The 72,089-nt window shown below is 33.0% G+C and overlaps 1 protein-coding gene across 1 annotated transcript; it reads right to left on the reverse strand.

The window, feature by feature from the left end:
- Nucleotides 1-32,673: 32,673 nt before the first annotated feature.
- LOC18050299 lies at nucleotides 32,674-33,585 on the reverse strand. Its single transcript, XM_006441289.2, has one exon. The coding sequence runs from the start codon at nucleotides 33,583-33,585 to the stop codon at nucleotides 32,674-32,676; it is 912 nt and encodes a 303-aa protein (XP_006441352.2).
- Nucleotides 33,586-72,089: the final 38,504 nt, after the last annotated feature.

Here is a 72,089-nt window from a genome sequence, read left to right on the forward strand (position 1 = left end):
CTCTTGATGGGTTTTCGGCACTTGATCATAGAATTCTTTGGCCAGAGTGTGTCAACATATTTAATATGTTGAAAATGATCATTAGAGAAAACCAGTAAGTATTAAGGAATAAGATGTAATTAAATCGATTGGACAGTTGAGATATCAATTTAAGATTATGCAGTAAAGAAATCAATGTGGCATGGGTTGAATTATTATTCGAGTATACTATCTTAGATAACATACAATTATGGAGGTCAATTCCAATCTTTTAGTGGAGTAGATTTGGAATTAAATAATTGGACTAATTTAATTACATGCCTAATTATTGTAGCTACTATTATATGTCCCCAAATGATCTAGGGGTTAGCTCATTTAATTGACTACACCATTACTGGATTAATAAATAAGATAACTAGTTATTTAGGTTAAAAGACTAAATATATTATTTAGTGAGAGGCTCCATTAATATACTTGAGTGTAAGGGACCTTGTGTTATTTTACAAGGTGGGCTCCTATAACACAAGAACAAGTAATGTGACTTTTGTTTTAATTATTTTTTAATTTAAATCAAATGGGATTTAATAGAATTAATAAATAAATAAATAAATATGGAGCCTAGGGTTTCCACTAAAAGGGAGATATAAAAAGGCTTATTTTCTCTAAAGAAAAATATAGCAGCCACTTTATATAGATAAGAGAAAAAGAATTTTTCTTTCTAATTTTGAGAGAAAATTTTTTCTCTTACTAGTTGCTTTTAGTGGTGATAAAGGCGCCCACATGTCAAGTGCAGATCAAATCTGAGTCATAACCTAAAAGATTATTTGGTGACAGATCGTGATCTGAGAGCCTAAATCACTTTAGCGAAAAAAGCAAAGATTGTTCATCTTCTCAGATTTTCAAGGTACGATTTCTAGATTATGAATTCTTATATATTATATGAGATTGATTCTAAAAGTTAAAAAAAAAACTGATTTCTCTCATACAATTGGTATCAGAGCCATCTCATATTAATATGGGAAATTATCATTTGTATACCCTTAGTTTACTCCATTATCAAAACTACTACAACACTTTGAGGGTGTATCAATCGTCCACCCTAAGTTGACAAAATGTATCAGTTGACCACCAAACCGGTAGTTGCCGTTTAAGTATGATGACGTCAGAAGGGTAATTTGGTCTTTTCATATGATACAAGTGATAATTTAAGGGTATACAAGTGATAAAAAGAGAATTTAAGGGTATACAAGTGATAATTTTCAAGGGTAAAATCGTCAATTCACTGTAATTCCGTTAACTTTCAAACGTCAACTAACGGTTTGGTGGTCGGCGGATACATTTTGTCAACTAAGGGTGGACGATTGATACACCCTCAAAGTGTTGTAGTATTTTTGATAACAGAGCAAATATAAGGTATATGAATGATAATTTCCTTATTAATATATCATAATTTCGTATGAAATTAATCTTGATATTTATGTATTAGAGTGGCACAATTTATTTAGATATATATTATTTGTTTAATATATGAATAAAGTATGCTTATGGTTTGTTTTAATTCATTGTTAGATTTTTAATGTATTTTTTGTTTGGATATGTAACAAGAGGAGTGGTTTTGTATCACCATGTTTGCTTATTGATTTATTTTACTGTTATAGAAATTTGTAAGCCAAAAATTGGCCTAGTAAATTTCTAATTCATTGGAAACTTGCGGAAACTTGTGTGAGACTACTGGAAACATGCGTTGCAACTGCGAGAAACTTGCTGGAAACTGCTGCAAGCAACGCTGCACACGCTGCAGTAGCGCGCGCGGCCATCGCGTGCAGCAACCAGCGCTGCCAGCAGCTGCAGTGGCATGCAACGTGGCCAACGACGCAAGCGGAGGCTGGTCGCGTGCGCAAGATGGCTGCTGGCGGAAGGCGGCGGCTTCCCGGTGACGCGGTGACGGTGACTCAGCGTCGGCGATGGTGGCTGTCCGGTGTGGAAACCATGAACAGCGGCTAGTTTTTGTGGAGATGGCGACCTGGGGAAGAAGGAAAAGAAAAATATGGATTTTAGGGTTTCATGATTTTTATCTCGGTCCCTATGTTTCCGTAATTTTTCTTTTGGGTAGAAAAATTTTAATTATTTGCATTTAAGTCCAAAAACAGTTTTGGGCTTAATAAATCATAATTTTACGCCTAATTGAAGTTGAGCGTAATGGATTAAAATGTATAGATAAAATTGAACACTTTAAATTTATTTTGGTCCAAAAGTTTTATTTTAAAAAAAATTTATTTATTTTCTTTTAAAATTAAAATTGGACCAATAATAAATTTGAAAGCCCAATTTTCCCTAGTCCATTAACAAAGACAAACCTATGGAAGATGGACATTGACAAGAAGCCCAATGAAGATTAGGCTTAGGGTTAATGCATTATTTCATTTTAGGAAAACCATGAATTAAGATTATTTAATTATTTTTCTATATTCTATGTTTTGGATGATAACATGCCATGATAAAATGTCATATAGAATAAGTAGTGCCACTCTATGCATAATGATATATGTCATTCATTAATTATAAATTTCATTATATTGTTTAAAAATTGCATATGCATTATAATATTGGATATCATCTAGATAATATTATAGGAAGTATGCAATTAATAATATATAATTAATGTATGTTTTAAAAAGGAAAAACCAATTTTAAAATATTGAGTGGGAGAGGAAAAATTCAAGATAATTTTTCCACGAGCTCCATTGTTAGTTCAATAATAAAATTATATTTATACATCGACTTCATGATACGGTGATGCTCCATTCGGAGGGTATATATATTAGATATTTTATTTAATGAAGTCCTTCAAAGATAAAATTGAAACATTTTTCAATCGATTGTTCACCCCCAACGGTGACTATTGATATGAAAAATACGTAGATTGAAACAATAGTTATACACTCAACTAAAATTTGTTATTAACCTTCCCAACGAAGCTCTGTTAACAAATTTAAGCCCAAAAGGATAACGATAATTATTTATCATGTCCCTACATGAAAGTAAATAATCCAATGGATAATTGGGTCTAGTAAGTGTAGACATGACTTCCCCAACGAATAGCTTGTCAAAACGGTACTAGATTATCGTTACAATAAATTAAAATGCATTTATGATTTTTTGCATTTTTGTTATTTATTGTAATATTGTTTCAAAGTGTTTATGCATGTCTATTTTGTTTTTTCAGAAAATGTCTTCCATCAACAAATTATCCTTGTTAAAAATGAACTCACTGGCGAAAATTACTTAGATTAGAAATGCAATCTATTTAATATTCTCATTGTTAAGGGCTGCAAATATGTGTTGATCTAGCCTTGCCACCTAGAACCATCATTGTACGATTATAGAAATCAGAGGGAGCCTTATGAGAAATGGTGCGAAGCTAACAAAATGGCTAAGCACTATATATTGGCTTCGATTTCTATGGAACTGCATAAGAAACATCGGAGCATGGAAACAACCACTGAAATAATGGCTAGTCTTCATAAGATGTTTGGGCAAAATACTCATTTTGCCAGAGAAGCAACGTTAAAACGTATTACGGATACTAAGATGGAAGAGGGCACAAGAGTTCGTGATCATGTCCTTAAAATGATGGACTATTTGAATGAAATAGAGATTCACGGTGTTCAAATCGATGATAAAACAAAAATTAACATGGTGATTGAATCTTTACCTGATACATTCAAAGAGTTTAAGGTCAATTATATCTTAAACAATAAAGATATGACCTTAATTGAATTAATGCACGAACTATATGCTATAGAAGAATTTTATCATACAGAAAACTTCCTGAAAAATTATTCTCTTCAAGGCTTAAGTCGAAAGACAGGAATAAGCAAGAAAGAGTTGGGATCGGCAAATTGTCCACTAAAAGAAGTGGCAAGCCAAAAGACAAATGTTACAAATGTGGACAGAAGAGTCACTGGAAGAAAGATTGTCCTAAGATTATTAAAATCAGGTATAGGAAATCTTTAAGCTTCCTAATTAGTTCAGATTTCTATTGATTCATGCAATAGTAAATTATAAGATAACTAATCTTATTTGTAATTCATTTATTTAGTTTTCAGGAAACCAAGAGATGAAGTGAAGAAAGCTTCAAACAACAGTTGAGGACATGCTAGTTTATATCAATTGAAAGGCTAGATCAATTTTACAAGATTTTAGTTTTGATATTTATCTTTATTTTTTCAAATATTAGAGGAATTTAATTTCGGTGGCTTATTTTAATAAACAGGAGTACACTGTTATTTTTGGATCCTCTGTTTATTACTTATTTTGGTTATTTATAAAGACAATTTATATCATATAAGTCCATTGATATATTCAAAGCAAGATATAATGATAAAGAGTATATGCATTTATCTATAAAAAAGAAATGTTTCTTCTAACCAATATCACCTCTGATATTTATGCTTAAGTCATATAAACTATAATAAGATTTTAAGAAAATGATTAATGATAGGCTTATTGGCCTATTAAGATTGATCATTGTAACTCTATAACTCTTATTTAGAAAAGTAATATGACGAGAATGCTTTTTTTAAACTAAAAGCATAACATTGTATTGGATGATTTAGCGCATACAAATGTATACGGACTAATTAGTTTACATGTTAAAAGAGGTTATGAGTATTCTATCAATCTTGTTGATGAATATTCATTTCATTTATGTTTGTCTAAATGCATCATGATTCCATCGCTTTTGAAATTCAAAAGGGTACATGGATAAGACAGAGAAGCAATTAGATAGGAACATAAAAGAATTTCGATATGATCGAAACAAAGAATATGTCTCTGGAGAATTCAAGCTCTATTTGGTTGTCAAATGGGATAAACTCCCAAATATAATGAGCATTATGATACAATAGTGTAATTAAATGGAGAAACAAGATTCTTTTGGATAAGACAAGATATATACTAAATGGTTTATCATTTACCTTTTCTATTCCAGATAATAGTATTTAAAATTGTAAAGTTTATTGAAATTAGTTTCATCTACCTCGGTGTCTACTACTACAAAAAATTATGAAAAATCACAAACATAGTTTGAGACACATTCGTATTTGGAGTTTACTAGTATTTGTTAGCCTATATGGCTATAAATATTGATTTTGATGACAACAAACCACATGTATTTATTAAGTAAAGATTTATGAATTGTGCTTTTATAATAAGAAAATGATGTTATGGAATTAAAGCATTTTGGACTAAAATGAAAGTAATTTTAAAATCTTTGATAATATTTTAAATTTCGGATTTGGACCTATTTGAAACTATTTAAATCTTTTTGGGTCATTCTATAATATCACAAAATTTGGGCGAAATCATAATTTCAGAAAGTTTTGGGATTAACGAAGCATTACTTAGAAATTCTGAAATTGGACCTATTTGCAAAGTTTCATAATGTTTTGGGTCATACTACAGTTTTATAAAGTTTTGGGGTCAAACTAAAAATTTAGGAAAATTTCACTGTAGTAGGTTACTGTAGCAAGCGGCTTACTGGATATAAAAACTGAAAAATCGGATACGGGGCAGTAAGCATCCAGAACGCAAACGGCTTACCGGATTTCGTAACTGGCAAGCCGGATAGGCAAAATTCAAATTTTTGCCTTAACGGTAACATAAATTCAGCTTACCGGATTCCATAAACGGCAAACCGGATACGCCCAGAATGTGAGTAACGGCTAGTTTTTGAGCTCAAACTATAAGAACTCAAATCCAACTCATTTTGAGTCTCTAAAACAAGCCAAAACAAAAAGTACACGTGATATCTTGAGCCTTCAAACTTGCGAAATACAAACATTGAATCTTTTCTTGTTCTTCATTTTTTAATATTTACTCATTGAGTGAGTTTCATTGTAACCTTCATTTATTCATCTCAATTGTAAGAGTTTAAGTGTGTGAGACACTTGAGTGAAGAGATTAAGAGATAATCTCTTTGTTGTAAAGGCTTATTGACACCTCGAAGTCAATTGTAATTGTTGAAGCCTTGGAAAGGCTTGGATAGTGAAATCCTCAAGCTTGGATCGCTTGGAGGCGTGGACGTAGGCAGGGATTGCCGAACCACGTAAAAATTCGTGTGTTTGTTTCTCTTCTCCCTTACTCTTTAATTATTGTGCTTTTCTTGAACTTATTGCTTTCAATTTTTATTAAGACATTAGATTGCTTGTTGTGTGGATTTGCTAGGATAATTTTTAAATTTCCAATTCACCCCCTCTTGGGTTGCACACTTATATTTCATTTGGTATTAGAGCAAAGTGCTCTTATTTAAGACTTAACTGTCTAGAGCTAAAGATCAATGGCAACTCAAAATGATTCCACATTTAGGGAAGGACAGTCCACCACTAGACCACCTTACTTTGATGGAAACGATTACCCATATTGGAAAACTAGGATGAGAATTTACTTGCAAGCCTTAGATTATGAAATTTGGGAAATTGTTAATGATGGTCCTTTCATGCCTTTGACTAAAAATGAAACCGGAGAAGATATTCCAAAACCTTCACGGGATTGGAATGAATTCGAAAAAAGAAAAGCTTATCTAAATTCCAAGGCCATGAATGTCTTGTTTTGTGCTTTAGATAAAAAAGAGTTTCATAGAGTGTCTCGCTGCGAAAGTGCTAATGAGATTTGGCACAAACTTGAAGTTGTCTATGAAGGCACAAACCAAGTGAAAGAATCTAAAATAAGTAGGTACACTCGACAATATGAATTGTTCCAAATGGAACAAAATAAAAATGTGTACTCTATGTATACTAGATTTACAGACATAGTGAACACTCTAGGAGCCCTAGAGTAGACTTTTTCAAACAGCGAAAAAGTTAAGAAAATCATTAGGTCACTACCTAAAGAATGGAGACCAAAAAGGACTTCCATTGAGGAAGCTAAGGATTTAAATGTATTATCTATTGATGATTTAATTGGTTCTCTCATTTCATATGAAGAAGATTTGGCAGCTGAAAAAGGGCATGAGGAAAAGAAGAAAAACATTGCTCTCAAGGTTTTAAAACGTGAGAGTGATGAGGAAAGCGAAATGGATGATGAGGAGTTGGCTATGTTGGCTAGAAGATTCAGAAAATTTTACAAGAAGAATAATGAGCAGAGAAAGTTCAGAGGCTACAAGAATAAGAAGGACAAGAATGAGCCAATCACTTGCTATGAATGCAAGAAGCCCAGACACATACGACCGGAATGTCCTCTTCTCAACAAACTCAAGAAGAAAGCTATGGTGGCCACATGGGATGATAGCGATGAGGAAACAAATGATGAGGATGACCAACAAGAAATGACAATCTTAGCTCTCATGGTCGTTGAGGAAGAATCATGTGATGAACTTGATGAGGTAAGTGTTCTTCCTACATATGATGAATTACATGATGCTTTTAAGGATTTGCATGATGAGCTAATGAAGATTGGTAAAAAGAATATATGTCTTAAAAAGAAGATGATAGAGCTTAAGAATGAAAATAATTCATTTAGTGCAAAGATTATATGCCTAGAATTAGAAAATAAAACATTGCATGAGAGTATTGCATTATTTGAGAATTCTAGCACTTCACATGAGCACTTAGAGTCACACATGAATGACTTGAAAAATGAGAATGAAATGCTTAAAAAGAAGAGCAATGAACTAAATGAAATTGTGCTAAAATTCACAAATGGGCAAAAGATGTTGGACAATTTGCTAAACTTACAAAAATATGTATTTGACAAAAGTGGCATAGGTTATAAACCGAATTTGAAACAAAAATTTTACAAGAGTTATTTTGTGAAGAATACATCTATTAACAATCAAATTGTATGTCATTATTGCAATCAAGATGGTCATATGAAAAATAGATGTGTGGTGAAGAGAAATGCATATTATGGTGTGAAATGTGTTTGGGTTCCGAAAGGAACCATTGCTAACTCTCAAGGACCCAAAAAGGTTTGGGTACCTAAAACTTGACATTTTCTCTACAGGGCTTGAAGAAGAAGAATAATAAGTGGTACTTGGACAGCGGTTGTTCAAGACACATGACAGGGAATTATTCTTGGTTTTCAAGTTTCACTAAGATCAAAAATGGTGGAGATGTATCGTTTAGAGATAATTCAAAAGGAAAAATCATTGGGACTGGAAATGTCGGTAATGTATCCTCTACTCTCATTGAAAATGTGTGTTTGGTTGAAAACTTAAAACACAATTTGCTTAGTATTAGTCAATTATGCGATAAAGGATATAGAGTTATCTTTGATGAATCAAAATGTGTTATTGAGAATGCATGTGATGGGAAAGTCTTGTTTATAGGAAATAGATGTGTTAATGTCTATACCATTAATATAGATTGTGCATCAATACATGATAAATGTCTCTCTACATTGCATGATGATGGCTGGTTGTGGCATAGAAGATTAGGTCATGCAAGCATGGATTTGATTTCAAAAATCGTGAAAAATGATTTAGTTAAAGGTCTTCCAAAAATCAGTTTTCAAAAAGATAGAATTTGTGAAGCATGCCAATTTGGAAAACAAATCAAAACTTCCTTCAAAAACAAGAATCATGTCTCTACTTCAAAACCACTTCAATTGCTTCATATAGATTTATTTGGACCTTTTAGATATGCTAGTTTAATTGGACTTTAGATATGCTAGTTTAATTGTGGATGATTATTCTAGATACACATGGATATTGTTCTTAGCTAATAAGGATGATGTCATTGATGTATTTCGAATTTTCTATAAAAAGGTTCAAAATGAAAAAGGTTATTCTATTACTTGTATTGGAAGTGATCATGGTGGAGAATTTGAAAATCATGCATTTGAAAATTTTTGTAATGACCTTAGCATTGAACATCAATTTTCATCACCTAGGAGTCCATAATAAAATGGAGTAGTAGAGAGAAAGAATAGGTCTATTCAAGAAATGCCTAGGACCATGTTGAATGAAAACTCATTGCCTAAGTATTTTTGGGCCGAAGCCGTCAACACCGCTTGTTATGTTTTAAATCGGGTGTTGATTAGACCTAATCTTAATAAAACTCCATATGACCTTTGAAAAGATAGAAAACCCAACATTGGCTATTTTAAAGTTTTTGGATGCAAATGTTTTGTTTTGAACACAAAAGATAATCTTGGTAAATTTGATCCAAAATCTGATGTTGGCATTTTTCTTGGTTATTCAAATTCAAGCAAAGCTTATAGAGTTTATAATAAAAGAACTTTAGTTGTGGAAGAATCTATGCATGTTACATTTGATGAGTCTAACCCCTCCTCTACGGAGAAAGTTGTTGTTGATGATAATGCAAAAGAAGAACAACAAGAAGAAGCATCGAATGACAACCAAGAAGACGCGCCACATGGAATTCAAGAAGAACATCATGAAGAAACAAATGCAGAGCAAAATGAAGGTACTTCACAAACAGTCCCCAAGGAGTGGAGGTATGTATCCTCTCACCCTAAGGATATAATTTTAGGAGATCCCTCACGAGTAGAGCTGGCAAAACGGGTCATCGGATCGTGTTCGTGTCGTGTCAGCTTCGTGTCGTGTCAAATTTAAGTCGACCCAAATCCGACCCATTTAATAATCGTGTCAAAATATTGAGACCCAAACCCGACACGAAAAAATAATCGGGTTACCCAATAACCCGTTTAATATCTATATATTGAACAAAAGTTACATTAAATATTTACACACTATCATACATACGTATGTACATACATACATAATTTATCGATATTATAAAATATACATATCTACTAATATATTACACATTTACACTATTGAGGTTATATATATATATATATATATATAATATTATATGTCAATATTATAAAATATACATGTCTATTAATTTTTACACATTTACACTATTGAAGCTCTAAATGTATTTAAAATTTTATAAATAAAACACTGTGTTTATATTCACCCTTTTAAAGAATTAAAAAAAACCATCTCTAATATTTGAGTTTTAATAATAAGAATATGTAAATTATTTTAAAATAGAAAATATAATCGGGTCATTGATCGGGTAAATGGGTCAAGAATTTTAACCCTAACCCGGCACGGAAAAAAATCGTGTTGACCTGGACCCGACCCATTTAATAATCGTGTTAAATTTGACAACCCATACCCATTTATTTATGTCGTGTTCGTGTCGGGTAATCGGATCGTGTCAAATTTTGCCAGCTCTACTCACGAGGTGTTACCACTAGATCATCCCTTAGGAACACATGTGAGCATGCTGTATTTATTTCTCAAATTGAACCAAAATCCTTTGCGGATGCGGAAAACGATGAATCTTGGATTATGGCAATGCAAGAGAAGTTGAATCAATTTGAGAGAAACAATGTGTGGTAGTTAGTTCCTAATCCAGAACATCAATCCATTATAGGTACTAAATGGGTATTTAGAAACAAAATGGATGAATCCGGTGTGGTTGTAAGAAATAAAGCTAGATTAGTGGCTCAAGGTTACAACCAAGAAAAATGAATTGATTTTGATGAAACTTTTGCACATGTAGCAATGTTAGAATCCATTAGGATGTTGTTAGCATATGCATGTCCTAAGGATTTTATTTTATATCAAATGGATGTCAAGAGTGCTTTTTTAAATGGATATATTATAGAGGAAGTTTATGTGAAACAACCTCCTGGTTTTGAAAATGAAAAATTTCCAGATCATGTGTATAAGTTATCCAAGGCTTTGTATGGTTTAAAACAAGCACTTAGAGCTTGGTATGATAAGCTTAAAAATTTCTTGTTGGATAACGATTTTTCAATGGGAAAAGTTGACACAACTCTTTTTGTTAAGCATAAGAACCAAGACATACTTATTGTTCAAATTTATGTTGATGATATTATTTTTGGTTCTACTAATGAGTTATTGTGTAAAGATTTTTCATCATGTATGAGCCAAGAGTTTGAGATGAGTATGATGGGAGAGTTGAAGTACTTCCTTGGACTTCAAATCAAACAAAATAAGGAAGGAATTTTCACAAACCAAGCCAAGTACATGAAAGATCTACTCAAAAGATTTGGCTATGATAATGGAACGGCAAAAAGCACTCCTATGAGTACTACCATTAAGCTGGACAAAGATAAGAAAGGTAAGGAAGTTGATATCAAGACATATCGAGGTATGATCGGATCCTTACTCTACTTGACTGCTAGTAGGCCTGATATTATGTTTAGTGTTTGCTTGTGTGCTAGATTTCAATCTTGTCCTAAAGAGTCTCACATGCTTGCTGTCAAATGCATTTTTCGATATTTAATTGGCATTATTAATCTTGGCCTTTGGTATCTTAGAGGAACTTATATTGATTTAACTTGTTATTCGGATGCCGATTTTGCTGGGTATAAGGTTGATAGAAAAAGTACTAGTGGAACATGTCACTTCTTAGGCCATTCTCTTGTCTTTTGGTTTAGTAAGAAACAAAACTCGGTTGCGCTTTCAACCACCGAGGCAGAATATATTGCCGCAGGTAGTTGTTGTGCACAAATTCTATGGATGAAACAAACCCTTAGAGACTATGGTATTAAGCTTGATCAAATTCCTATCTTATGTGACAATACTAGTGCTATAAATCTTTCTAAGAATCCTATTCAATATTCTAGGACTAAGCATATAGAAATTAGACATCATTTCCTTAGAGATCATGTTCAAAAATGAGATGTCGTAATTAAATTTGTTTCCACTGAAAATCAACTTGCGGATATCTTTACAAAACCTCTTAGCGAAGAGCATTTTATAAAGATAAGACATGAGCTTGGAATGATGAATGTTGAATCTTAATTCATGTTTTACTACATGACTTGATATGGTTGTTATCATATGGTTTTATGCTTCATGAATTAGATAGCATGATATGCTTGTAAATTTATGATTTTATGATTTTGTGTTTCATGCATTAAATGGCTTATTGAAAAATTTTAAATCTCAAAATGATTTAAAATTAATCAATTTTTTAGGCCGGAAATAAATTGGTGTGTGTAGTACAAGTATAAGAGCTAGCAAATATTCCCTTTCCATTCATCCGGAAAAACATTTTTCCTTATTGATTTCTCTCGGGACAAATTCCAGATAACCGGATTTTCAATCCGCAAAACTGGATTGGCTTTGATTGCTCTTGGGACAACATTCGGATAACCGGATTTGCTAAGCTTCATCTCTGCCTCATAACCGGTCTACCGGTTCTTCAATCCGGAAAACCGAATTTGGAAGGGAACTCACTGCCTCACAACCGGTCTACCAGTTATCAAAACCGGAAAGCCGAATTCGAGTGCATGCTTGCTGGAACAAAACTAGATTTCCAGTTCAAGACAATCCAGAAAGTCAGATTTTTGGAAGCTCTCGAAACCGGCCAGTCGGTTAAGAAAACCGGCATCCGGATTTCAAATCTGGCAGACCGTTTTCGCTTGTTTGGTTTCTGTCCAATAACCGGCTTACCGATTAGGAAACCCGGCAAGCCGGATTCGTGAGCCTTTTGTGCTGTTCATCCTCTTCCTCATGCATTCGGCAATCCGGTTCTTCCTCTCTCTAAAAACCGTTTGCTTCTCTCTCATTTTTCACTCCAAAATCCACCATTTCTACTCGGTTTTGATGCAAATCAATCCATAAATATTGACCCCCATCCGTTCTTATAACTAAAATCACACTCAAAACTCATTTTCAACCTCCAAATCCCTAGATCCGAATTTCAACCTAGGTTTTGGGCCGATTTTTTCTCTCTCTAGATTTCTCACTCTCAAGCAGTTTTTTATCCAATTTGTTTCTCCAAATCACTTTCAATCTTCATCATCTTCATTCTCTTTGGTGTTTTTATCTTCAAATCCATCAAAATCAAAATGTCAAGCTCTCGGCCGGTTCGAAGAAAAGGCAAAGAACCGGTTCAACAAACCACCCGGCCAGGGGAAGCAAGGGGCACCTCAAATCAATCCACTTTTGAGTCCATTCATTTTCAGAACAAGCAACACTTGATCAAATGGTTTCAACAAAACTTTCGGACTCGTGAGGTACTCAACACTTTCTTTGTTTTACCGGATGTTATGCATACTCTCAAGATTAGTTATAGAAATATTTTTCAATTGTTGGAAGATGTTGGTTGGCTTAATGCACTTGTTATTGAGGAAAATGTATATCCTGACTTGGTGAAAGTATTTTACTCGAATATGGATTGTTCCACGGAGAAAGAGAATCGAGTAATCACCACAGTTGGAGGAGTTTTGATTGAATTTGATGATTTGGAGTTGAACTCCATCCTAGGATCTTCCAATGATGGACTGGACATTTTTTCTCCTAGGAAACCTCCTGATATTGATGACTATGTTCATGTTGATGCCGTTCGTAATATTTATCGGCGTAGTGATCTTTCTATTGAAGATTGTACCATTCATTTCCGTACTCAGTGTCTTTGTCTTCAAACTCGTTTTTTGCTTCGTATCATCCAGTCCATTGTACTTCCTAGATCAAGACATTTGGATGAGGTTTCTCACATGGATGTCGCCATGATTGACTGTATTCTTAGAGGTCGCCCGGTTAACTTGGGCTATTCCATCATCCGCACCATGTTGAGCATTCATGCCTTGATTATCCACTCTCTTCCTTATGGTCACTTCATTACCCGAATTCTTAAATTCTTTGAAGTGCCGATTCTGGAACCATCTTGTAGGCCGTCCAAGGGTATTGGGGATGAGGTTATTATTGGGTTAGGCTTTGAGTGGAAGGATGGCACTTGGGTCAAATACAACAATAACAAGTTTACCTTTCTAGCCCCAAGTGATGATCGGCCACTTAATGCTGTGATTCCAGCTGATTAGCTTCCAGTTTTCTCTCTCATTTCGAGGGCAGCATAGACGCCGAGTTTCTTCCACGGTTGCTTCAGCTCCTAGTGCATCTGCATCCGCTTCATCACCTCCACATCCTCCTACCTCTGAAGAGGTCACTCTTCAGCAGCTTATGGATGAAGTGCGGACACTCTCTGTGCGGCAGACTGAGTTTCAGCAGCAGCAGCAGCAGCTTATTTATGGACAGCGACTCCTCTTTGAGCACTTCGGCATTCCATATCCATTTCCACCTCCATCCTCACCACCTGAGTAGTATCTTATGCTTGTATTTGGACACACCTACATTTCATTTATTGCATTGTGTGTTCTTTTATTTTCAACTCTATGGATGGTTATTATGATTTTCGGTTTATGGTTTTGTTTTTGGATGATATGGATTTGTTGTGACTATTTATGTTGGATGTTTTGGATTTGTTTTGATTGATCATTATGGATTATATGGATTTTCTTATGCTTATGGATATTTTTTTACTAATGTGCTTATGTTGCGATTTTAATGATTGATAGGGGGAGCTTTTATTCTTTTTTATGATGAAGGGGGAGAATGATTTAATATGTGTTATGAAAATATGCATGTATCTATGGGGAGCATGTATGCAGGGGGAGTTTTTGTTAAACAATTTTCAAATCATTTTTTAACTTGCATTGATTAAGGGGGAGCTTTTTCATAACAAGATTAAAGTTTTTAATGTGTTTTGTCATCATCAAAAAGGGGGAGATTGTTAGCCTATATGGCTATAAATATTGATTTTGATAATAACAAACCACATGTATTTATTAAGTAAAGATTTATGAATTGTGCTTTTATAATAAGAAAATGATGTTATGGAATTAAAGCATTTTGGACTAAAATGAAAGTAATTTTAAAATCTTTGATAGTATTTTAAATTTCAGATTTGGACCTATTTGAAACTATTTAAATCTTTTTAGGTCATTCTATAATTTCACAAAATTTGGGCGAAATCATAATTTCAAAAAGTTTTGGGATTAACGAAGCATTACTTAGGAATTTTGAAATTGGACCTATTTGTAAAGTTTCATAACGTTTTGGGTCATACTACAGTTTTATAAATTTTTGGGGTCAAACTAAAAATTTAGGAAAAATTTCACTGTAGCAGGTTACTGTAGCAAGTGGCTTACCAGATATAAAAATTGAAAAATCGGATACGAGGCAGTAAGCATCCAGAACGCAAACGGCTTACCGGATTTCGTAACTGGCAAGCCAGATAGGCAAAATTCAAATTTTTGCCTTAACGGTAACATAAATTCGGCTTACCGGATTCCATAAACTGCAAATCGGATACGCCCAGAATGTGAGTAACGACTAGTTTTTGAGCCCAAACTATAAGAACTCAAATCCAACTCATTTTGAGTCTCTAAAACAAGCAAAAACAAAAAGTACACGTGATATCTTGAGCCTTCAAACTTGCGAAATACAAACATTGAATCTTTTCTTGTTCTTCATTTTTTAATATCTACTCATTAAGTGAGTTTCATTGTAACCTTCATTTATTCATCTCAATTGTAAGAGTTTGAGTGTGTGAAACACTTGAGTGAAGAGATTAGGAGATAATCTCTTTGTTGTAAAGGTTTATTGACACCTCGAAGTCAATTGTAATTGTTGAAGCCTTGGAAAGGCTTGGATAGTGAAATCCTCAAGCTTGGATCGCTTGGAGGCGTGGACGTAGGCGGGGATTGCCGAACCACGTAAAAATTCGTGTGTTTGTTTCTCTTCTCCCTTACTCTTTAATTATTGTGCTTTTCTTGAACTTATTGCTTTCAATTTTTATTAAGACATTGGATTGCTTGTTGTGTGGATTTGCTAGGATAATTTTTAAATTTTCAATTCACCCCCCCTCTTGGGTTGCACACTTATATTTCAGTATTTATACTAGAATAAGAGGTAGAGAAGATGGATTCGTGTTCAGAAGCTTGCATGTTTTAGGAATCTTAAAGGAATAAGGGAAAGTCTGAATTATAGTTCTCAAGATAGAAATGTATTTATAAACATATTCTTTACTTTCTTTGAGGAAGACTATATAAATGACTTATAACCTAAGAATAAGGTAAAACTAGAAAAATAAAAAGGAGATCAGATTGATGCTCAGCTTTCAACACCTGTTATAGAACATGAAGAATAACAACAACCAGCTGATCAACACAGGATTATCCCTTAATAACCATCACTTTTAGAACCTCGTCGTTGTGGGAGGGTAACTAGGTTACCAACAAGATACATGTTATTAGGAGAAACCTATACGGCTATCTTAGATGAACATGTACAAGATCCTACTAGCTACAATGAAGCTCTAATAGACAAAGATGTTGAATTTTGGAAAAAGGTCATGAATCAAGAAATAGAATCTATGTATTCTAATAAAGTCTGGGAACTTGTAGAGGCACCAAATGGATAAAACCTATAAGGTGCAAGTGCATCTACAAGAGAAAAAGAGAATTAGATGAAAGGGTGGAAACATTTAAAGTAAGATTAATAGCCAAATGGTTTACTAAAAAAGAGGGAATCGATTATGAGGAAACCTTTTGTCCGGTTGCTATGTCTTAAATCCATCAGGATTCTGTTCTCCATTGCTGCAGTGCTAGATTATGAAATTTGGCAAATGGATGTCAAGACTGCCTTTCTTAACGGGCATCTTGAAGAACACATCTACATGTAGCAACTAGATGGATTCATACAAAAATGTCAAGAACACATGGTATGTAAGTTGCAGAGATCCATTTATGGATTGAAGCAAGCATCCCAGTCATGGAACATCAGATTTGATCAAGCGATTAAATCATTTGGATTCATTCAGAACATTAATGAACCATGTGTGTACAAGAAAATTTAGAGAAAAATTGTAGCCTTCCTAGTTCTTTATGTAGATGATATTTTCCTGATTGGAAACGATATGGGAGTCTTGACTACAATAAAGAGTTGGTTAGCAAAATAATTTGATATGCAAGACCTGGAAAAGACAAGTTATATTCTTGGTATCAAATTACTACGAGACCAGAAGAATAAAACTTTAGCCTTGTTTCAAGTGGTCTATATCGACAAGATATTGGCTATATTTACAAGACTAGTTTATTACCATTCAGACATGGAATTGTATTCTCTGATGATCAATCACCTAAGGCATTTGAAGAGATAGAGAAAATGAGACGAGTTCCCTATGCAGAAGCTGTGGGAAGTCTCATGTATGCCATGCTTTGCACTAGTCCAGACATCTGTTTTGAGGTAAGGATGGTTAGCAGATATCAATCTAATCCTGGACCTGAACACTAGACTGCAGTCAAGTATATTAGAAAGTATCTAAAAAGAACTAAAAATTATATGCTTATGTATTCTGGTGATGAACTTATTCCAGTAGGTTATACTAATTCTGACTTTATGTTAGATTAAGATTCCAGAAAATCAACTTCCAACAATGTGTTTATGTTAAGAAGTGGAGCTATTAGTTGGAGGAGTGTAAAAATCTTATATCGCAGACTCCACAACTGAAGCTGAATATGTGGCTACATCTGAAGCTGCAAAAGAAGCTATATGGCTCCGCAAGTTCCTACAAAATCTTGAGGTGGTACTTGTTGTAACTGCACCCTTTAAACTATTTTGTCATTATGGTAGTGCGGTAGCTCAATCTAAGAAACCAATGAACAACAAGAAGCAAAACATATTGAGAGGAAGTATTATCTTATAAGGGAATAGTGTAAAAATGTTATAGGACAGTACCCCAAATGACATTAGATATTATATGGCACATTTTATTACAATGGCCATTAATGGGAAACCTTTATAACCTGCACTTAGAGCCCTATAGCATGTGCAATATGACAAATATGCTTTAAGAGCTAGTGGGGGATTGTTGAGATTATATGCTCTTTTAAAGTATATTAATTTATTTTCTGATTAATACAACATTTGAGATATTTTCAATTGCATAAATATATATTGAATAAGGTCCGTTTAATCATATTATATGTATTTATGTGATCATCATATGGATTCATAGAAGACATAAATACAAGTTATCTTATGATTAAATAAATATTAGTTCGCAATTGATAAATAGAGTTGGGCACTCTATTTATGTTTAGACTATAGTAAATTCATTGAATGATTTGTCTTAATCATATATGAATTTACTGATGTAGTTTGACTACATTGAGCTGGATCACATATGAGATTTAATTAACCTTGAAATGACTGTCAGACTTATTAAATCTCATAGGCATTGATTTTACTGTAATCTTAATCTTGAGTTAGTTATGATTTCATGATTGTAATTGTTATTCCATTTGATTTATCAATGGGCACGACACACACTTGTGGTCAAGATTACCCAGTATCTTGGTGGGAGCAATTATGAGTATTGGAGTTATAGATTAACAATATAGAATTTATACAACACGTCTTTTTATGGGTTTTTGGCACTTGATCGTAGAATTCTTTGGCCAGAGTGTGTCAACATATTTAATATGTTGAAAATGATCATTAGAGAAAACCAATAAGTATCCAGAAATAAGATGTAATTAAATCGATTGGACAATTGAGATATCAATTTAATTAATGATGTGGTACAAATAATTATGTAGTAAAGAAATCAATGTGGCATGAGTCGAATTATTATTCGAGTATACTATCCTAGATAGCATACAATTATGGAGGTCAATTCCAATCTTTTAGTGGAGTAAATTTAGAATTAAATAATTGGACTAGTTTAATTACAGGCCTAATTATTGTAGCCACTATGTATGTTCCCAAATGATTCTTAGGTTACCTCATTTAATTAACTGCACCACTACTGGATTAATAAGCAAGATAACTAGCTATTTAGGTTAAAAGCCTAAATATATTATTTAGTAGGAGACTCCATTAATATACTTGAGTGTAAGGGGCCTTGTGTTATTTTACAAGGTGGACCCCTATAACACAAGAATAAGTAACGTGACTTTTGTTTTAATTATTTTTTAATTTAAATCAAATTAGATTTAATAGAATTAAAAAATAAATAAATATGGAGCCTAGAATTTCCACTAAAAGGGAGATATAAAAAGGCTTATTTTCTGTAAAGAAAAAGATAGCAGCTACTTTATACAGATAAAAGAAAAAGAATTTTTCTTTCTAATTTTGAGAGAAAATTTTTTCTCTTGCTAGTTGCTTTTAACGGTGATAAAGGCGTGCACACGTCAAGTACAGATCAAATATGAGTCATAACCTGAAAGATTATTTGGTGATGGATCGTGATCTGGGAGCCTAAATCACTTTAGCGGAAAAAGCAAAGATTGTTCATCTTCTCAGATTTTCAAGGTACGATTTATAGATTACGAATTTTTATATATTATATGAGTTTGATTCTAAAAGGTTTTTTAAAAAAAACTGATTTTTCTCCTACATGTATGTATGGATGTATGAAGTTGAATATATGACTAAATCATCCAAAATTTTGTAAAAAAAAACATATTTAGAAAATTGGAGTTGCATAGAAGAAACTAAAAAATTACAAAAGAACGTTTTTTAATTTAAGTATTTCTTAATAGAAAATGGGTTTTAAAAGGAAACAATAATGTTGCTCGATCTAGTCCCACTCTAAGCTTTTAGGAAGGTGTAGAAACCCTCCTGAGATTTGCCCAACACAAGTTTGAGAGGCAAGAGGCCCAATGTGAAAGTCATAGATCCAGAAACACTGTTGAAGGGAAAACATTACATGAACTGTATATTTGAGTAATAATAGAAATTTCAATATTTAAGTTTCAATTAATGATATATTTATTTATTTGATAATAAAATAGAGTAATAAATAATTTTATATTTATCATAAAAAAATAAGTAACATATAACATTCGAATTCGGGTTAAGACTCAAACCATATTTACAAATTTAGAGTTGAGTGGAAGAAGCTGAAAAATTTACAATAATATTCTTAAAATTTAAGTACTTCTTGATAAAAAAAAAAAAATGGGGTTTAAAGAAACTATAAGGATGCTTTACTCCCACTCTAACCTTTTTGGGAGGTGTAGAAACCCCATATGAGGTTTAGCCTAGTATAAGCTCGAGAGGTAAGAGGCCTACTGTGTATAGGTTCAAAAATATTGTTGAAGGGAGAACATCACATTAACTATATATTTCATAAGTAACGTTAGAAATTTCAATATTTGATTCTTGAAATATTCATTTATTTGATGATAGAATAAAATGATAAGTAATTTTACATTTATCATTAAATAAATGAATATTACATAATATTAGAACTTAAGTGAAGACTCAAATGGTGAGACCCTAAGCATTATTCATATTTCATTATCAATCAATGACCAATGTTTTAGGTAAGTGCAAACAATTAAAAAATAATTTCCAATCAATACATATATTAACTAAACGACGCTGAGATGCAATGAATAGCTTATATGAAATGATTTTAACTTTTAAGAACATTCCCTTTTTCTTTTTTTCTTTTTCTTTTTAATTTAAGGGGGATACTTCACTATTTAACGAATAAAAATTTTGCATTATGTTATCATTAATCTTAGAAAGCATTTTTGAGCATGTGAAAGGTATTTTTCAAATAATCAATTCCAATAGAAAAAGAGTATCATTTATTTAAGTGGTCGGAAAAATTTAAAATTTAAACTAATAACATGGAATCAATGCCTTTTCTGGAGGCATTCTTTTATGGAGGAAGGTTCCCTCTAAGTGGAGTTAATAAAGAGTCGGTTGTGATTAGATCATAGTTTAATATATCCAAGTCTTACAAAACCACCATTCCATAGTGGTTGCCTTGAAATAGTAGCTTGGGTTCATTACGAGAAGCATAACCATAAATTAGGCCAAGCCTCTAGGCTCAGAGATATTCTTAGGCGTTAGCAATTTTAAAATTTAAAAGAGAATACTGAAAAACGAGGGGAAATAGTAATACTAACTTCTATTTGATGTACTACTGTAGAAGATAGAATCTGTCAAACTTTTCCTTTTTTTTTTTAATTATATGAGACTATTGCTTAGATTACAATTCATATTACATGAGAGTATAACTGATATTTATAAATCAGACTATTACTGAGACCAACTTACATCAATGCTAATGGATTTTAACCCTCACAAATATTCGAGGGATGTCCACTCCTCACTCATGGGTAAAGAAGAGGTCTGCCTTCACTCAATTTTTAATTGAGGAAGGAAATACCCCCACAATGTTTTTGTGGGGGTTCAAACTGCTGCCCTCCAACAGCCCTGACCACTTAGCCTTTGGCCGAGTGGCTCAGTCAAACTTTTCCTTTAACTTTCTAAATCTCGCTTTATTGTCATTCTTTCACTAACATTGAATAAGAAAGTCTGTTTTTAGCATCCCTAAAATCAAATACAACTAAAATTACTTTTGCTTAGAATATTTATACATTCTATTTAGATCCTTAATCCCCATACCTCACGTTCCCAAGTTTGAGGCGTGACTGAAACTTTAATTTAAACTTTTATATAAATTCTAAGTCACTGGTTTATAAATTTAAGCCTTGTTTGGTAATAAGATGTTGTGATTTTTAAGGTATAATTGTTGTGCGATAAAATTTATATTTATGAAAGAAAAGCTAAAAACTGTATGATAAATAATAATTTTTCTTTGGTTTTTTAATATATACATTTAATAAGGATTTCTTTATGATGCTATTAAAAAAATTACAGTATCAACAACGGGATTATTATGAACTATTTGATTTAAAATGAAACACATTTACACTTGGTTTATCTTTAATGGACAGTTACCAATTACCCAAGTTACTGGTAATTCCTTAAATTTTAATTTACTTTATGTCTAACTTATATCATAATATTACAAATACTTTTTTTTATACATAAGTAATGAATAATTATTTTTAATCACTATTTTAATATAAAAGATAAAAAAATACAAAAAAATACAAAAAAAATACAATTTGACCTTTTTTAGCAAGGGGATATATAGTAAACAAAATCATTATAAAATTATTCCATAAGTCTTCAAATTAAATCTTTTCTTTTGAAAAAAGACTTTAAATTAGATGCATTTTATATACATTGTTTAGATGTACCATTTCATTTTGTTGTTTACAATACTATTTTTGAAAATGTAAACTATTAATATGTAAATTTTATATGAATTATACAGTTCAAAAAAATCTCATCAACTTATAATAAATGGTTTGTGAATTGAATCAGAAAGTAGTTAATATTGCCATAAATAGATAGTTTTTATTGTTAGTTATTCTGATAATGTTAGACATAGCATATGGTGAATGATGCAACATAAAACAATAAAATATGATGAAAATTATAAAATCACATACAACAAAAATTACAGAGTTATGCAATGATAAATATATTTAGAAAATTATGTAATTATCCATTAAAAAGATCGAAAATTTTTAAAATCCTTATTGAGATTTGATAAGAATAAAAAAATGATAAAAACAAAACGATTGATTTTGTTGTCTTTATTAATCAATATAAAGATTAGCTGTCATTCAATGTAAAAATGGCTTTAATATTTTATTAATCGATCTAATTCCCAAATGCTATATCAATTGTATCATTTCTATTTTTATTTACTCATTAATTATAGATTTTTTTTAAAGAATTCACTAATTATATAATTTCAACATTTGTGCTTATTAAAATGGATTTCATGAGTTTATGTTTTTCACCAATTACAAGTGACTTATAGGAAAGAACTTATATAATGTAATTTTTATACCGTTTATAAATAAATAGTATAATTCATTATATTTTGTACATATAAAGCATTAACTAATCAGATTTTTATGGCCTTTGATTGTTATGTTTGAATTATTTTCTTCTTCTTTCTAAGTTATAAATCTCTCTCTATCATATTTAACTCCTATGATTTCTTAAATTCAAATCCTTTATTAAATCTAAATTTTTTAACCGGTAAACAGTTACATACAAAATAAACATTTTAATTTTTTTTTATTTTATCTTATTTAATTATTATTAATAGTAGATTTCATCTTATGATCCACATTAATCTTAGTATAATGTTGCAATTTTTAAACAGAATCATAGATAGAGGGACTCATTTAATAATAATTTAAAACATGGATGAAATAAAAAAGACAAATAAAGCAGTAGTTAGGTTGTGGTGCTAAAGCCCAGCTGGCTTAGCAGATCAATTGGCTAATTTAGGACCGACTCGTAGTACTTTTTGGAAGTGGGTTTGGCCCATTCCTGATTTCGATGAATTTCCACCAAATTCTTGGGGCCTTATCCATTTACAACTTTTTGTAATTGTTGACAGTTAACCCGCCCTTGACTTTTATTTTTCTCTACTAATAAGGGTTCGCAGCTTGTATATGTATGTATGTATATATATATATATATATATATATATATAATGTATAAAAGAAAGATTTTTACCCTTTTTTTCTTTTTTTTTTCCTTTGACAAATGCACTTTGCCTCCAAGATTAGTTATGAGTTAAAATTGCACCATGAATTAGGTTGGCAAAATTTAGATTTAGATTCGGATGTAGGTGCATCCGCATCTAGATCCATATGGCTATTTTTGCACTTGTATCCATGAACAAGTGAATTTTCTAAATATTTGAATTTGCATATTGTCAATTTCTTTTTAAATTCACATTTAATAAGTATACATAAAAATTTACAGTATTGTTGTAAATACACTACAATAATTAAGGCCTTTAGTAACAAGTTTTTTAGCAACAAAGTTGTTTTTGTTAGCAACTAAAACAATATTTCATTGCCAAATATTTAAGAAAAAATTAATATATTATTAGCATTTTTAGTGATGAATATTTTGTAGCCAAAGACATACATTAGCGCTGAATTAACTTTATGTTGCCAAATTATTTAGCGCCAAACTAAAAATGTTGGCGCCAAAACGTTTAGTGATGGAACCTTCTTTGCCAAATAATTTCACTGCGAAAGAGTGATCAATGATGACAAAAAATAATTTGTTGCCAAATCTATATCGCTAAAAATTTGAATTTAAAGATTTAAGTTTTTGACTTTTTGTGACAAAATTTAAATTTCGTTGCTAAATGTGTATTTGCAGTGACATATTCTAATTTTGTCCAAAAAAGTCAAATATTAAAGACTTAACGCAAAAGTTCATCAGTAGATGTGTATTTTTTAGAGGCAAGAGATTTTCCACCAAATTAAGTTTTAGTGACAAAGTTTCAATTTTGTTGATAAAAACTCTAGCTCTCTATTTATATCCCATTTACTTAATTTCTTTCACTCCTTCATTCTTTCATTATCTAACTTTTATTCTTAATTCTCTCATCTATAAGTTTCTTTAACTTTCATCCTCTCATCAGTAATGTACAATTCTCATTCTCTGATTCTCTAATTTGATTGCTATCTTCTTATCTCTTCTACTTTTCTCCAATATGGTGTAATTTTTTTATTTATCTTTTTTTATTATAATCTTACATGATTATTATATTTAGAAGTTAAGTAATTATTGTTTGTGTTTGTTTGTAAGAAATATTGAAATTCAGTTATACCAGGAAATGAAGAAAATCAAGAAAGTTATATTCATTTATAATTTCAAAAGAAATAGCTATTACATTTTGTAATTATTTTTTGTATTTGTCATTAGTAGTAACATTTCTTTTAAATTAATTAATTCTCTTTTTTTCATAATGGTGTTGATTATCACTATTTTTAATTTTAAAGATTGTGAGATAATAATGTTGTTGAAAAAAATTATTTCTACCTAATTATTTTGATGTAAAATTATTTATTTATTTTTCTTCACAACAAAATAATTTGTTTGTGAAAAACCATTTATTGTAAGAGCAATAAAAGAGTTTGTTTTGCAAAATAATTTCTTAAACAAGTTGGATGCTCTTTTACCATGAATCTATAACTTTTGTTTTGTTATTGAATATAGGGCGTATATTTTTGTTGCAACAATCTAAGGCAACATAATTTGTCATTTCAACAAAGAATTGTTTGATAAGCCTAGAAGATCAATGGGATTCTCTAAGAAGAGTCTAAGTTTTTAGCTTAAAATTGACCAAGTCCAAGCAAAGAAAGCAAGCTTGAGTTTGACCAGGCTAAGCAAATAGACTTTTATTTTTTATTTCTGCATTTGTTTTGAACTTCTGTTGCACCTTCAGATTTGTTAGTTCTCATTTCCCTGAGTTTAAGCTAATTTGTTAAGCTTACCATTATTTATTGCATCATTGGCAGTGAATAAGGCAAGTAAGTTATCTCACAAACATTTGAGGTTTGTTTTTCACTATAAGAAAGCAACTATTTATCTACAATTACTCTTGATTCTAATTAAGATCTATCATTGTTATTAGAGCAGGGGTTGTCATGGAAACTAACAGAAAGAATTGAAATGTTAAAATATGGATTAGGTGGAGTACATGATAAGATGCAGTGGTTAGAGAGTGAAGTGGGTGATCATCTGCAACTTCTAGAGGAGACTTTGAAAGCTTTGTCTATGGTGAGGGTTTGCTATTTCCCATGCTTTTCAACGAGGGAATCCTTCTCAAAGGTAGCATGAAGAATTAGACAGCGGTCGCCTAAACATCTTTCCATTGAAAAAAAAGTTAGAATTTCCTCGACATGCTGGAGACGACCCAACATAATGGTTTAATCACACATCTTAATTCTTCAAGATACAAAGAACTTCCAAACACTAGAAAGTTAGTTGGACTTATTTCCTTTGATTTAGAAGGAGAGGCAAATCAATGGTGACAATGGTTGAATAGGACGTATAATAAGGAGAATCAATAAGTGACTTGGCATATGTTTATTAACGAGTTATGGTCTTGATTCGAACCAACTGATTGTAAAGATTTCAATGAAGCTCTCTCCAGAGTTAAATAGAGTGGATCCTTTCATGAATACTAAGAAGAATTTGAGAAATTGGGTATTTAAGTTTAGGGATGGACGTAGAAGGCTCTTATTGGCACCTTTATAGGGGATTGAAAACTGAGATTACTAAAGAAATTCGGATGTTCGAGCCCAAGACATTGAAAAAGATAATTAGTTTAATGCAGATGAATGATGAACAGGTTGCAAGACAAAGGAGGTTCATATAAACACTAATATAGAATCGAGGCATCTACCTTTACTATTCTAGTAAGTCAGAATACCACGAGATTAAGTTGGGTTGAAATACAAAAGAAAGAGCACCAAGGCTTTGTTTGAATTGTAACAAAAGGTTTTCTCTAGGTAATAAGAGCCAGGGACCTCACTTCTCCTTCTGGAGTATCAAAGCTGCAATCAAACTAAAGAATACGTGGTAGAGGATGACGAATTAAAGCTAAAAGATACTATAAGGGATTAAATCGAACCAGAAATCTCAATGCATGGGCTAAAAGATTGGACGACACTACAGACCATGCGAGCAACAATTACCATTGGATCACAACAAGTGATAGCATTGATCGATATATAATGGATTCACTCATAATTTCTTAAATGAGAAAGTAGCCAATTTATTTTGATTTTCAGTGACATCAACATAATTATTTGATACTAGTGATTTTGCTAGGATTTTCTTTTTTACTCTCCCTTTATTCTCTTCTCTAGTAGGTCTTATTATGTTGTTCGACACCTAATGGCTAGAGGTGCTAGGCCTCGTGGTTTGTAATTAGAAATAATTGATCATGGGCTTTCATTGGGATAATCAAGTAAGAAGATTGCAATGAATTCATCAACCCATTCAAACTACCTTATTGAAGTCAGTTGCAAAGGAGATGAATCAAGGCAAATGGCTGCTTATCATTTATTTATAAGCTATGGAGGAATTCACTTAGGCAGACACCGATCATCACATCAATCGATACCTTTAAAGGACATTGACCATCACATTGCTCTCAAACAAAGTACTCAACCTATATATGCTCGGCCCTATAGATATGCATATTTTCAAAAAGTCGAGATTGAAAACAAGTTCAGAAGATGCTTAATATGGGAGTCATTTGATTGACACCAGCTCATTCTCATCTCCAGTGCTGTTAGCGAAAAAAAAAGTTTGGCACATGATTATTCCGTATTAACAATTGAGTACTAAATGTAGCCACCATCAAGGATAGATTTCCTATCCCTATGGTGGATAATATGCTAGATGAGTTAGATTCGCAAGTAGGATATCGCCAATTATGAGTACGTGCTCCTGACATTCCAAAGATCACATTTTAGACGCACAATGGCCACTTTTAATAGTTAGTTATGCTTTATGGGTTATGTAATACCACCTCTATCTTCCAAGCCATTATGAATTTCATTTTTTTTGCAAGTTCATATTAGTCTTCTTTGATGATATTCTAGTTTACAATCTTATATGGGAATTATATATAGAATATATACAAAAACATTAAATATTTTGAGACAACATAAAGTTCTCATTAAAACAAGCAAATGTGATTTTGGTAAACAGGAACTGGAGTATTTGAGCCATATTATGATGGATCAAGGTGTGAAGGTGGACAATAAAAATTGAGGCCATCGTAGCTTGGCCAAAGCCTACTACCATTATAAAATTATCTGGATTTTTAAGCTTGATCGGCTGCTATAAGAAATTTGATTGCAACTATAGGATTTTGGCTCGCCCTCTTACTAGTTTTTTAAAAAAAAGGCTTAACGTGGACTGGAGTAGCAGAAGCATTCAAAAGGCTCAAGCACACCATGACAGCTACTCTAATGTTAGCCATGCCAAATTCCAATGAAACTTTCATTATTGAAACTAATGCTTCAGTTGTCAATTTATGTAAGGAAATGCTAGCAATTGTAGAAGCAATTTAGACATGGTGACCATATCTTCTGGGTAGAAATTTTTTATCAAGAGAGCCTTAACTTCTTTTTAGATCCACATATGGCAACTCCCAAGCAACAAATATGGATAGCAAAGCTCTTGGGCCACATCTACAAAATTCTTTAACAACCAGGACATGAAGATTTAGCTGCAGATGCCTTCTCTCGCCACCCTAACAGTCCTCTCCTTAATGCTTTATTTGTCTCGTAGGTTATTCTCTGGGATGATGTATGAAAAGTATCATAAGATGATTATTTTATGCAGTAAGCTGCCAGACAATAACACGTTGCAAAGGCCTTATATGAAGCACAATGTCCTTTGTTTTTACAAATAGAGAGTGGTTGTTCCCTATACCATCCACAGCTAGCTGCTAAAAGAATTTCATGATAACAAAATGACAGGGCATTTTGGAGTATTGAGGACATTCAAAAGATTAACTCATCAATTTTGTCAGCCATCCATGTACCATTCCATCCAAGAATATATCAAGCAATGTGAAGTTTGCTAGAAAACCAAAACTGAAGCTTTAGCACTACTGGGATTAATTCAACCACTTCACATGCCATGTCAAGTTTAGGATGATATCACTTTAGATTTTATTGAAGGCTTACTATCCTCTCACGGCAAGGATAGTCTCTTGGTGGATGTAGTTAGATTCAATAAGTATGCTCATTTTATTGCTCTATCTCATCTATTCTCGATAAAAATTATACCTAAAAGATTTATAGAATACGTCGTCAAACTCCATGGCATGTTGAAATCCATCATTAATGACCGTGACCCCATTTTCATCATAAAATTCTGGCAAGAGTAATTTACTATGTTCGAAACCCAGTTGAAAATGAGTTCAGCCTACGACCTGTAGATTAACAGCTAAATTGAAGTCGTGAACTACTACATTGAGCATTATCTACGATGTTTTGTTCATTAATCCCTATAAAAATGGTATAATTATTTACCTTGGGCAGAATTCTGGTATAATACCACCTATCATAGCTCAATAAGAATGATACCCCTGTAAGCTTTATATAGGAGGCTTCCTCTTTTTATTCCACTTTATTCTGCTCGGTTATATTGGATTGACAAATTCAATTAAATCCTCTTAAACCGGGATGAATTGCTTGAGCACCTGAAGAAAAATTTAGAAACAACAGCTAATAGAGTGAAGCAAAATGCAGACAAAAAGTGAAGAGATGTGGAGTTTCAAGCAAGTGATATGGTACTCTCAAGCTGCATCTTTATCTCGAAGAAATAGCTTTCAAGTGAGCTCATCAAAGACTTACTAGCAAGGTCTATGACCTTTATCCAATTGAGAAAAAGATCAGAAATGTTGCTTTCCAGCTTCAATTACTGATAGGCACAAGTATCTGGCTTGTTTTCTATGTCTCTCTTTTGAAGAAATATGTTGGAGGCCCTCCACAAGACAAATTGGAGCTGCCATTTGCTGGGGAAGGTTTAATCAGAGTGGAATAGAAGATAATATTAGATATGTGCTAAATCAAACAAGGTGAGCAATTTGTTGAAGAAATCCTAGTAAATTAGAAGCATTTGCCTATTGAAGATGTGTTACATGGGAAGGTACGGAGCTACTGCACAATCAATTTCCTACAGTAGACCTTAAGAACAATGATCTACTTTGAGGGGGGAGTATTGATAGGCCTAGAAGATCAATGAGAGTCCTCAAGAAGAATCCTCAGTTTTTAGCTTTAGTTTGATCAAGTCCAAGCAAAGAAATCAAGCTTGAGTTTGACCAAGTCCAAATAAAGAGAATTCTACTTTTATTTCTACATTTGTTTTGAATTTTTGCTGCGCATTTAGATTTGTTACATCTCATTTCCTTGAGTTTTGGCTATAACTCTATTTGTTTGAGCATTGGCAATGAATAAGGCAAGCAAGTTATCTTACAATCATTTGAGATTTGTCTTTTACCATAAGAAAGTAACTATTTATCTACAATTACTTTTGCTTATGATAAGAGGCCTATTACTATTGTTGTTGCAAAAGATCATAATTGTTGTGAGGGTAAAATCGAAAGTCCACCCTTCAAATTAATTTTAATGAAAATTCTCTTTATTTTGTCTCTTTTTTATTTCGTCCTTTTGTTTTCTTTTCTTATGCTCTTTATTTCTTCTCGTTTCTCCATTTGTTTTTCTTCTTCTTCTCGTTCATATGCTCCATTTATTTTTTTTCTTCTTCTTCACCATTTCTTCTTAATATTGATATTACCAAACGAAGAACATCAACTATCGAGATTGCCACCATGCCACTCTGGAGCATCAATTGCTTCCTTTCTACTTTCTTTTGCCGCCACCTCTTAGCTCCTTTTAGGTTTAGTATTATGCGTTTAGGGTTTCACTAGTTATTTGAGCTTTGAATTATAATTTAGGTGTTCGTATTTTGAAACTCTAAATCAAGTAGTCAAAATCAAATGTGTCAATTAATCATTCATAGGTTAATTTTGCATATTGGATTGAAGAGTATGGTGGTGGATAAGGATTTTGTGGTGATGAAAATGGTTGTGGAAGGGGCTAAGTTTAATTGTGATTCAAATTGCATTGAATGTGTTGTGGGTTTTTAAAATTTTTTATTTTATTTATTATTAGTTTTCTCTTGATTTCTTTGTGAATAACAATATCTTCCTCTGTTAATTTTTTTTTTATAGTTATATATTTTATAAGTTGATAAGGTTTTTCTAGGGGAAAAAATAATAGACAGCTAAAAGCTGAACTTGCCAGGATTGATGCAGACAAACAACAACATAATTCGTCTTCTGTGACATCTCTGGAGGGATTGATCTTTAGGCCTGTAAGAAAGAGGTGATCTGGATGAAAACTTGGAAATCCGGATGTCTGGGTGCGATCTGAAGAATCCTCTGTCCATCAGTGGGTATTCATGTATCAAGAATTTTTTTGTTGCAATTAAAATAAAATCCGTACTTTGAGAAAAAAAAATTAGATCAATAGCTAAGCTCATATTTAAACAAATTAAATGAGTTTAAAATTTGTTTAAAAAAAATTGGCATGTGCTTTATAATTAACTTATTCATATTAGGGCATTAACGTAAATATAGAATGTTGGATTGGGTTTTTTGTAATTTTACTTATTTGAATACAAATAAAGGGGCATTTTTGTCGTCCAATCAAAAGTCAGACAGAGCCGTTATAACTTAGAAATAACTAAAAAAACTTACAGAACTGGAGTGCGGTATAACGAGTCAATTTTACTGAGTGTGCAGTGCAAAATGTCAAATTATTTGATGGTCGGCAAAAATTACCCATTGTTGTGCTGATAACACATTAGACATGTTTAAAAAGTAAAAAAAAATAAACACTTCCACTTAAATAAAAAAAAAAGAAATCTAAGAAAAATAAAGAAATCAACTTGGTTGCTTTTGTTTGTAATCTATGGCTAAAACGAAAAAAAAAAAGAATTCTTTAATTTATAATAATAATGTAAAAATTAATTAAGTAATTTTAGATGAGCAGTGACCTTATGAAAAAAAATATAAAAACCAATATTAACTCAAGATGTTGCTAGATCCACTGGAAGAAGAAGAAGAGAAGCTTGCTTCAGAAATAGAAGACGTTCGTAAAATGCATGAGCACTGAGTAGCGACGCGTGAGCAGACGGTGAGATGGCTGTGGTGGTGGAGGAGCCTATGATTAGCTGCCGTTAAGGGATTTTGGGGTAGGATTTGGGCATTTGGTGCGGCTGCAGCAGGTATGTTTTTAGCTTAGGATTAGGTTAGACAAAAACTTAGAGTTTTGGGAATTCTTTGGGCGCGATTCGTGATTTATTTATTTTTTTAAAAATTAGTATGTAATTCAAAAACTGGAGTTGAATTCTTAGTTATTTGGAGTATTTTAATGTGCTTTGATATAATATTTAAAAATCATTTTCAAATATAAAATCTGTAAAAGTATGTTTGATATAATATCTAAAAATAATAAAAATAAGGATATATGTTAAAATATGATTCAGATTCTATTAATAGAAACATGCAAAAGGACTTTTAATTGTTTTCAAATTTTGAACTCAAAGTTAGGATATATAATATTCAAAAATAATTTTTGGATATTCTTATTTTTAAAAGCAAACAAACTGCATCCAAAACATATATCAAGCGGACCCTAATTTAGCTTATATATTTATGATTTTTTATATTTATTTATAAAAAATAATACAAATCCAGATATCCGACTTTTGGATGAGTTTGCATCCACATCCGGATCCATGTGGATCTTGATTTTTTTACCTTTAAATTTTTATTTTTATTTTGTGATTAAGAATTTCCCAAATCTAATTTTTCAGATATTTGCGCATACAGGCTGGATTCAGATTTATTTTCCATCCCTATCATGTATCATACGTTATATATTAAACGTATTATAGTCCTATAGTTATTATCTACAGAAACTAATAATCAAAATCGCTGGCACTGTGGTAAACCTTTTATTCGTTGCCAAGTGTTTCTTTTATGAGGACCCTGTGTTGCATGTCTAATAGAGATGCGAAAAGAAGATGTATATGCTTTAACCACAAGAAAAAATGAATTTTTTTGTATAGTGTCCAATTATTCTGTGACTAAAAGAAACTTATACACCTATCACATTATTCTGCGATTAAATGGATATTTTAGTCACGCAATTTCATAATGTCTTTGCATGTAGAATTCAATATTATCAGGCTTACACTAAATTAAAATATGTGTTAATCTAGATTGGAATAAGATACATATTTATAATAATAATACCTCCAGATATATCATAGATAAAAATTTTATGCATATGGTTTAATTGAAGTCAACTTTTGACAAGTTCAACCGTTTAGACAAAGATGCGATGAGCCATGTGCTTTAGCCCCGTCAAGAACCAAAAAGGAAAAAGATTTTCCAAACGAATTTTGTTAAACATCAATTAAAACATAGCAATAACCAAATATATAAACACAAGCAAAAAAGATAATATGTTTATTCTTACTTGATAAATTTTGGGTTTCTTCATATATCAGAGTGAAAATATTCATGAAACCGTCCCCATTTTCTAATTTTGTGTCCCAGAGTCACCAAAGATCCCATTCACAGACAGATCCCCGCCACTATCGTTAGCGGGATCACAGTTGTTCCCCCCATCGTTAATCAAACTCTGCACAATGCTTTGACCAAACTGCTCAGCTGCACCTTGAACAAGCCCTTGAACCAAGGCATCCATTAAAGGATTAACTGTCCCAGCAGCAGCAGCAGCAGCAGGCGCCGGCGCCTGATTATAACTATTATTCTGCAATGGCAAGGCCCCCATACTTTGTCTCTGAGAAAAAAACTGATTATTATTCATCCCAATTGCATTTTGTCTATTCCCATGTTGCATCTGATTTATTGCTCCTGGATTCAATGAATATTGATGTTGAGTATGAATCGGCTGAGCCAGCAAATTCGCTGCACAATCTAAATGGGCATCAAATTCGCACAAGCTACAGCGATACAGCCAATGAGCTGACCCAACTTTCTTACAAATGTCACAAGAAAAGCCTTCGGTATAATAAGGAGGATCAAAGGTGAGCTGAAGCTGATGAGGATGAGATTGATGTATAAGCGTTAGCGGCTTTGTAGCACAGAGGATATGCAAATCAAAATCACAGTGAGTGCAGTGGTAGCTGAAGCCGTGACCCTGGCGGCCGCAGCCGTCGCAGTTGAATATGCCGGCGGGATAGATGGGTGTTGGGACGAGGGAGAGAGAGTGAGCAGGGTGAGATGGGTGGGTGATGAGTTGGGGCATCTGGGTGCACGACACGTGTAAGGTGAAGTTACAGGGTTTGCATGTGTACATCAATCCGGAGGGTTGAAGCTTGCAAGCTGAACATGAGGTCATCGTATTTAGGGTTTGAGGGTTTGATAGCTCTAAGAGATGAAGGTGACTGAAGTGCTGGATATGTGGATCATGGCCAAGTCTTCCCATTTTCGATCTTCCTTTTGCTTTCTCTTCAATTGGAACGAGAATAATGAAGGAAGAGAAATTTAAGCGAAAATGACGCAAGTTGACTTTTCTGGGGAGGGCAGTAGCTTGTCAACTGCTTAAGCGGTTTGCTTTGCCGTACATTGTATTGATTTGACCTCAAAAAACCTAACCTCTTTTTATCCGTTGACATTACAAACTCAGTGGAGCTCTCAACACTCTATAAAATTAGTAGCAGCCTCCAAAATTAGTATCTCAAAAAATTAATTATATCATAGATTAGGATTTTAAAACAGTAGGTTTCATAATTTGGAGGTGTAAAAGGCATTGTAGTCTACTTTAATTTCCTCTAACAATAGAACTATCATAAAAAAAAGAGGTTTTATAGGATATTACAGGGGCATGAAAAACATTATTCTTCAATTATTTATTGGGTTGCCTTATTTGGACCCTGAAATTACGCTCCAAACCAATTACTAACTAAACCCAATACTAAAATTTTAAAATTTAAACTACTAATAAACCTACCAAAATACCTATTTAACCTTGCTAAATTAGATTATTGTTATAATAGGGAAGTTTTTACTAAACAAAGCAATCAAATTAATATACATACCCATTAATGAAATGTTCAATTTGATTTAATTGGTTATATCAAATTTGTTTAGAAGAACAATATTGTACACAATAGATGTGTGCGGTTAATTTTTCTTTTACATTTAAATAAATATATATTTTTTTCTAGGTGGAGTTATGTGTACTCTAAAAATTACTCTAAATATTCTATTACTTTGTACACTCTTCTATCAACTTTTAAAAATTGAATTCTACTCTGCACACTCTTTAAAATACAAAAAAGTCCTCATCTAAATGTTTTAAATTAGTTATCTTTATTTACTGTTCATACTCATGAAAGTATTATCCACACCAAGAAAAAAAATCCAAACACTTATTTTTTTTAATAAAGAAAATTTAATTATTTAGTTAGACAATCAATTATTACATTATCAATAAAAAAAAGTTGAAGTTACTTGCCTTAACCACTGTACATGAATTAATCAATTTAATAAAAATGGCTGGCTCCAATGATTTCAAATCTATCAAAGTTAGTCACCATACAACCAATTGTTGGATTTTTTAATTTAGCATTGTTGGATCCTTAATCCAACGTTGGACTTATATATGAATAATTATGTATTGCATACTGTCATATAAAGCTAAGTCCAATTAAAAGTGATTTATTAAGGTTTTCGATTATGAGTTTTAATATATTTAACATGGTGTGAGCCTTTAATGTGAAGAGACTTAAAAGTAATTTCTATTTCTATGATAGGCTGAAATAGGAATACCTAATAACAATAGAAAAAAAATTATCTATATAAGTGATTATGCTCCCCAAGTCACACATATCTTTCTATTCTTTTTGAAATCCCATCATCAAAGAGAGAGCGCAGAAAAAATTAAAGGACTATCTAGGAGAACATGTTGATCTGGAAGACTAACCACATAACTCTAGAGAGTAATTCAACGTTATGGATTTAGGTACGCTTTCGCATAATTTGTTATTAATTCTTAGTAATATAACATGAATGTTCCTTGGTTATAGGTGATGGTTTTCACCAAAGGATTTCTTGTTTTAAAAGTGGTATCAAAGCATCTTCATGTTGAATCATTGAGAATTAAATTTATTTTCAATTAATGATTTAATATTTGGTCTTCTTGAATATGTTATCATTGAATTTGAGAAGAAATTGTGTTTTTTTCTAAATAAAATAAATTCAAAATTCTAGAAATTTTGTTTGGGAAAAATTCGGTTTGTTTTTCAAATGGAGGTTTTGTGGCGGGCTTCAGTTGCTGCCATGACTAGAGTTGTGAATTCGGCCGTTGGAACGCTTCAACCAGCAAGCTTGATAAAGGAAAATTGAGGGAAAGTGGCGGTCATGGCCACCACTCATGGCTGTCGCATAAGGAACCAAAAAAAAAAAAACAGTGGCTGAACGATTTAGGCGCAGGCAGCAAGCATGCTGCAGCCACTAGGCCGTGGTACATAAGCTATAAGCGGCGGCTATGAGAAACAAAAAAAAAAATGAAAAGGGAGAGGCGCAGATGCTACGCCACACCAGTAGAAAGCCGCGACGACCAGGATGCAGCGGCAACCATGAAGAAGAAAAGGAAAAGAAATTCTAGGGTTTTCAAAATTTTAGGGTCGGTTTAAGATCAATTAATTCAAAACCGGTCAAAGTTTGACTGGTCAACATTTGACAGTTGATAGTTGACTAGTACAACCACTCATTTTTCATAAATTCATTTTCTGAAACATCTTCTTCATAAAGTAATTTATGAAATGCATGCGTTCAGTGCAACTTATGTCATAACATTTGAAGTTCTTAGATGTACAATAGAATCAACACTCAACACTATTTAAGGACAACAATCTTTAATATAGCCAGCAGTGCCGTCCATACAAAGATTAAAGAAAATGGAATTATAGTATAGGCGGTAGAGTCGACCGTAACATAATTAAGTATCATAGATTAAGCGGCATTGTCGACCATATAAGGATAAGTAAGAAATTACTAAAATATAGGTGGCATAGCTGTTCATGTAAAAATTTAGATCATAACCAACCACATCATAGTAGCCGTCACAAGATTAAGAATTAGTTAAAGTTGAAGTTAAGTATAAAAAGAATTTTTTTCCTACATTGCAGTTGAACTGATACTTACCTCTTGACTTTGACTTCTCTAGACCTTTCTAAATTGAGGATTCTTGGTGTTATGACTTAGAGTAGAAGATGATGAAATTTCTAAATTGCATTGAAAATGAAAGGGGGTAGGGGGTATTTATAGAATTTCTTAAGGCTAATGGATGGCTAGAATTTTGCCACCATAACTCTTGATCAATGGTTGAGATTATCCTTCATAAATATCTTACTAAATTCTAGAATTCTTAACTATCTCTACAAACTTCTCTTACATCATCACTTATGTCATCATTACTTAGAATTAAATATTTTATATTATTATTATTATTATTATTATTATACTTAAGGGAGCTTATTAGCTTAAAGCAAATTCTATTATATTTAATTTAGAAAATTGTACCTCACATGTCCTCCCCCTTTTAAGAAAATTTCGTCCTCGAAATTTACTCACTGAATAGCTCAGGATACTTATTCTTCATCTCTTCTCCACATTCCCATGTTGCCTCCTCCATTGATCTATTTCGCCATAATATTTTAACTAAAGGGATCCACTTGTTTCTTAACTCCTTTATCCCTCTATCAAGAATTTGAATTGGACGTTCTTCATAGGTTAAGTCTTCTTCTAGTTGAAGAGGCTTATAATCTAGCACGTGAGAGGAGTCTAGAACATATTTCTTTAGCATGGATATATGAAAGGCATTGTGTATTCTTGATAATGATGGTGGGAGGACAAGATGGTAGGAAACATTCTCGCATGTTTGAGTATTTCAAATGGCCCAATAAACCTCGGACTTAATTTTCCCTTTTTCCCAAATCTCATTAATCCCTTTATTGGGGCAGCTTTTAGAAATACTTTGTCATCAACTTGAAATTCCAAAGGCCTTCGCCTCTTATCCGCATAACTTTTCTGTCGACTTTGAGCTGCCTGCATTCTTTGATGTATTTTCTCGATCGCTTCAGATGAGGTAACAATTAAGTCAAGTCCAAAATACCTTTGCTCACCCATCTATCCCAATGAATAGGCGATCTACATTTTCTACCATATAGAGCTTTGTATGGTGCCATGTCGATTCTTGCTTGGTAATTATTATGTAGGCAAATTCAGCCAATGGTAAATACTTGCTCATGATCCCTTGAAAGTCCCTTGCAACATATCTTCGAGCGTCTGAATCGTTCTTTCTAATTAACCGTTTGTTTGAGGGTGAAATGTTGTACTAAATTTTAATTTTGTCCCCATAGCCTTATGTAACTTTTCCCAAAATGTCAAGGTGAACCTTGCATATTGGTCATAAATAATAGAAACAGGTACACCAAGTAGTCTTACTATCTCCTTTATGTATATTTCTGCAAGCTGGTCCATGATGTATGTTATTCGAATAGGTAAGAAGTGAGCAGACTTTGTGAGTCGATGGACGATCACCCAAACAAAATTATGCATTTTTGCAGTCCTTGGAAGACCAATGATGAAGTCCATTGTGATTTCTTCCCACTTTTACTGAGGAGCTTGATTGGATTCTAAAAGTCCTGCTGATCTCTGGTGCTCTGCTTTGATTTGTTGACAAGTGAGACATTTTGCTACAAACTTAATTATATCCTTCTTCATTCCAGACCACCAATAATGCATCTTTAAGTCTTTGTACATCTTTGTTGTTCCAAGATGAAGTAAATATGGGGTTGTGTGAGCTTCAAGTAGAATTTCTTTCTTTATATCTTTATTATCTGGTACACATATCCTGTTCTTGAACAAGATGATTCCCTTCTCTGACTTCTGAAATGACGTCTCCTTTCACTTGGCTTCTATCTTCAAGTTCTTCAAGTAGGAATCACTTTCCTGCCCTTCCTTAATCTTTTCTAATAAGGTCAAGCGAAGTGTCATGTTGGCTAATTTTCCTGGTACTGGCTCGATCTCTACTTTGCATATATTATTTTGTAATGGCTTAGGTAGAATCCTTAAAGCCGACAGGCTTGACTTTCTACTTAGTGCATATGCTATCACATTTGCTTTTCCAAGATGATAGTTTATTTCGCAGTCGTAGTCCTTGTCAAGCTCTAGCCAACGCCGTTGTCGCATATTCAACTCCTTTTGTGTAAATAAGTATTTGAAGATCTTGTGATCAGTGTAAATTTTACGATGCGCCCCTATTAAATAGTGACGCCATATTTTTAATGTGTGCACCACCGCTGTCAACTCCAAATCATGCGTTGGATAGTTTTTCTCATACTCATTTAATTGTTTGGAAACGTATGCAATGACTTTTCCATTTTGCATGAAAACGCATCCTATGCCACTTTTGGAGGCATCGCTATAGATGACATATTCCTCAGAGTTGTTAGGAATGGCTAAGATTGGAGCGGTAACCAATCGCCGTTTTAGTTTTTGAAGCTTTCCTCACATTCTTGCGTCTACACAAACTTTACATTTTTTTTTGTCAATTGGGTTAATGGCATTGCAATCTTGGATAACCCTTCTACAAATCTTCGATACTATCCAGCCAAACTCAAGAAGCTTTTGGTTTTTCTTGTATTAGTTGGCCTGAACCATTGGCTCACAGCTTTCACCTTCGAGGGTCTACTGAGATTCTATCTTTAGACACGAGTGTCCTAAGAATATAACACTTTCAAGCTAAAATTCACATTTCTTGAATTTTGCATAAGGTTGCTTCTCTTTTAAGGTCTGAAGAGTGATTTTTAGATACTCAGCATGCCCTTCCTTTGTTCGTGAGTATGTGAAAATGTCGTCAATGAACACCACTATAAATTTGTCTAGGTAATCTTTAAATACCATGTTCGTGAGATCCATGAACACTGCTGGGGCATTAGTTAGACCAAATGGCATGACGACAAACTCATAGTGTCCATAATGTGTTCTAAATGCTATTTTAGGAATATTTGCTTCCCTAATTCTTAACTGGTGATATCTTGATCATAGATCAATCTTTGAAAATACTGATGCTCCTTGTAGTTGATCAAACAAGTCATCGATGCGCGGAAGTGGGTACTTGTTCTTGATAGTCACCTTATTTAGCTCTTGATAGTCTATGCACATTCGCATTGATCCATCCTTCTTTTTTACAAATAGTACTGGTGCTCACCATGGTGAATGACTATGTAGCTTTTGTCTAGTAACTCTTACAATTGACTTTTTAACTCCTTTAATTCTAATGGGGCCATCCTATAGGGCGCCTTTAAAATTGGGGCAGTTCCTGGTAACAAATCGATTTTAAATTCAATTTCTCGATCCGGTGGCAATTCTAGGAGTTCTTCAGGAAAGACCTCAGGAAATTCGTTCACCACTAGAATATCTTCCAACTTTGGTCTTGGCTCTTCTGTTTCGACGATCACACTTGCTAAATACCCTTCATATTCTTCATTTAATAGTCGAGTTGCTTTTAAGACAGAGATGACATACATTCTTTTTTCTTTGTATTCTCCTTTTAATGTAAATGATTCCTTTTGTGGTGGTCAAAAAGTTACTTCATTTTTCTTACAATCTATCTTGGCATGGTGCTTTGATAGCTAATCCATGCCAAGAATTACGTCATAGTCATGCATCTCTAGGATTATTAGGTCAACACATAGTTCATGACCACTAATGCTGACCTCGCATGTCTTAACTAATTGTCCCGAGTTCAATACTGCACCTGATATTACTGAGGGGTTTCCTTCCGATCTGTCTTGGTCAGTGTAAAAACTTGAGCATTAGCTTTTCTTGTTGTGTACCATTCTCTGGGCAGTCCTTAATGAAGTGTCCTTCCCTTATACATTTGAAACATGTTTTGGTATTGGCTCGACATTCCTCAGGGTGAGTTCTGCCGCACTGGTTGCACCTTGGCTTGTGTAGAACTTCCTTCTAATGATTCTTTAGGCGTTTTCTTTTATTCTGATCTTGGACCACCGACGCTCCCTTTCTCATATTATTATTTTACTGTTGTCTTTCGTGGTTAGCTACAAAGTTCCCCTAATCCACATTCCTTTGTTTCTTTGTTTTTCTTTCTTTTTTTCTTCATCTGCTTGTTCAATTACCCAGGCTTGATCAATGATTTCGTTGAAGGAAGCATCACGAACTCCAGTCATCTTTAAGTCTTTGCGCAATCCTTGCATAAAATGGTCCTTTTTCAAGTCTTATGTTGCGACCATATGTGGGGCGTATCGAGAGAGCTCATCAAATTTTTGGATGTACTCTAGCACAAACATCCTTCCCTGTTGTAAATAAACAAACTCTCTTCTTTTGACTGAGCAAACGGTCTCTGAAAAGTATTTGTTATAGAAGTGTTATTTAAATTCCACCCATTACATCGTTGCTTCATTATGAATTCGTTTGATAGAGTCCCACTAGTATTTTGCCGCTCCTCGTAGCATAAAGGAGACATAAGTGACTTTTTCCTTTTTCTGGCACTTTGGCTACTTCTATCATTCTTTCTATGGTTCGTAACCATTGGTCTGCTACGATAGGATCTACACCTCCTTCGAATGTGGGTGGATTTAATCTTCTAAATTCACTCCCTGCGTTGTTTATTTCCCGAGCATGTTCATCTCTTCTAATTTCCCTTTCCAAGAGTCGTGCTACAATGTCTATAAGTCGATCAATTGTAGATTGCGCCCCTGAAGTTCCTTCTACCCTTCTGCTTCTGTTACCCCTAGTACTTGACATCTCAACGAGTGTTTAATCTATTTTCTACGTGTCAGACAAATCAAATGTAAAATTTTTCCATTTATCTTAATTTCAAGTTTTAACTAAAAAGTTGAGCCTTATCCTTTCCTTTGACTTGTGCATATGGATGGTCTACAAAATGTTTTAAACCTTGGGCTCTGATACCAATTTGTAAGACTCCACTTTTATAAAAAATAATTTATTTTGGAAATATTTAAAACCTCATTCCTTGTTTAATATAAATACAAATTCTAAAAAAAAAGTTTTACATAGCAAGCATTAACTTTCTTACAAAATATAGGAGACATGCAGATATTTTCCAAAAACGTTATTATTACATAAAGATAAGATATTTATTTTTTTTGATAGAAACAGAGTTGTGCCCATCTTAGAGCCCAATGTTTGATATGCCCATATGCACCTCGCCTTGGTTGGGACTTAGCGTCAGCTTACCCTAGTCATTGTTACTTGCAATGTAAGGACTTTATGAGCTAATACACAATAAGATAACATCTTGATGCATGTATAAATTATTATGCATATAAATAACCATATTAAGTTTTTAAAAGAAAATTAGAAAATACAAAACAACTTAGTTAGGGCCTTAGGTATGTTGTACCACAAGGCTAGCATTCTTATTCTTTAAAATAACATGCCCTTGGGCCTAATTAGTTGATCTTTTGGGCATTACGTATCGCCATCCCCAAAAGATTTACCTTTTACTAAACTTGGAGGGCTTGCCCTCCTTGGAAACTTTGCCACCTGGTAGTACAACAAGTCATTTTTCATAAATTCGTTTTCTGAAACGTCTTCTTCATAAAGTAATTTATGAAATGCATGCGTCCAACTCAACTTATGTCATAACATTTGAAGTTCTTAGATGTACAATAAAATCAACACACAACACTACTTAAGGACAACAATCTTGAATATAGGCAGCAGTGCTGTCCATACAGAGACAAACAAAATGGAATTATAGTATAAGCGACAGAGTCGACCATAATATATTTAAGTATCATAGATTAGGCAGCATTGCCAACCATATAAGGATAAGTAAGAAATTACTATAATATAGGCGGCATAGCTGTTCATGTAAAAATTTAGATCATAACCAACCACATCATAATAGCCATCACAAGATTAAGAATTAGTTAAAGTTAAGTATAAAAAAAAAATTTCCCTACATTGCAGTTGAAGTGTTACTTACCTCTTGACCTTGACTTATCTAGACCTTTCTAAATTGAGGATTCTTGATGTTATTACTTAGAATAGAAGAGGATGAAATTTCTAGACTGCATTGAAAATGAAAGGGGGTAGGGGGTATTTATAGGATTTCTTAAGGTTAATAGATGACTAGGATTTTGCCATCATTATTCTTGATCAATGGTTGAGATTATCCTTCATAAATATCTTACTAAATTTTAGAATTCTTAACTATCTCTACAAACTTCTCTTACATCATCACTTATCTCATTGCTTATTTTATCCTTAGAATTAAATATTTTATATTATTATTATTATATTTAAGGGAGCTTATTAGCTTAAAATAAATTCTAAAGTGAATGGTGAAGCTCAAGGATTTGAATCTTGGATCGAATTACTCTCACAAGTAAGTTTAAAGTTTATTGCTTTTAATTACATGTTTGTAAATTGTATTTTCTATTGATTATTTTCATTCCATATTTATTTGTATTTTCTATTGATTATTTTTGTGCAAATTCATATTTTATTTATACTTTTTAATCTCTACTACTTTTTATACAATAGGGAAGAATACCTATTTATATACATTAGACCTTAGGAAAAATTGGTAAAAATAGCTAGGATATTGCAAATAAGTATCCCTAAAAATTAGGGACTAAATCTCCTAAAATCTGGTGTTTATGAAAATAGTCAACACACAACTGTAGAATACGACTAACATCCACAACAATAGTCAACACACAGCTGTAAAATACAACTGACATTTGCGACAATCCCCCTCAAGCTGGAGCATAGATGTTCTCCATGCCCAGCTTGCATACAAACTCTTTAAACTAGTGTCTAGGTATTCCTTTTGTCAACACATTTGTAGTTTTGTCCTATAGGAATATACACCAAACAAATAACTCTAGTTTCCAGATTCTCTTTAATGAAATGCCGGTCTACTCCACATGTTTTGTCCTGTCATGATGGGCAGGATTATGAGAAATATTAATTGCTGCCTTATTGTCACAGTAAAGTTGCATAGGATTGTTTTTTATTAATTGTTGTTCTTTAAGAACATGTTTTATCCACCTAAGCTCACATACTGTATGTGCTAGTGCTCGAAACTCTGCTTCTGCACTACTTCATGCCACTACAGTTTGCTTCTTGCTTCTCTAAGTCACAAGGTTTTCCCACATCTTAGTACAATAACATGTTGTAGACTTCATATCCATGACATTTCCAGCCCAATCTATATCAACAAAAGCTTCTACATTTTTTTTCTCCTTTCTCAAAATAAAATCCCTTTCCTGGTGTTGACTTCAAGTATTGAAATATCTGATTTACTGCCAATTGAACATCTCTTGGAGAGTGCATAAAACTGGCTCACTAGGTTAAACTGCAAAAGCAATATCAGGTTTGGGTATGGGAAAAAAAAAATAAATCCCCCCTGCTAGTCTTTTGATATCCAACCTTTCAAAAGGGGTGCCCTATTTTCTTCAAAACCCAACTTGTGTTTTTGGTGTCAACTAGTGTGGCAGTAGGTTTACAGTTAGTCATGCCAGTTTCTTTTAGCAAATCTAGAGTGTATTTCTGCTGTGTAGCTAGAATACCTTTAGCTCTTCTAATTACCTCCATTCCTAGAAAATAATGTAGCGCTCCAACATCCTTGATTTCAAATTCACAAGCCAATTTTGCATTCAATCCTTCCAGCTCTTCTTTGTCATCCCTTGTTAGTATAATGTTGTCAACATACACGATCAAAATACTAACTTCCCTTTTTTAGACCGTTTGTAGAACATAGTGTGATCAGCTTGCCCTTGAGAGTATCTAGAGTCCTTCAAGACTTTCCCAAGTCAGTCGAACCAGCCCTAGAAGACTATTTAAGGCCATAAAGAGACTTTTTTAACCGACAAACTATTCCAATGGGTCTTTTTTCTTCGAAACCAAGTGGCAATTCCATGTAAACTTCCTCTTCCAATTCTCCATTCAAGAAGGCATTCTTGATATCAAGCTGGTTGAGAGGCCAAATCCAAATTTGTAGCAAGAGAAAGAAGGATCTTTACAGTATTAAGCTTTGCCACTGGAGCAAAAGTCTCTAGGTAGTCCACCCAATAGGTTTGTGTGAAACCCTTCGCCATGAGCCTTGCTTTATACCTGTCCACACTTCCATCAGTCTTACATTTGATTGTAAATATCCACTTTGCACCCCACAATTCTCTTGTCTTTAGGACTTGGTACAAGGTTTCATGTGTTATTCTTTATTAAGGATGCCATTTCTTCTTGAACAATTTTCTTCCACTCATTTAACTCAAAGGCTTTATAGATGTTTCTTGAAATAGTGGTATTAGATAGATTGGTCATAAAACTCCTATACTCCTTGGATAGATTTGCATATGACAAAAAACTTGTAGATAGGATGTTTGGTACAATTTCTCACTCATTTCATTATTGCAATAGGCAAATCTATCAACTTCTGAGCTTCATTCTTAACATACTCAGTAGGTGAGTTTTGATCCTCCCTTAGTTTAGATCTTGCTTCGTGAATAGACATAAAACTCTCCTATTGGTTCCTCCAAACATAAATTGGCTTTTATCCCTTCATTCCCTAGTGACACTATTGGTTGATTAAGTTCTATGATGTGAGGTAGGCTAGGATGAGTGTCTGGACTAAGTGAGGAGGTATTTGGTAGATTGGGTTCTAGGCTAGAATTACTAGGAAAATTGGGTTTTAAGATGAAATTATCCGGCATATTGGGTTTTAGTCTGGAACTACTGGGCATATTAGGTTCTAGGTTGGAATTACTAGGCATCTTGGGTTCTAGGCTAGAATTATTAGTCGGCTGAGAGACTAGTGTAGTGACCTCGGTTTAGATAGGTTCTAAGATGTCAAGAAGATCCCAAGAAATATATTTTCTCAAATTCTGCCCCTAAAGAGAATTACTTGGGTAAAAAGGTTGATTTTTAAAGAACTTGACATCCATGGTGATGAATTATTTTTTTGTAAGAGGATTATAACACTTGTACCCTTTCTTGGTAAGAGAATATCCTAGAAACAGACACTTGATGGCTATAAGAGACAGCTTTGTTCTTTAAAGACTTGGAAGATATACAAAGGCTGTACAGTCGAAAGTTTTGAGTGCAAGATTAGAGGTAACAAGGTTATTTTATGGGTAACTGTCAAGAAAAACAGAAATAGGTGCCTTGAATTTAAAAACTCGAGAGGGCATACGGTTTATGAGTTTAAATGCTGTAAGAATGGCCTTTCCCCAATATATTTTTGGTACATTAGTTGTGAACATAATGGCCCTAGCAACCTCTAAAAGGTGTCTGTTTTTACGTTCTGCAACCCCATTTTGTTGTGGTATTCTAAAACAAGAACTTTGGTGGACAATTCCTTGTTGTGACATGTAACTTCTTAAAATAGAATTGAAATACTCAGTTTTATTATCTGTACGGAGTACACAAATGTTAGTTAGGAACTGATGTTAGTTAGGAACTGAGTTTGTACCATGGCATGGAACTGTTTAAAAGTTTGTCCAGCTTCAGATTTTTCCTTTAAAAGGTACACCCAAGTGGTCATAGAGTGGTAATCTATGAATGTAATGAATCATTTTGCTTTTGACAGGTTGTTAATCCTTGAGGGACCCCAAATATCACTATGATTAAAAGAGAAAGGTTGGGATGGTTTATAAGTATGGACAAAAAATGAAACATGTGTTTGTTTAGCCATTTGACAAAAATCACAATCTAATAAACTCAAATCTTTATTTTTGAATAAGGAAGGAAACAAGGCTTTTAGATATGGAAAAGTAGGATGGCCTAACCTATAGTGCCACAACATTATTTCAGAAGAAACACATTCACATTGAGAGACTTAAGCTTGTCCTTTCACGGGCCTTTATTCTCGAGATAGTACAACCCTTCATATTCATTTGCATTCCCAATCATCCTCCCCAAGTTTGGATCTTGAAATAGACATTTAGAACCACAAAATTTAGTTACACAGTTTGTGTCCTTAGTAAATTTACTAACTAAAAGAAGATTACGTTTAAGATTTGAGACATGTAAAACTGAAAAAAAGCGTCAGACAATTTGATAGTTTTATTGTTCTTTTTCCAGCAAAATTGGATAATGATCCATCAGCAATCCTCACTTTATAATTACCTGGACATGGAGTGTAACTAGAGAAAAATTGAGAAGACCCTGTCATATGGTTTGAGGCCCCTGAATACACAATTAATCTAAGGACTATTTTTGATGGATTGGATGCTAAAGGTTGATGGGTTACCTGTATGGGCTACATGACAGGTAGAGGAGGTCATATCATTTCCTTTCGCTTGTCGATTTTGTATGAGGACCTACTGCAGCATCTCAAATTAATCTTTTGTGAGGGAAAACTAATTAGTTTTCTCTTTCACCATTCATGTTGCGTAAATTAGCAAGTGTACTAGTCGGCACAAGTAATATAATGAAGAGTAGAGTATCATCCCACAGTGATTGTATATCCTATTAGTTACCGAAATTATTCTAACCCTGCTTTATTTGAACAATCGATTAGGCGAATTTAGATTAAAGTTAAATAAAATAAAATAATTAAAAATTAAATGAAGATGCAAGCAGTAATAGAAATCACCAAGAGATTAAAACACTAGGACATTCGATTTCACCATAACCAATCCAATTTAATCCTCCATCTATGCTATTAAAGTTTATTACCCATGTTGACAGTGAATTTCCTTAATTTATTCAATATCCTCTCTCGAGTAATATCAAAAATATCTCCACATATCAACCCACTATATCTCTATGTGAATTTAAATATGCAAAGATTTATTAAGTTCTATGGAAATTCTTAGAGAAAACTGCACGAATCACGTTGGCACATCTCTGTCTTTCGTTCAATTCATGGCATCCATTACACAGAGCAAAAATACATAAATCTCCTCTCGGTCTCATTATGTATCCTCAAATCATTCAAATATTGGCCAGATATTTAAAAGCATTAAGCACAATAATGAACACTCAATCATGGAATAATTAATTAAAAATAACATAGATTTATGGAAGTATATCTTCATAGTTAGGCTACATCGTAGCCCTAGTAAAATAAATTAGTTCATGGGAATATAAAGAAAATTCATTAATTTAATTAGAAACATTCAAGCAAGATAATATAGAAGAGGAAAAGAAAAACTTAAGAATTAATGTGTCTTCCTCCTGCTCCAAATTATTTATGCTGCTCTCGGTTTTGCTCAAAACTTGCGGCTGTTGCTCCTCTTTATTTTCGCTTGGCTGCTATATTTCTCCTTGTGCGGCTGCCTTTCTTCCCTTTTATAATGTTGTGGTTTCTTCCAAATCCTTAAAGGAAAAGGATTGCAAATCCAGCCCACGAATCCTTAAATGAAAAGAATTAAAAACAAGAGCCCAACCGCCTATTTCATTCCTAAGCCAATCAGAATTAAAAGCAAAAGCCCCTCCATGTGTTGCATGCCATATTCTCTTTGTAAATGAATTCTTCAATGCTTCCTCCATGTGTTGCATGCATGCTTAATGATTAATTAAATTAAATCCTTTGTGATTTATTCCAATTAATTCTCTTTATTTCTTTCCTTTTTTTATTCCTTTAAGTGGATTTCCTCCTGAATGTTCCGATTTATTCTTCTTTAATCCCATATTGTACCTAAAATAATAAAATATAAAAATTAAAATAAAATTAACATAATAAAACATAAAATTAAGTTATGGAAGCATTAAAATAATAGATAAATTATGAGCACATCAATTCCCTTTGCTTTCTGCTGGTGTTTTGGTTTCCAATCTGCTGGTTTTCCATGAAGCTTCTAGTATGAGTCTCGGGTACGTCTTTTCTTGTGGCAATAGTCACAGCAGGGACGTTCTCTATGGTTTTGTCCTTCATGGTCAGTTAAGTGATCCGTCCTTTTGGTCACCAACGCTAATCTCTCTGTCTCGGGTTCCTTCACAGTCCCCTTATAACTCGCTTTCTACTTTCTTGGCGCCTCACCTCAGCAAAAGCTTCTCAAATGGAGGGTAGAGGATTCTTTCCCAGTATTCTACCATGAACTTCATCAAGTTTTTGAAATTCTAGTTATGCAACCCAAGAGGGGGGGTGAATTAGGATTCTAAAAATCAATCAATTCTAAAACAAAACTCAATGCAAATCTAAAACGAATTTAAAGCAATAACAAATAAATTTATCACAATATAAAAAGATAAGGGAAGAGAGATTCAAACACGGGGATTTTTACGTGGTTCGGCCAACCTCGCCTACGTCCACGCCTCCAAGCTTTCTGGGCTTGAGGATTCCACTAAGCAAGCTTCAAAGGCTTCAAAGGCTTACACTTGACTTCTAAGGTGTCAATAAACTTTTACAACAAGAGATTATCCCCAATCTCTTAACCTAAGTGTATCCCAACAATTACAATTACTCAAAATAAAAATTATAAATTTTTTCTTTACTCGCACAATGCTTAAGATTACAAATCAATGCCCAATATGTGAATAAATGAAGTAAGAATGTGTTTAAAGCTCTATGATGATTGAATTTTCGATTGTAAGCTCAATGATCCTGTTATGATCAACCTCTGTTTAAATTTGAGTGAGCTTATTTATAGTTGGAGCTGAAAAATAGCCGTTACAAACTGTCTGCCAGTAAACGAATCGCCGTTAACCATTAACAGCAAACCGTTTTTTCTGGTCAAAGTTACCATTGAGCCAGATTTCAAATTAACGGTTGACCGTTTGTGATTACCCTTTTGCCGTTAAATTCCATAGACCTGCAAAACAAACTCCGGTTATCCATTCTTACTAAACGGTTAAAGATTAACAAGGAAAAACATTCTGGAATTTATCGGTTAGTTGTTTGATGTTAACGGTTCATCGGTTATTTCCAGTGACTTGCAAAAACGAATTAACCTTATCCGTTTATGATAAACGGTGCAAGATTAGCATATGCTTCCAATATGGAATATACCGGTTAACCGTTTATAAATAAACGGTTCACCGTTTAATTCCAGTGACCTTTTCAACATATTATTGTTTTCCGTTTTAGCTAAACAAAAATTGCAAGGGATCATTTTTCAATTTGAGTTTATCAATAATCCATATTTCATTAACATAATAGGAATGATTATAAGGCTTTTATTTATTAATGAATAGCTCCATTATTTTAATCAAAGTCATTTAAAGTTTGTTATTATCAAAATCAATACTATGAACATATTCAAGTTAACATTCTCCCCCTTTTTGATGATGATAAATTTCTTTTAATATTTTGTTCCCCCTTAATATACGCTCCCCCTTTTTCATTTAATAAACAGTATGCATTTATCATTAGTCTTTTCTCCCCCTTCATCATCAAAAAGATACTTAAAACATAGAATGAAGGAAGAAATTACCCATATTAGACGAGCAAAAATTTTGGTAGAGTTTCCCCTTAAAAAGGAACAAAACCTCAAATACAAAACAAGATTAAAACGCTTCCAAAATAAACAAATGTCCATATACCAACAACTCCATCAAACATCAGTCCACACACAGATAATCATCCAACATAAAAAACATCACATAGAAAAATCCATTATCAAAATCATATAGAAGTAACAATATATGCCAAACAAAATATAAATAGCAACACACAAAGAAATATAATATGAAATGTATGTGCGAATATAAGAGTTAGAAACTAAGAAGGTGGTGAAGATGTGCTCCCTGAATCATAACCAAAATAACGAAGAAAAGAGCATTGTCCAGCTATGAGCTCAAGCTGCTGATCAATGCTCTGCTGCTAAAAGGTCTGAAACTCATAACGGAGCTGCTGCTGGTCTTGGGAGAGAATGTCCAACCTATGGATAATCAGCTGCTGCCGCTCAGTAAGTCTCTGAATGTTATCAACCAGCTACTGCAGCATGGCTGATGCTGGGGGCTTGGTAGAAGTAGGAGGCTGCTCAGGAAAAACAGATGGTTCGGGAGATGTAGGCTGCTCGGGAGCCAGAGGCGGCTCGGAAGCGGAGGGAATGTCAGTGTCCATCTCACGCTCCTTAGTGTCAGAGTCAGCTGGAGGCTGGGGGACAGAACAGCGGCGCGGAGGAGGGGGATGAGCTCCTAGTATAAAATCCAGAAGCTGATCTGGAGAATAAACATCATTGAGCATCCGATCATCCTCTGGAGCAATCAAAGTATCCCAATTTTTAGAGGTGGCAGTCTTGATCCATTTGCCATTTCTTCTAGAGAATCCAATACTAGTCATGGCCTCAGGGCCAATCCATTTGGTTTCTATATAACACGCATTTCGAAGAGGCACCTTAAAGTGTCGCAGTATCTTAGAGATGATACTGTAATACGGAAGTAAATGGTGGTTAACAGAAGGAGTACTCAGCATGTGCCTCACTATAACACAACCGAGGTTAATAAGTCGTCCTGAAATAAGACTATCTAATAAGCCATCGTCTAACCTCGTGACCTGACCCGAGTGACCCTTCTTAGGCGTAATGATATACTATAAAATAGTGTGAAGGATGCGAACTTGAAGAGGTAAAAGTTGAGACCGAAAAGGTAGAACACAAATGTCATAACTAAGGTCTCGACGCCGATAAATATTACGAACTCCATTAGCATGAATAAAATTGGCAAATGAAAGACCTTTCCTAGAGGTATAAATGTTATGACCATTACTAGAGATACCTATGAAGCCATTAAGGTCCTCAACATCAAATTCAATATGCACACCACCAACCTAAGTAACTATCTTATCTAGGCGGGTTTCAGAAATTTTCATGTTTGAGTAGAAAACTCGCACTAAGTTAGGATAAACTTGATCATCAAAATCAATAGCCGACTCCCAAGGGTGAAGCATATCTCTAACACTTCTACCACATACAATTAAGGTTTTAAAATCTTCTATATAAACAAAGTAAGAATCGAGTACCTTTCTACCCATGAAGCGGTCCTCGAAACGCTTAGCCAACGAGGGTATGAGAAAATGAATTCTTTCAAATTCGGAGGTTTCCCGTGGTGGTGTAGGATTTTTAGGAGGATTTGCTTCCCTCCTCCGAGGTCTCTGAGATGATGCAGCCATGGTGAAGAACATGGAGAATGAGGGATTTTGAGAAAGGTGAGTTTGGACGAAAATAAACCGATGATGGGGTCAAGAGAGAGTAGAGGATGTAATTTTGAGGCTTAATGTGGTTGGAAAAAGACAAGAATTAGGTCAAAAATGATGAAACCCGACCAGCTTCCCTTAGGGTTTTGATTTGGGATTTTTAAATTTTGGGCTCAATTTGAAGAATTTAATCGGTGAAACCACTCTAATGATGATGGGAAAATGTTTTATGGGTTTGATTTGGCACGTGAGTGAAGAAAAATGAAGGACTGAAGTCAGAGAGAGCTTCGGTTGCGTAACAATGGCGGAAATGGTAAACGAGTAAGTGAGGGAGAAGAAGAAACCCTTGGAACAGTTTTATACTTCACGAAAACGGCGAACCGTTTATTTAAACGGTGAGGGAGTAACTTCCAGAGGGTAATTAATAGAAAAACAGTGAAAGGTTATTCTTTTAACGGTTAAGAAGTAATTTCTAGTGAGCTCTCTATTTTTAAACGGTTTACCGATTGCATCAAACGGTAAAAGGGTAAATGACAAACATCATTTCTAGTTTCTAAAATTAAATGGTACTCCGTTTATTGAGAAACGGTTATCCGTTTATTTTTTTTTATTTCACACATTTGTTTTCAATATTTGACCATTAATTAATATGTTTCAAGATCATTTCATGAATCTGAAACATGTTAAAGGCCAGTTCAATGAATATTTTATTAACTCACAATTTATTCAAACAATCAATTTATATATATAATCAAAGGAAAATAACACAAACATATCACTTATAATTCACATACAAACATTTCATAGATATCAAATCATCAATCAATTTTAATATACTCAATAACATAAATAGAATTGTTATTGCGAAAATTTCATCATCCTAAGTTCATGCCGAATTTTTGAAAATTGTTCTTCTCCAAGAGGTTTTGTAAAAATATCAGCAAGTTATTTTTCCGTAGAAATAAACTCTAAGGAAATATCTCCCTTTTGAACATAATCTCTCAAGAAATGATGTCTAATTTCTATATGCTTGGTTCTAGAGTATTTAATGGGATTTTTTGAAAGATTTATAGCACTAGTATTATCACACTTTATCGGAATTTGTTCAAGGTTAATGCCATAGTCTCTAAGTGTTTGTTTCATCCAAAGAGCTTGTGCACAACAACTCCCTGCAGCTATATATTCAGCCTCGATAGTTGAAAGTGCAACAGAATTTTGTTTCTTGCTAAACCATGAAACAAGTGAGTGACCTAGTAGATGGTAAGTTCCACTAGTGCTTTTCCTATCAACTTTATAACCGGCAAAATTCGCATCCGAATAGCATGTTAAGTCTATATGAGTTCCTCTAGAATACCAAAGGCCAAGATCTATGGTTCCACTCAAATAACGGAAAATTCTTTTAACAGCAAGCGAATGAGATTCCTTGGGACATGATTGAAATCTTGCACACAAACATACACTAAATATGACATCGAGTCTACTTGCGGTTAAGTAAAGTAAAGAGCCGATCATACCTCCATACTTTTTAATATCAACCTCATCTTTATCAAGCTTGATTGGTGTGCCCATTGGAATATTCTTGGTATTTGATTCATCAATGTTAAATCTCTTGAGCAAATCTTTGACATACTTAGCTTGGTTGATGAAGATCCCCTCATTGTTTTGTTTGATTTGAAGTCCAAGGAAATACTTCAATTCTCCCATCATACTCATCTCAAATTCCTTACTCATACAAGATGAAAACTCTTTGCACAAAGATTCATTAGTAGAGCCAAACATAATGTCATCAACATAAATTTGAACAACAAGTATATCTTGATTTTCATTCTTAACAAAAAGAGTAGTATCCGCTTTTCCCATTGAAAAACCGTTGTCTAACAAGAAATTTTTAAGCCTATCATATCATACTCTAGGTGCTCGTTTTAATCCATACAATGCTTTTGATAACTTATAAACATGATTTGAAAATTTTTCATTTTCGAAACCAGGGGGTTGTTTTACATAAACTTCCTCCATAATATAACCATTTAAGAAAGCATTTTTTACATCCATTTGAAATAAAATGAAATCTTTATGAAATGAAAATGCTAGCAACATCCTAATAGATTCTAATCTAGCTACATGTGCAAATGTTTCATCAAAATCGATTCCTTCTTCTTGGTTGTATCCTTGAACCATTAATCTAGCTTTATTTCTTACAACCACACCGGATTCATCCATTTTATTTCTAAATACCCATTTAGTGCCTATAATGGATTGATATTCCGGTTTATGAACCAATTCCCATACTTTATTTCTCTCAAATTGATTTAACTCCTCTTGCATTGCCATAATCCAAGACTCATCATTTTCCGCATCCGCAAAAGATTTTGGTTCAATTTGAGAAATAAATGCAGCATGCTCACATGTGTTTCTAAGTGATGATCTAGTTGTAATACCTTTTGAAGGATCACCTAAAATTAAATCCTTATGATGAGAGGAAACATAGCTCTACTCCTTGGGGAGTGTTTGAGAAATACCATCTTGTTGCTCCATATTTGTTTATTCTTCTTGTCTATCCTCTTGATTTTCTTGTGGTGCATTCTCTTATTTATCTTTTGATGATTCTTCTTGTAACTCTCCATCTGTATCATCATTAACAACTCCTTTCTCCGCAGAGGATGGGTTAGACTCATCAAAAGTAACATGCATAGACTCTTCCACAACTGAGGTTCTTTTATTATAAACTTTATAAGCTTTACTAGAATTTGAATAACCAAGAAAGATGCCAACATCAGATTTTGGATCAAACTTATCAAGATTATCTTTTGTATTTAAAATAAAACATTTGCATCCAAAAACTTTGAAATAATCAATGTTGGGTTTTCTATCTTTCCAAAGCTCATAGGGAGTTTTATTGAGATGAAGTCTAATCAACACTTGATTTAAGACATAACAAGCGGTGTTGGCGGCTTCGGCTCAAAAATATTTTGGTAATGCATTTTCATTCAACATGGTCCTAGCTATTTCTTGAATAGACCTATTTTTTTTTCTCAACAACTCCATTTTGTTGTAGAGTCCTAGGTGATGAAAATTGATGCTCAATGCCAAAATCATTACAAAAAATTTTAAATGCATGATTTTTAAATTCTCCACTATGATCACTTCTAATACAAGTAATAGAGTGACCTTTTTCATTTTGAACATTTTTACAGAAAATTCTAAATGCATCAATGGCATCATCCTTATTAGCTAAGAACAATACCCATGTGTATCTAGAGTAATCATTCACGATCACAAATGCATAATATTTGCAATTTAAACTAGCATATCTAAAAGGTCCAAATAAATCTATGGGAAGAAGTTGAAGTGGTTTTTAAGTAGAAATATGATTTTTGCTTTTGAAAGAAGTTTTGATTTGTTTTCCAAATTGACAAGCTTCACAAATTCTATCTTTTTGAAAACCGATTTTTGGAAGACCTTTAACTAAATCATTTTTTGAGATTTTTGAAATTAAATCCATGCTTGCATGCCCTAGTCTTCTATGCCATAGCCAACCATCATCATGCAATACCAAAAAACATTGATCATGAGTAGATGCACACTCTATATCAATTGTGTAAACATTACCACATCTATTTCCTACAAATAAAATCTTGCCATCGCATGCATCTTCAATAACACATTTAGAATTATCAAAAACAACTTTATAACCTTTGTCACACAATTGACTAATACTAATCAAGTTGTGTTTTAAGTTTTCAACCAAACAAACATTTTCAATAAGAGTTGAGGAAACTTTACCGACATCACCAATTCCGAGAATTTGTCCTTTTGAATTGTCTCCAAAGGAAACATCTCCACCGTTTTTTATTTTGGTGAATCTTGAAAACCATGTGTAGTTTTCGGTAATGTGCCTTGAACAACCACTATCCAAGTACCATTCATTTTTCTTCTTCTTCAAACCCTGCAGAGAAAATCTCAAGTCTTAGGTACCCAAAACTTTTTGGGTCCTTGAGTGTTAGCTATGGTTCCTTTTGGAAACCAAATACATTTTATACCATAATATGCATTTCTTTTTACATGACATCCACTTTTCATATGACCATCTTGATTACAATAATGACATATAACTTGATTGTTAATAGATGTACTTTTCACGAAGTAGTTTTTATAATACTTTTGTTTCAAATTTGGCTTATAACCAAGTCCTCCTTTATCAAACACACATTTTTTAGAGTTAAGCATGTTATCCAACATTTTTTACCTATTTGTAAATTTTAAAATAATCTCATTTAACTCTTTGCTCTTCTTCATAAGCATTTCATTTTCATTTTTCAAGTTATCTATGTGTGATTCTAAATGATCATTTGAAGTGCTAGGATTCTCATTTGATAATGCAACTCTATCATGCAATTTTTTATACTTTAATTCTAGGCATGTAACTTTTGCACTTAGAGATTCATTTTCATTTTTCAGCTCTACCATTTTCTTTTTAAGACATACATTCTTTTTGCCAATTTTCATCCACTCATCATGCAACTCCTTAAAAGCATCATATAATTCATCATAAATAGGATCACTTACCTCATCGAGATCATCATTATCTCCCATTGCCATAAGTGCAAGGTTTGATACTTCTTGCTAATCTTCTTCATCACTTGAATCTTCTTCATCACTTGAATCTTCATCACTATCATCCCAAGTAGCAATCATAGCTTTCTTCTTGAGTTTCTTGATAAGTGGGCATTCCGATCTTATATGGCCATACTTTTTGCATTCATAGCATATGATAACTTATTTCTTCTCTTTTTGATTCTTGAAGTTTCTAAACTGTCTTCGCTCACCGGTTTTCTTGAAGAATTTTCTGAATCTCCTTGCTAGCATGGCCAACTCCTCATCATCCGATTCACTCTCCCCACCACTCTCATTATTTGAAGCTTTGAGAGCACTTCTCCTCATGCCCTTTCTCTGCTGCCAAGTCTTTTTCATATGAAATAAGAAAGTCAATTAAATCATCAAGAGGTAAGTTATTTAAATTTTTAGCCTCTTCAATAGCAGTCCTCTTAGGTCTCCATTCCTTTGGAAGTGACCTAATGATTTTCTTTACTTTCTCACTATTTGAGAAAGTTTTTCCTAGGGCTCCTAGGGTGTTCACTATGTCCGTAAATCTGGTATACATAGAATACACACTTTCATTTTGTTCCATTTGAAATAACTCATATTGACGAGTGTACCTACTAATTTTTTACTCTTTCACTTGATTTGTCCCTTCATAAACAACTTCAAGTTTATGCCAAATTTCATTTGCACTTTCACAACTAGACACTCTATGAAACTCTTTTTTATCTAGTGCACAAAACAAGGCATTCATAACTTTGGAATTTAGAGAGGCTTTTCTCTTTTCCAATTCATTCCATTCCCGTGAAGGTTTTGGAATATCTTCCCCGACTTTATTTTTAGTCAAAAGCATAAATGGACCATCATATACAACTTCCCAAATTTCATAATCTAGTGCTTGTAAAAAAATTCTCATCCTAGTTTTCCAATACGGGCTCTGTCAAAGAACGTTGGTCTAGTTGTGGACGGTTAAGTCCTAACAAGAGAACCTATGCAACCCAAGATGGGGGTGAATTGGGATTCTAAAAATTATTCAATTCTAAAAAAAAACTCAATGCAAATCTAAAACGAATTTAAAGCAATAACAAATAAATTTATCATAATATAAAAAGATAAGGGAAGAGAGATTCAAACACGGGAATTTTTACGTGGTTCGGCTAACCTCGCCTACGTCCACGCCTCCAAGCTTTCCGGACTTGAGGATTCCACTAAGCAAGCCTCAAAGGCTTCAAATGCTTACACTTGACTTATAAGGTGTCAATAAACCTTTACAACAAGAGATTATCCCTAATCTCTTAACCCAAGTGTATCCCAACACTTACAATTACTCAAAACAAAAATTATAAATTTTTTCTTTACTCACACAATGCTTAAGATTACAAATCAATACCCAATATGTGAATAAATGAAGCAAGAATGTGTTTAAAGCTCTATGATGATTGTATTTTCGATTGCAAGCTCAATGATCGTGTTGTGATTAACCTCTGTTTGAATTTGAATGAGTTTATTTATAGTTGGAGCTGAAAAATAGACGTTACAGACTGTCTACCCGTAAACGGATTGTCGTTAACCATTAACGGTAAACCGTTTATTCTGGTCAAAGTTACCGTTGAGCTAGATTTCAAATTAACAGTTGACCGTTTGTGATTACCTTTTTGCCGTTAAATTTCAGAGACCTGCAAAACAAACTCCAGTTATCCGTTCTTACTAAACGATTAAAGATTAACAAGGAATAACATTCTGGAATTTATCGGTTAGCCGTTTAATGTTAATGGTTCGCCAGTTATTTCCAGTGACTTCCAAAAACGCATTAGCCTTATCCATTTTTGATAAACAGTGCAACTTCCAATTTGGAATATACCGGTTAACCGTTTATAAATAAACGGTTCACCGTTTAATTCCAGTGACCTTTTCAACATATTATTGTTTTCTGTTTTAGCTAACCAAAAATTGCAAGGGATCATTTTTCAATTTGAGTTTATCAATAATCCATATTTCATGAACATAATAGGAATGATTATAAGGCTTTTGTTTATTAATGAATAGCTCCAACATTTTAATCAAAGTCATTTAAAGTTTGTTATCATCAAAATCAATAATATTAACATATTCAAGTTAACAGTTCTTTGTTGAGTCCATAAAGGAAATCAAAGGGGCGTTCTTTATCCAACATCCTCTTATATTTGATTGTATCCTCGGAACAATGTCGCTGGGATTTATAATAGAGGTAGAGTTCCTACCATATTTTGCTCAGAGAATTGAAATACTGAGTCACCGAAAGACTTCTTTGCTTCTGGTCAGGTAATCATGACTTGATTTCAAAGACTCAAAGTAGGTTTTATTACAGCTTCCCAAAGCTCATTTGCAGAGGTTAGGAAGAGATAAGTCCTACCAATATCCACGTCCATTGAGTTTATCGAGCACACTTGCACCATTGAGTTTTCAGCATCCCACTGAGGATAACTAGGATCCGAGACATCAGGGGATTTGGTTTCCCCCGTAATATACCCTAATCGGCCTTTGCCATGAAGAAATAGGGTGACAGATTGAGACCATTGCAAAAATTTCTACCATTTAACTTGCGCAGAGTTATTTGCAAAGAGGGGTTTTTAGTACCTAAGGAGACCGAAGAGATGTCCTGCTTTGTGTAGAACTGGTGGAAATCTCATATTCTTGTGCAGGGCTTGTTGTCTTCTCCAATGAAAGGTTTGAGACTTTAGAATGGAAGAAGAGAAAAGAAAAAACCAAAGGCTCGGATCAAAAGAGCAGCTCTGATACCACATGCAAAATTGGATTTTATTTCTATTTTTTAATCTCTATTACTTTTTATATAATAGGGAAGAATACATATTTATATACATTAGACCTTAGGAAAAAATGGTAAAAACAGTTAGGATATTGCAAAGTAGTATCCCTGAAAATTAGGGACTAAATCTCATAAAATCTAGTGTTTAAAAAAAATAGTCAACACATAGTTGTAGAATATGACTGACATCCGCAACAATAGTCAACGCACATCTGTAAAATACAGCTGACATCTGCAATAATTTTCATTCCATATTTATTTGTAGATTTAGACCCGCTTGTATCTATGCAGGAGATTAGACCTAATGTAGACACACCAATATAATAGTGGCAACACTCCAATATGGTTGTGACACATTACTATACTTAATCTTTATATTTTGATTCATGATTTTCGTTAAGTATTATACAAAAGCATGATTAGCTAGTAATAGAAATATAAACACAAGATTTTTTTGGGAAATATGCTAACAGTGGGTTGTTTCGAAAATTCGAAAATCATAGTAATTAGTGCAAATTAATTTTGATTTGGTTTTTGTATAAGTTAAATTATACATCTTCAAATTATTTTTCAAAAGTTGTTACAATTGGGTAAGAATTTATTATGATTTTTCAAATTCATGTCTAAAAACCTGCAAATTTCTATTTCTAGTGAAGAACACAAATTACGAAATTATTTTGCTATATCTAGACTTCTTCAAAAATTATGAAATTTGAAATATTGATTTGTATATATGTTTAGTATGATTATGAAAAGTTTTATGATTTTATAATAAAAGGATAAATTATTATGTATTTTAAAAATGTGTATGTTCAAAATAAATAAATAAAGTTTGACAAATTTGGTGATGTCTCAAATGTAAATTATTTTCAATAGATTTTAAAGGAATTGAGCTATGAAAGTTTTACTAATGAATTTTTAGTATGCAGCACGTGATTTGCAAAATTTGAGATTTTTCAATAAGCAAATAATTTAATAAATTCTGAGAACATGGGATTACCCAAGTATTTCTAGTACTTTGGCAACAATTTTAATTTTTTTCAATACTTGACCAAAAATACAAGTCAAAGAAAATATCATACCAAGTCAAAGAAAATAACATACCAACAACCTTGACGCAGGAAAAAGTTTAACATTAGATGTGACAAGACTCAAAAGTATTATTACTCTTAAGTATAAGAGTGTCTAGTTACAATATAACCCGGTGAGTCCGGGGTCGAATCACAGAAAATTTAAAATCTAATAGTCAATTTAAAACAAAGAAAATTAATTGTGAGAAAAGAAATTACTAGAAATCAATTTAAAAATATGCTAAGGTTACAGGATCCACTCTCAGTATTCAAACTATAATTTTAATATTTTCTCATTTTTATATTTTGCTTCACTTTCACCAATTAATTATTATATCATTTAATTCTCAACTAACTATGTGTGTGGATAAATATAGAATAAAGTACCTAATGTGCCACAACTTATTAGTGTGTTGACATTATGTCAAAATACCAAATAGATCCAAGAGAATCTATAAATTAACATGACATAAAAATAACCAAAAAAGAATAAAATAAACTTAAAAACTCACTTGAGAAAGTAATAAATTTAATAGTTGAAACCTTGAACTTAACTTTTCACCTCAGCTTAGCAAAATTAGCCACTCATTTTGAAAGAAAACAAAATATTCTTTTTATTATTTGACAAACTTCTTAAATATATTACAAGAAAATTGATACAGAAGAAAACAAGAAAAGAAAAGAAAGAAAGAAATCCTCACTTGCACTATATTCTCTCTCGGTTTCAGCTACTCTCTCTCAGTTTTTTCTCTCCAGCTTCTGGCTCCCCGCTTCATTTGCATCCCTTGCCTTTTATAGGCAAGGGGTGCATTTTTTTTTAATTATTATTTTATATTATATGCACTTTGAAAGGTGTAATGGTCAAGTGGCAAGAGGGCCACCTGACTATCACAGGCCACTTGACTATCACGGGCATGGTTTCCCATTCTTCTTTTTTATTTTTTATTTTTATTTAATATTTATTAATTACATCTCCTCAATAATGCATTACAAATTGCTCCAGTAGTTCTTCTTTGTTCTCGTTTTCAATTCCAATTTCATCTTTATTCCTGAAAAATATTTACAAGATAAAAATTAATATATTGCGAATTAATTTAACACAAAAGTTTATTTGGGGAGCAGTCATATAATTTATAAGTTATGAGTGCATTAATCAACACTTTAAATGAAAAATTAACAATTTTATCCTTATTACACGTACACTTTTTAGTGTTAATTACACCTCCCAACCAGCTTATTGCTAGACTCTAGCAATTTAAGCGATCAAAATTTAGCAAAATTTCAAGACCAAATTGAAATTTTTTTATAAAAAAATTATGTTTACTTCTTTCATCAGATTAATGACAACAATCAAATAGAAGTATAAGTATTATCTTCAGCCTAAAGAAAATCATCAATTATCAGAGCTACATTAATCAAGCCACTTTTAATAATGATATGTTAAACCCCAAAACTTCACAGTGAGAGTGACTTCTCAAAAGAAAGTATACCCCAGAAAAAATGTCACTCTATAAAGTGGTGATTGAAAAAATAGTAAAATAATATCACATGCTCTCACCAAGATGAAAGAATAATGCCCATGGTTTAGAAATAAAATTATCTCAAGTCCAAGGAATTACTAGCAAAATTTATTTTTATTTTTATGCATCACCACATCTTTTAGTCCATATTACTAGCTTTTACTTCATACTATAGTTCCCTAAAATCGAGAAGGACTTTCATTAGGACGTAACGTAAACTAGGGTCAAGGCTAACAAAAAAGGGTAATAGGAAAAACAAAATTATATGTTTGAAAAATAGGAGACTTTTTTTTTTGAGATTACAAGGTGTTTGGATTTTTTCCTATTTTTTGTTTTCATTTGTTTGTTGTTTTTTTTTTGTTTTTTTTCATTTTATTTATTTATTTATACATATCCTCTTTTTTTTACAGCACCATTATTAGGAATACATAATCATCCATATTTTCAAACATAATTGGGTGGTGGAAAACATAAAATACAAGGTGATACTCCACATTGGAGTGGGATAAGATAATAGGTTATCAAAGAAAAAGTTTTTTTTAAAGGGTTCAAAGGGGTTAACTATCGATACTTTATATAAGAGTTGGCTAGAAAGGCTCAAACGGATGTTAGAAAGGTTCAAATGGATCAAAGATGGCCTTCAGTCATCTTTTAGGACTCTAAATAATCTTTCATATTCACTAGTTCAATGGACTTTTAGATGCGGCTAGACAAACTTTTTTTTTACCTTTTCTTTTACTTTAAAGAAAATATAGAGATCTTGTACAATAAATTGTGAAGCTGTATAGGCAAATAGGGTTACTCTCCAAGGATAATAGGTTCAAAAACGCGCTTGGACTTTTTATAACATGTACATTCTTCCAAATGGCTTAATCAATTTCACTCATCAAATTTCTAAATTTACATTTCAACATGCAAAGGGGAAAATATAGTGTAATACAACTCAAGGCCAAAGATAATACAAATACCAAAATTTGAAAATTATCATGTTATCCAATGTTAAAAGATCACAACAAAAAAGAAAACTCTTTTAATTTTTTTTTTAAAGATAACACAAAAAATGGGGACTGATTGCAGAAACTTAAGGGAGATGATTAAGGGAAAAAAAAAAGAAGTTAGAAAACAATTATTTTTTTTTTAAGAAACAAAACACTAAAATTAAGAATATGTGTTTCTACAGACACTACATTCTATATTCTACATCTTCAACACAAATTTTTATCAAAATTTATAGTCTTTACAACAAAAATTATTAAAAACATCATCAGGACTGAGACATTCCACAATTGTCATCTATTCCCTCCCCCCAACCTGAAGGAGATATTATCCTCAATGTCTAAAGAAATGAGCAGAGTTTAGAAGACATCACCTAACCACTACTGAAAAATATTTTAAAATGGAGAGTTAAATCTAATTTACACTTTTTACGAGGGTTACTACCATCATCATTAGTTACCCAATCCAATGTCAAAGTCATGGGATCTGGCTCTGATTTGTAAGCTTGCAAAAGATCAAGTAACTCGTTAGCAGTAGGACCATAAATAAAGAATTTTTTTGCCGAGGGTGGAATTAAATAATTTTTAATTGCATGATTAAGAAATGCTATTAAACAATCATAAAAGTTGTTAACATTTAACAAACCAATGAGATTTTTATTGATATTCAAATGGGCCTAAGAAGCAAATGTAATTAGCGCCTCCAAAGTTGCAAGATCTCCTGAAAAGAAAATGAAAGCGTTAGCATGATTTAACATTTCAGATATTCTTTCTTGCATACCTGAGATAACTAACTCTTCTCCAGTTTGTGGGTTTAGTAAACATCTTAAAGGTTTTAAGGCTTTTAGAATAATGCCTAGCATTTGGCTTCATTGAACGAAAGCAGCTTCAGAACAAGCTTTGATAACACTCGGTCGTCTCCTCCATATACAAGATGTAGTTGTCTCTCTATTATAGCATGATCAAGATCTATGGCTGCTTGAACAAACTCCTTATACTTTCCATAGTGAAATCCAGAAAGCACCCAAGTGTTCTTAAGTTGTCTGCTTGAAGTTGCTGCCATTAGAATAATTCTAAAAAGAAACAATTTGTGAGTGCTTGAAAAGGAGCTCCTGTTTAAGGATCTTGGTGATGGACATAATGATAGACATCTGTAAATGGGGTGGTGTGTTTGTCAAATGACGCGTGAAACTTTGGGCTCAATAATTCAATGGCAAACAGTGAAAAGAAAAGGCACACAGTGATTAGATATAAAATCACACACAAAAAACAAGAATAATAATAATGCAAAAGATAAAATAAAAGGATATTTACTGGTAGTTGTGATTGTGGCTCACATCTTCCTCTGGTTTTACTTCCAGTAACGGCTTGAATGCCCTCTATCGGTCAAGAATATGTTTCCCATCTAGTTTTCTTATAAATTAGCAAACGGGGTCTTTTAGAGTCAGATTCCTATGTGAGGTACAATTTTCTCACTTAAATATGGTAGAATTTATTTTAAGCTAACAAGCTCCCTTAAATATTATAATAATAATAATATAGAACATTTAATTAATGATGACATAAGTAATGACATAAGAAATGATGACATAAGTGATGATGTAAAAGAAGTTTGTAGAGATCATTAAGAATTCTACAATTTAGTAAGATATTTATGAAGGATAATCTCATCTTTACCTAGATATTTAATTATAAGTGAAGATGACATAAGTAATGACATAAGAAATGATGACATAAGTAATGATATAAGTGATGATGTAAGAGAATGTTGTAGAGAATGATAAGAATTCTAGAATTTAGTAAGGTATTTATTAAGGTTAATCTCAACCATTAATCAAGAGTTATAGTGGTAAAATCCTAACTATCCAATAGCCTTAAGAAATCCTATAAATACCCCCCACCACATTTCATTTCAATGCAACCTAGAAATTTCATTCTCTTCTATTCTAAGTCATAATAACAAGAGTAGATAAATCTTTAATTTAGAAAGGTCTAGAGAAGTTAAGGTCAAGAGGTAAGTAACACTTCAACTGCAATGTAAGAACAAAATTTTTTTTCATATTTAACTTCAGTTTTAACCATTCCTTTATGTTGTGATGACTATTATGATGTGATTAGTTATAATCTAAATTTTTATATGGTCAGCTATGCTACCTAATTTATGATACTTAATTACATTATGGTCGGCTCTGCCGCCTAATCTATGATACTTAATTATGTTAAGATCGGCTCTACCCCCTAATCTATGATACTTAATTACGTTATGGTTGGCTCTACCCCCTAATCTATCATACTTAATTACGTTATGGTCGGCTCTACCGCCTATATTAAAGAATCTTATTCTTAAATAGTGTTATGTGATGATTCTGTTATGCATGTAGAAACTTCAAATGTTATGACATAAGTTGAATTGGATACAGGCATATCATGAATTACATTATGAAGAAGATGTTTCAAAAAATGAATTTATGAAAAATGGGTGGTTGTACTACCAGGTGACAAAGTTTTTAAGGAGGGCAATCCTTCAAAGCTAAGCAAAAGGAAATCTTTTGGGGATGGCGCTACGTAACTCCCAAAAGATCAATTAATTAGGCCCAATAGCATATTGTTTAAAGAGTAAAAGTGTCAGCCTTGCAGTGCAACATACCTAGGCCCTAATGAAGTTGTTTGATATTTTCTAAGTTTCTTTCAAAAGCTTAATATGATCATCCATATGCATAATAAGTTATACATGCATCCAAGCGTATCTTACTGGACATTAGCTCATAAAGTCCCTATATGTAGGTAACGATGAGTAAGGTAAGCTCGCGCCAAGTCCCAACCAAGACGAAGTGCATTTAGGCATAACAGATCTTGAGATTTCATGATGGGCTCAGCTTTGTTTCAATTAAAAGTAAATAAATTAGCTTTATGTAATAATAAAAGTTTTGAAATAAACTACGAAAGCTCTGTATAACTCTTAGTTTTTGCAAGAAAGTTTTGTTAACTTTTAGAATTCGTATTTATATTAAAAGTACAATGTTTTAAACATCTTTAAAATGAATATTTAAGTGGAGTGTCCTAAGACTAAATTGTACACTTTCCTTTTGGAACAATTTCCATAGATTATGAATTTCACGTTGAACATATCCACTCGGATACGTTTCAAGAGATCGTAAGATATCATCCAACAATTCTTTACTCATGCCATCCTTAACTAATTTGATTTTGTCTTCACGATTTACAAAAACCATTCCTAAAGTTTTATAATGTCATTTGTTACAAGAAAGTCTTACACAGTGAGGACATTTCGAGCCAAGTCGCTTAGCTCTTCTTTTCTTAGCAAATATACTTTTACCAAAACCAGGCATGTAAGAAACAAATGGATCAGAAAACTCACCTGCCAGTCGGACCTTTGCTTCAATTAACCAGCGAATGTCAGCAGGAATCCCATTGATCATTAACAAACGCAGTCGTTCACAACGAGCCTTGTAAACCTTCTTAATAGCATTTTGAGGCAGAGAAGGAAAACGTTGATGCAATTTACATTGTGTTTCTTTCATGCTTGATTTTGGGGTTTAGTTATTGTGGTAAATTGAAAATACCGACTTAAAAAAAGTCACGGAGTACCGTTATCCTTATTTATACGGGAGAGCGAATCAAATCTGCAAAATCAAATCAAAAGTGAAAAAGAAGACAAAATAAAATCACACAATGAATATAACTCACCTTCATCCTTTTATTGAATTTACCTCCAGTTCCAATTGCAGTTCATAAATACCATTCTCTATTTCTTTGAGTTATTTTTCTAGATCTTTAACGTGGGATACTAACTCAGGTGGTTGTAGATCCCAAATAGGATGTGATTTACAAAATCAGAGCAATTTCCTTAGGTGAAATTTTACATGTAAAATTTCTTTAAGATGTTTGAAAATGATCATTCTTATGGAGGTACTCATGACATGTATAAAAAATGGTGAGTTAAAGCACAATTGTCAAACAACACACTTAAACAAGAAATAACGTAATGCACTTCATAAGGAATAGGAAAAAAAGAAAATCAAACAATTCAAACGATGAATTAACAGTAAAATAAATTCACAAAAAGTAAAAAAAAAAAGGCTTAATCAGGATTTGGTGGGTCACTCAAACTGATTTTGGTATCTGGTTCACGTGGTTGGTATTCCAGATAGGGTTTCAATCTTTGACCATTAACTTTAAATGTGACACTATCTTTTGAATTCTCAATTTCTACAGCTCTATATGGATACACAATTTTTACAACAAATGGACTATTCCACTTTGGGTTTAACTTTTCTGGAAACAAATGAAGACAAGAATTATAAAGCAACATTTTTTGACAAATTTCAAATATTTTATGAAAAATCCTTTTGTCATGAAAAAACTTAGTTCTTGCCTTAATAATTCTAGAATTCTCATATGCATTAATCTCTAATTTCTCAAGTTCATTCAATTGCAATTTACGCACTTTACCAGCATCATCAAGATTTGGATTAAAAAGATTTAATGATCCAAAATGATTTATGTTCAAGTTCAACCGATAAGTGGCTAGATTTTCCATAGAAGTGATGATACAACCACAAACTCTTGTACAAATTTATCTTGTACAAATTGATTTGTCATTAATTCATTTGTTGAATGAAAATACAAAATAATAAAAATAGATCATGTGAACAAAGAGATATTTAATTCAACTAATTTTATCATGCCACATCAGTTTGTACAAAATAAATTTGTACAAGAGTTTGTGGCTATATTATTACTCTTTCCATAAACAAGCTGATAGGGTGACATTCCTAAAGATGTTTTAAAAGCAGTACGATATGCCCAAAGTGTATCAGTTAGTCGAAGAGACCAATCTTTACGGTTTGGATTAACTGTCTTTTCTAAAAATTTATTTTATCTCTCTATTTGCTAATTCAACTTGACCACTTATTTGAGGGTGATAAGGGGTAGCAACTTTATGTGTAATTCCAACAATCAAATATTTTAATGACAAGAATGAGGTTTAAAGGCATCATGTTTCGCTTTGAAATGGACCCTACCATTTGACAATTCTTACACTTTACACAATACATGTGAATCTTTGAATAATGGAGGCCAATAAAATCCAAATTGTAATATTTTTACAACTGTCTTTTTTTAAGAAAAATGGCCACCGCATGCTTCAAAATGAAAAAATTGAGTGACCCTACCTTCCTCATCGTCTGGTATGCATCTTCAAAAAATTTGATCAGAGCAGTACTTGAACAGGTATGGATCATCCCAGTAAAAGCTTTTCACTTCTGTTAAGAATTTCTTCTTGTCTTGGGAACTCTAGTCACATTGAATTTTACCTGTTGTAAGATAATTAATAATATTAGCATACCAAGGCACTTTGTTTATAGAAAACAAAAATTCATCAGGGAAATAATCATTGATGGGTGTTGTTTCAATTGAAAACTCATTTATAAGTCTTGAAAGATGATCTACAACAACATTTTCGGCGCCCTTTTTGTCCTTGATTGTCAAGTTAAATTCTTAAAGTAGCAAAATCCATCGTATCAACCTTGGTTTGGCAGCCTGTTTCGACATTAAATATCTCACAGCAGCATGATCAGAATAAACAATAGTAGATGAACGAATTAAATACGAACGAAATTTATTCAATGCAAATATTACAGTAAGTAGTTCTTTCTCAATTGTAATGTAATTCATTTGAGCACTATTCAAAGTTCTACTTGCATAATAGATGACAAAGGGCTTGCCTTCCTTTCTTTGTCCCAGAACAACACCAACAACATAATCACTAGCATCACATATTAGCTCAAAAGGTAAAGACCAATCAGAGGGTTGCATTATTGGGGTTGATGTCAAAAGAGTAGTTATTTTTTCCAAAACTTGCTAACAATCTTTAGTCCATTCAAAATGTGTGTCTTTTATTAGGAGGTTACAAAGTGGTCTAGATTTGGCACTAAAGTCTTTTATAAACCTCCTATAAAATCCTACATGTCCTAAAAAGGAACAGACTTCTATAATTGTTTTTTGTAAGGGTAATTTTAAAATGACTTCAACTTTGGCTTTGTCAACTTATATTCCTTTTAAAGACACAACATGGCCCAAGACAATTCCAGAAGTGGTCATGAAATGGCATTTTTCCAATTTAAAACTAGTCATTTTTCTTCGCACCTTTCCAAAACTCTTTTTAGATTATCAAGACATGTATCAAAAGAATTACCAAATACAGTTAAATCATCCATAAAAACCTCTAGATAATTTTCAACCATGTCACTAAAAATGCTTAGTATGCACCTTTGAAATGTTGCAGGAGCATTACAAAGTCCAAAAGACATTCTCCTAAATGCAAATGTTCCAAATGGGTATATGAATGTGGTCTTTTCCTGGTCTTCTAAGGCTATAGGGATTTGATAATAGCTAGAGTAGCCATCAAAAAAATAGTAATAGGGATGTCCAACTACTCTCTCGAGAATTTGGTCTAGGAATGGAAGGGGACAATGGTCATTTTTAGGGGAATCATTTAATTTTCTGTAATCAATGCACATGTACCAACTAGATGGAATTTGTGTTGGGAATGGTTCACCTTTTTATTTTTTACAAAGGTTATTCCAGATTTCTTTGGTAAAGACCTTATTCTTTACCACTTCTTTCATATGGGTTTAGTCCTTTTTGTGGTTGACGGGTTGTTTTGGCATTTTTCTCTAAGTGTATTCGGTGCGTGTAGATTAAAGGATTAATGTCTTTTAAGGTCCAACCAAATGCAGTTTTATGCCTTTTTAGTACAGACAGCAACTTACATTCTTGATCATGCATGAGTTGGGAAGAAATTACCACCGAATATGTATGTTGCTCTCCAAGATAGGCATACTTTAATTCTTCCGATAAGGGCTTTAATTCGAGCTCTGGTGCTTCCTCTTCGTTTGGTTCTTCAGATTGTGTCGTATCTTCAAAGTTTGATTGGTCATCATCACTTGTAGGTACCTGTAAAGAATCAAATGTAGGGCATATGTTAGCAGTATCACAATCTAATTCTTTACTTGATTCAAAAGAACCAGCAAAACAAATTTCCACAGAGTTTATAGAATTCTCATCCTGAACGTGTTCCTCAATGATTGGCTCAATGAGATCAATCTCCTAATTCTCACTATCATCATCTTCGTTGTCGTGAGGTCGTTTACACATATTAAACACATTGAGTTCCAATGTCATGTTGCCGAAAGATAAATTCATTACTCCATTCCTGCAATTAATCAAAGCATTAACAATAGCTAAAAATGGTTGACCCAATATAACAGAAATTTGTTTGCATTCATTAACAATTGGTTCCGTTTCTAAAACAATAAAATCCACAAGGTATATGAATTTATTGACTCGGACTAATACATCTTCAATTATTCATTTTGGAACCTTAATCAATCTATCAGGAAGTAAAAGGGTGGTAGAAGTTGGTTTTAACTCACCGAGATTGAGTTGTTGGTATACTGAGTAAGGAAGCAAATTAACACTAGCACCAAGATCAAGGAGAGCATGTCCAATTTTATGATCCCCAATAATGCAAGAAATAGATGGACAATTAGGATCCTTGTATTTCAAACCACTATTAGTTGAGAGAATGAAACTTACCTGTTCTGCTAGAAAAGCTTTCTTTTACACCTTATGTTTTATTTTCACAGTGCACATATCTTTTAGAAATTTAGTATAAGAAGGTATTTTTTTAATGGCATCCAATAGAGGAATGTTGACCTTCACTTGTTTAAAAACTTCATAAATTTTTGGACTATGGTTTGACTTCTTTGGCTTGATCAGTGCTTGAGGAAATGGGAGTATAGGAGGGAGCTTGTTATTTCTTCATGGTTTAAAGGTTCAATAGACTCTTCCTTATTCTCTGAAATTGAATCTTTACTACTTTCACGAGGGTCCATGATATGTTTTTTGACAACTTTACCACCATGAAGGGTTATAACTGATTTGACTTGCCTCATATTTTGGTTTCCTGAATTTCCCATTTGAGGATGTTGTTGATTCTTGGGGTTTGGTTTAGGTTGAGCATGAAACTTTTCTTTTTCATGCACGGTCAAAGAATATGTAAGTTTGGAGATAGTTTTTGTCAAATTGGTTAAGGTTTGCATCGTTTGGTTATTGATTGGCTCTTATTTTTCAATAAATGAATGCAATGTGTCTTCCAGAGTCTTTCTTAGTGGTGGGATATATGGTGGGTAACTCTGGAAGTTTTAGAAATTTCGACGTGGAGGAACTGATTATAAAGATTTTGCATGGTTGTCATTTCTCCAACTGAAATTTGGGTAGTTTCTCCAACCAGCGTTGTAAGTTTGGGAGTATGGATTTGGATTTGGCCTTTTGAAATTGTCAACAACATTTACTTGTTCGTGCAAACTTTCTCTCAGAGCAGGTAAGGTTAAACAATCCTGCGTACAATGGTCAGTAGAATTCCAAACATAACATGAAATATTTTGAACATATTTTACATGATCATTCTTTTTGGACTCTAATGCTTTGACTTTTCTAGCTAAGAATGCAAATTTGGCTTGTGCATGTCTAGGGTTGTGCGTGCCTCCACCAAATGGAGATGACTAAGGTTTACTTGATGATTTATAAGACCCAATTGTATCCTAGTGTTGTGCATTCTCTGCTATATAGTCAAGATAATCTAATGCATCTTCAGGACTTTTATCCCTAAACGCACCATTACACATCATTTCAACAACTTGTCTACTTTGGGATGTTAATCCCTCGTAGAAATAAGACATTAATCTCCATGTTTCAAAACCGTGGTGTAGGCAAATGTTAAGTAGTTCTTTAAACCTATTCCAATATTAGTAGAGGGTTTCTCCTGGTTTTTGAGTGAAGACGGTGATTTGTCTTTTGAAAGAATTTGTTTTGTGGGGTGGGAAGAATTTTTTCAAAAATTGTGCTTGCATTTCATCCTAAGTTCTGATAGATCCTGACCTAAGATTTTGTAGCCAAGTTTTACCTTTATCCTTTAGTGAGAAAGGATAAAACTTAACCTTGATTATATTCATGCTACAATTTTGATCAGTACATGTGTTACAGACTTCCTCAAATTCCCTTAAATGTAAATATGGATTTTCAGACTCCAAACCATGAAAAGCAGGCAGAAGTTGAATGATACCAGGTTTGAAATTAAAACGTGATGCATCATGAGGAAAGACTATGCATGATTGTGACCATGTTCTAGTATGATGGATAAAGTCTCTAAGGGTCATAGGTTGTTCATGAAGATTTTGCAAGGCTTAGTTATCTTCGTGCTTTGAAAAAATTTCAGCTCCTATATCAGCCATATCTAAGGGTGGTGAAAGTGATCTCCTAATTAATCAGCCACTACTTGTACGAGCCCAACAATGCAAGCAATGTTAATGATGTGTGCTAAACAAATTAATGATGCATAAAACACTAGATGAAAATTGTAGAAATAAAAACAAACTAAAAGTTAAATAAGCAAAAAAAATGCAAAATAAAAATAAACAAAATGAAATTACAAGAAAACAATTAGGCTGTGAAACCAGCCATAAAAAAAAGTAATTAAGGGAAACAATTAACAAAATATTAGGCGATATTTTAGAACCAGGTATAAAACAAAGAAATTAAAGGAAACAATTTAGGCGGTATTCTAAACCAGCCATATAATAAAACATAAAAATAAATAAATTAACGTACAAGAATAATAAACTGAAATTAAAATGTTAGGCCGTAGAACCGACCACATAAACAAAAATAAATTAATTAACAAAATTTAAATAACAATCAGGTGGTTGAACCGACCATATAAACAAATGCGAAAAATAAATTGCAGAAATTTAAAGAAAGAAAAATTACAATT

Source organism: Citrus clementina, unplaced genomic scaffold, assembly GCF_000493195.1.
Source record: "Citrus clementina cultivar Clemenules unplaced genomic scaffold, Citrus_clementina_v1.0 scaffold_3, whole genome shotgun sequence".
Classification (NCBI taxonomy): domain Eukaryota; kingdom Viridiplantae; phylum Streptophyta; class Magnoliopsida; order Sapindales; family Rutaceae; genus Citrus; species Citrus x clementina.

Bases quoted from the DNA above. Each gene is read 5' to 3' on its own strand.
- LOC18050299 (XM_006441289.2), bottom strand. From the start codon at position 33,585: ATGGGAAGACTTGGCCATGATCCACATATCCAGCACTTCAGTCACCTT.